General features: G+C 39.3%; 5 protein-coding genes across 10 annotated transcripts; 4 read left to right on the top strand and 1 right to left on the bottom strand.

The window, feature by feature from the left end:
- Window positions 1-18,016: 18,016 nt before the first annotated feature.
- On the top strand, window positions 18,017-19,150 carry LOC113126981 (G-protein coupled receptor 151). The gene has a single exon (XM_026301203.1). It carries the CDS (start codon window positions 18,017-18,019, stop codon window positions 19,148-19,150), a length of 1,134 nt encoding a protein of 377 aa, XP_026156988.1.
- A 5,023-nt stretch (window positions 19,151-24,173) lies between these two features.
- Window positions 24,174-31,100, top strand: mavs (mitochondrial antiviral signaling protein). Of its 3 annotated transcripts, none has more exons than XM_026307508.1 (5): window positions 24,174-24,264; window positions 25,807-25,929; window positions 26,595-26,775; window positions 27,780-28,516; window positions 28,770-31,100. In XM_026307508.1, the coding sequence occupies exons 1-5, from the start codon at window positions 24,205-24,207 to the stop codon at window positions 29,505-29,507; spliced, it is 1,839 nt and encodes a 612-aa protein (XP_026163293.1). In that variant the 5' UTR covers window positions 24,174-24,204; the 3' UTR covers window positions 29,508-31,100. The 3 variants fall into 3 exon arrangements, with proteins under 3 accessions (XP_026163293.1, XP_026163301.1, XP_026163309.1); XM_026307516.1 differs by lacking the exon at window positions 24,174-24,264 and adding an exon at window positions 24,271-24,959; XM_026307524.1 differs by lacking the exon at window positions 24,174-24,264 and having other exon boundaries at window positions 25,809-25,943.
- A 640-nt stretch (window positions 31,101-31,740) lies between these two features.
- Window positions 31,741-37,876, top strand: pank2 (pantothenate kinase 2). Its single transcript, XM_026310727.2, has 7 exons — window positions 31,741-32,088; window positions 32,570-32,922; window positions 33,567-33,820; window positions 34,389-34,565; window positions 34,940-35,063; window positions 35,821-35,946; window positions 36,053-37,876. Exons 1-7 carry the CDS (start codon window positions 31,890-31,892, stop codon window positions 36,101-36,103), a joined length of 1,284 nt encoding a protein of 427 aa, XP_026166512.1. The 5' UTR covers window positions 31,741-31,889; the 3' UTR covers window positions 36,104-37,876.
- A 1,354-nt stretch (window positions 37,877-39,230) lies between these two features.
- Window positions 39,231-57,520, top strand: loxl3b (lysyl oxidase-like 3b). Of its 4 annotated transcripts, XM_026310716.2 has the most exons (17): window positions 39,231-39,581; window positions 41,491-41,835; window positions 42,134-42,297; window positions 43,525-43,742; window positions 45,145-45,210; window positions 46,910-46,966; window positions 47,995-48,202; window positions 48,624-48,804; window positions 51,192-51,346; window positions 52,202-52,372; window positions 53,585-53,740; window positions 54,740-54,899; window positions 55,060-55,303; window positions 55,759-55,874; window positions 56,061-56,197; window positions 56,299-56,410; window positions 56,537-57,520. In XM_026310716.2, the coding sequence occupies exons 2-17, from the start codon at window positions 41,499-41,501 to the stop codon at window positions 56,608-56,610; spliced, it is 2,556 nt and encodes an 851-aa protein (XP_026166501.1). In that variant the 5' UTR covers window positions 39,231-39,581; window positions 41,491-41,498; the 3' UTR covers window positions 56,611-57,520. The 4 variants fall into 4 exon arrangements, with proteins under 4 accessions (XP_026166501.1, XP_026166481.1, XP_026166473.1 ...); XM_026310696.2 differs by lacking the exons at window positions 46,910-46,966; window positions 52,202-52,372; XM_026310688.2 differs by lacking the exons at window positions 46,910-46,966; window positions 53,585-53,740 and having other exon boundaries at window positions 39,232-39,581.
- Window positions 57,521-58,108: 588 nt separating this feature from the next.
- mrps26 (mitochondrial ribosomal protein S26) lies at window positions 58,109-60,415 on the bottom strand. The gene is made up of 4 exons (XM_026310742.1): window positions 60,070-60,415; window positions 59,482-59,628; window positions 58,948-59,071; window positions 58,109-58,857 (listed from the first exon to the last, which is right to left on the bottom strand). The coding sequence occupies exons 1-4, from the start codon at window positions 60,288-60,290 to the stop codon at window positions 58,726-58,728; spliced, it is 624 nt and encodes a 207-aa protein (XP_026166527.1). The 5' UTR covers window positions 60,291-60,415; the 3' UTR covers window positions 58,109-58,725.
- Window positions 60,416-60,948: the final 533 nt, after the last annotated feature.

The raw sequence follows: 60,948 nt of genomic DNA on the forward strand, positions 1-60,948 counted from the left end.
TGTGTTGACAGGAAGAAGGATGGCTTTGTTAGAGGGGATTTCTTTGTTAGTGGGTATTTTGACAGAAGCACTTGAGATTTTCCACTCAGGTAAAGACCAAGTAAACAGACTGGCTCTGCAGTAAAGGCAGCGTGAGCCACTTAACAAATCTTTGGATCCATGAAACCTCAGGGAGTTTTAGACGACTTCAGTCTGAAAAGATGAAGATGAACACGTGAGTATTTCTTCCTCTGAAACATTTCTTTCCATTGACAAATGTTAATATTTCAGATTGTAATAACATTTTGACATAGCCACTTTATCACTTCCTTTTCAAAAACAATTTGTTCACTGTGGTCACAGTATTTTAGATACCGGGAATCTGTCCATAATGATTTATAGAAAGTTAATTATAGCAGAGGCAGTAATGAGGTTTGAGAGCAAATTTGAACTTGATAGGAATTCAGGTTTCAAAGAACTTTAAAGAACTCGAATGTGAAGAGTAGAAATGTTTGGATAAATTGTGCAGTTATGGAGTTTTATGGATTTTCTGTGAGTTGAAAGAAGCTACAGGGAGATTTCACCCATGCCAAGTCGAAGTTTTGGCTGTGGAAAGATGTGATTTTTGGCAGAGCGATGAGGCAGGTTTGGCTGGTCGAAGTCCAGATATCTGTTACTGATCCTCCAGGCAGTGATGGCAGCAGGGAGGCGTCATGACTGTTACATCCAGACTTGAGCAAACTGCATTTGCACACAACTCTTAATGTTACGTTTTAACCTGCGTGGACTGGTTTCCTGCTATGGGTGATACAGTTTAAGGAGTCTACAGAGGAACTGGTCTGTGTCTGAACTGCAATAAAACTAATATGCAAAAGTGTTTGACCTCACTGTGACCTCACGTGAATGATAAAAACCCTTGTGCGGATTTCATGCAAATCAAAACGTGGTGACTCTGCAGAGACGTCTGACACGCTTTGCATGAGTTAAAACAATCCAGTTATGACTTTGATTTGACATGTAAAAATCTGATAACAACCAGATTTGCTAAAAGCGTTTTCCTATTTTACCACTTTTATTTTTCTGCCTCACGTTCCAGTGAACACAAATGATTGTGTCTATATTTATTAGAGAGCTTTTGTTATTAGGTACCTTTCAAAATAAGGTGTAAGATATAAAACCTATGTAATAGATTAAAATGTCATCAGTTATAATATTACCAGAAATATCATTTATTATATTATAGGGGACGTTTCTGCATAATGATTACTTGTATATTTACATTTGCTTAGACTTATGCAATTTCACATAAGTGACATTTTCAAAGCAAGACTTGTAATGTACTTTTGAGTATTTTGCATTTACAGTGTTGCTACTTTACTTAAGAAGTCAATCATTCTTCTCTCGACTGAAGCATTCAGCGCCCTCTGTTGGAAATCACCAGCAACAACGTTTGGAGTTTTTTTGTCTCCAGTTTGGACATGATTTATGAAGTTATCTCTCCAGGGCTGCAAAATATGAATAAACAATACGAATTATTGCTCCATTGTAATTATAATTAATGAATTATAAATTCTGTCCATGCATGGATGGAGTCTTCTAAAAACACTGCTATAACTTTTAATTTGTTTTTTTAATATGTAATATGTTTTTTTTTCTCCCTAAAAATTCTTACAATTATCACCAATCCTTCAACCAAATAAAAAAACTACATAATTTATGAAATTTTAAATATTTTTTATGTAAAAGTTTAATTACCGGACACACAAGATCTCCAATAGTTAATTCATTTTCAATGTATGAGCGCTGCAAATTTCCAAATCGCACTAAAGTGTAAAATGTGTTCCTGACCATTACTGGGTTCAGCTGAGATTTAAGGTGAGCACAGGGAAACTTTCCTCTTTCAGTGTATCATATATTTGAATGGAAACTGGCTTTAAATATTTTGTCTGTTAACCATTTAATTTATAAAATGTCAGAGAATTGTGAAAAATGACCATCTCTGTTTCCGAAAACACACATTTAAGTAGCTACAACCAGAAAAGTATTTGTCCTTTTACCTTAATTAATGACCTAAAAATGATCCTCCAATTATCTAAGATGTCAGATTTATATTGTTTCATCCTTTCAGCCTTAAATCTCTTTATATGTGAGGGACTAATGATTCAATTGACTTTTTTGCATTGAAATTATTTTTGCTAAATACTATTTCAAAGGTCAAGAATGAGCGTTCAGTCTTAACATTTAAGCCAATATGGGAGAGAAGTCTGTAACGTGCCTTGTGGTGAGTCTGTTTTGTCAGTTACTTAATAGTCTGCCAGATTGCCTGTAATTTCCTATTGCAACACAGAGGCAACACAAGGCTGCGTAACATCTCTAAATGGCCCCTAATCGCATAAGAGACAACACCTATTTGAGAGCCATAAAGGCATCTAACAGGCTCTAAATGAGAGGCTGATATGTTTAGCAATATTTCTGACAAACTTATCACTCTAATGAAGATATTATCCCCGCCAATCATGAAGACGGCGGAGAGATTTCCATAGAAAGCACAGACAAGAGATCAACTCAGAGCTTAGGGCCTCATCAGCGAGTGATCCTTCAAATATTCCTCATCTATTCTGGGAGCTGAGCTGTCAATCACTCCCTGATCAGGCTCACAGAGTCATATCAGATCCTGACACCGACAGCTGTTACATAACCAGAGCTGATCCGTGTGTAAGATGGAGCGCTGAGATTGAACACACACACAGAAACACACACCCTGAGTAGACGTCGAAGGCCAGCAGCTGCCACACACACATTTTCTGTGGAGCCAAGAGAAACAGATAGACAAGGCCTAAAATGGAACCAGTTCAAGCACTGGAGTGCAAATGGCCTACTTAGACTTTAAACTGGGTAATTAGAAACCTAATCAGGGCTCAGTTTCTCACCCCCAATCAACGTAATGAAATGCTCCTGTCCTCGTTTGTGACACTGACACTGAGACGGCTCAGAATATACTTCCCATCATAATGTATCAACAGATGTGCAGCCAAAATGATCAGGGAGTCCAAAAGATGCTTTGACATTTTGACATTTTTATTTTGACACTTTAAATAAATGCCTTTTTTTTTTTGCATCTATTTCTAATCACTGTCACTGATACTCCACACCTAAACATAATGCCACTTTAATAAAGACAGGAACATGAGAGGGACACGAGTAAAAATGCCTCTAACATACGTACAGTTATCAGTTTATTTAATGAAGACAATACAGAATGAAGCAATGGAGCAGATACTGAAGCTAATTTGCATCTATTAAACTTTTATATTCAGATTAAACAACTAAATAAAGCATGAAATAAACAACACTTCAATTCCCCCCTAATTAATATCTTTAGACTATATAAAGACAATTAATAAACGGTGGTCACCCATTACCCATCATGCCGATGTATAAACATATAATGAATGACAACATAATAATTGCATAATAATAATTAAACTATAATAATATAAAATTATAACTGAATCTGTTCATTAATAAACACATTAAACTGTCTTTATATATATGCATACACACACACACACACACACATGTATATATATATATATATATATATATATATATATATATATATTTAGTGTAAAACAATAAAAACTAGAATTACATTATAGTTTGTTAAACAACAACCAAAATATTTATATTATTTAAGCTGTTTGTCATCAATAGAAGGTGCTGAGGTGTTATTGATTAAACAAACTCACTGGGCAGTTTATTAGGCACACCTTGCTATAACTAGTGCAGAGTAATACCAGCAGTGAAACCTCCTCCATGATGGTGGTAATGTTCAGTTTTTTGCTGAAACTGTTTATTAGAGCTGTTGATTTAGATCATTTAGGAGGCTGAAGTTTGTGCTGCTGTTCAGTTGCACTGCATTATATGGACAAGTGTTTATTTAGCCTCCACCCATTGATAAAAATGGGGTGGACTAACTTATAGAAACACCTGTTAGTAAAATATATAATGTATACCCTCCTGTCTGTCATAGTACACTCATGGTGAGCAGCAGCTGTTACTGGGATTTACAGAAATCCAAATATTTAGGAGATCAGGTGTCTGCTGGACCTGAGGCATCATCTTGAGTTTTATCTCAGTGAACATCTTTCTGATAGCCATGGTCAACATTTCAGCTCAAAAGAGACCATTTCTTTTTATATGGCTTTATTTGGCACAATTCAATATCTGCAGAGTGATATATGTGTCTGTACACAAGATCTGTCTCCAAACTGGATCCTTGCAGAGCTCCTCAATGAGCTACCAACATGTTTTCAAAGTCATTTTTTCACCCAGACTCAATCACATAGAGTATTTCACCTGCCAACATCACAAAGGTACGTCCTCAGAAAACAGAGCAGGAGTGGAGTTTAACTTAATCTGTGTGTCCTGTTTGTTATTGTTGGGTTTATGATGATAAAATACAACTCCTTTATTGTGAAGCTACATCATTTAGCAACATCTCCGGCTACATCAGTGGTACTTAGGCATGAGTATTACATAAATGTATTTCAACCATGAGACTAAGATAAGGTCAGTTCAGGATGGAAGGCTTGTGGAGTTTATTTAAATTGTGAACAGATCTGTGAAATTCAGATCTGCTCCGTGTGCGTCTTTGTCTGATAGCGCAGTGGATGAGTGTTATTCTTCCTACACAGCAAGAGAGATTATCAGCGTTAAAAGCCATGAAGCCCAAAGACAAGCAAAGTCCCAACCTGCCCAAAAATCTGCAGCTGCATTCAGGTGTGGTCAGTCAATTTATAAACAGCCCCCTTTCCTACTCTTTTTTTTTTTCTGCCATGGCCCATGTTTCCAGCAGCACCTGAACACAGCGTGCCTCCTGTGGCCTGTGGACGTTTCAGCCGTGAACACAACACAGCACTTGTGGTGAACAGCTGGCAGAGAGCTGTGTGTTTTTCTTTGTGGGCTCAATAATACGGTGTTGGTTTACCAGCTCTGGGGATGTGGGCTCTCCCTTTGTAACGTTTAACCAGAGGCTTAGTGGTCTTTGTCCGCTTTATATTTTAATTATCTGCTAAACTGCGGCTCAGGGCCATGTGGGAAAGAGCCGAGGACTGACCTCAGTAGCTGTCAATCACCCAGCAACGAGGAGGACTTTACTTCGATATCCAGACAAATAACATTCGTTCATTCATTGTTTATCCACTTTGGGAAATAAAGATGTACATTAAAATACATTCAATTCTTATTCATTCAACTGCTGGTAAGGAAGGTCCAGTCAGATTTCTTCAGCTGGAGTTTTTATTTCTGTGAAAATCTTGAGTTTAAAAGACTCTGTTGCAAATCATGATCAAGTATTGATCTGCTGTAATGGTTAGAAAATATCAGTACAATCTGAATAACTTTGTATCTGACGCCATCTGTTGGTCATGAAATCATGTCTGCAGAGAAAAGACAGCGTATGTTAAAGATCCACATTGCCCCTTCCCAGAAAATGCTGTTTTAAGGAATTAAAAGACCAAAAGACATTTTTACAAATGATTTAATTTTGATGAGATTTGTCACATCATAAAAGTAGCTACAATAAAGATGGTGAATTTGTGGGTCCATTACTAACAAATTCACTTTCTTAAGTGTTTGTAGGCTGATATGTCATGTGCTTTCATGATAATCCATTCATGATGAAGCCATTTTTTATGTAGGCTATATTATACAGATTGTCACACTCAGCAAGTGATGAATTATGACATGATAAATATCCATCCGTCCATTCCCTATACCTGCTTATTCCTAACCAGGGTCACTGGGATCTGCTGGGATCTATCATCTCCAATATCATCAAAATTACTGTCAGCTTCCTTAATGAAATACGTTTTGGGTGTAAGACTAAAAACGATTTTGCTTCTCATTCCCTGTCCCCCTGTTTCTGTTACTGCAGACAACCAACAATCATCTCAGTAGCAGCTAATAGAGATCAAAATGGCCGAAAACAAAGACGAGAAGAAATGTCTCCAGCTGAGTCTCCAGCTCAGAGGAAGCCCTCTCCTGCTGTCTGCTTGTCTGTGGTGAATATTAAGTGACGGCCAGTTGATTTGTCCTTGTGTTCGTCCTCCTCTGATACTTCCTCCCTGGGCGTCACGTCCCCCATGAAGAGGCTAATCTGCTCCCAGCGGGGCCCCTCCCAATGAAGACCTGAGAAAAAACACTCAAACATACGAGCCATTGTCCTCCAGTCAATACAGACCAGTCAGCCTTTTACGTCGGCAGTGAGAAACCACAGTTCTCACAACCCTATATATTCATGAGCTCAACTGGGACTAGAGAGATTTTTTGGACTAATAGCTGATTAAGCTGTTTAAGAGTCCGTATCTTTTGCTCATTCTCATGGAGACAGTGCAGTTTTCATAACAACAGTGCTGTGATCTGATTTGTGCCAAATAACTTTCCTAACTTTCCTTTTGTTTCATGGTGTGAAATCACATTTTTTCAGGACATCATCATCAATAAATACAAATATTTTTCCTGATTTGAGCATTTCAGCTTGTGTTTATATATTATAGACTAGAGAAACCAAAGTGTGTAGACATTCTTAGTTTGATCAGCAACTCCTTGATTAAAACAAACGAGGAGACATGTCAGGTCTCAGTCCATTGTTGTGTTTGATGGTGGATTTTTTTATTAACGTGAACTGGACTGAATTAGATCATGAACACAAAGCACAGATGCAGATGTGTTTTCAATGCATCAACTTGGAGGAGGGGATGTATCTTGGAAAATATATTGATACCAGCCTCAATAGACCAGAATGCAAAGCAGCGACAAGGTAGGGGTTTAGCTAAGTGTAACTTTCTAACATGGACCACAATGGAAATAAGCATTCAGCTGCAGTAAACTGGTTTTATTCTAGCTTGTCTTTTACCTTAATGTTGGCCCATACAAACAACCAACCAAGGACTTGTTTCCCAGTGAAAATATGCAGATAGCATGAGGACATCTACATGTGATGGGAACCCAGAGAAGATGCCTTTATCAAAACAGCTTTATAAACAGAACGAGATAGAAAGCGTGTAGAGACTAAGCAGCCTTCCTTCAGCCTTTAAGAGACTGAACTAATACAGTGGAACAAAAGAGAGAAGCAGATCTGAAGTGGAGCGAGCAGGGCGAGTTTAATGGAGCCCGTCTGACTGTTTGATGTCCCCGGGGAACGCAGAAATCATGTAAGCTCCCTGTAATTTACTGTTTGGGGTTGCCTGGGCAGGGTTAATTCCCATGAGGACCTTCTCCCAGTGTTTTTATAAAGTCGGGATTTGTAAAGCTGCTCTCGTTGACCCCCTGCAGGTCATGAGGGCAGAAGAGCAGCATGACCCTTCTCAGGACGTAGTCTGAGTGTATTATGAGATGAACAACTGGGGAGAAAGGGATGATTTTTGGAGAAACCTTGACATACAAGGAATAATAATCTTGTTTTGTGTCAACGACACATTAAGGATAAATCTGTGGCATTTTTGTCTTTTTGTGGCTCTTGGATTATTCTAACACAAGAAAAAGTCACTTTGGAGCCTTTAAAGATGCGTAAAAGCTTGGATGTTTGAAACACATTTTACCTCAGCCATCTTTCTCATAGAATAAGATGTTGTCCCAGCAAAATAAAGGGATGTAATTTAGTTGTCAGCACCGGTGGTTTGCTTGGAATATATGAATCGTTAGTGGGTGGTGACAGTCACTTTGGCTAAATAGGCAAAACACACTTAGAGGAAAGAAGTTAATCAAGCAAGAATTAAAGGGACAAGTATCACTGCAACAAGGCAGCAAATTCTTAGATAATAAAACAAATAATAAAACTGTTGCCACATTAATCCAATCCAATTTAATTCAATTTGTTTGTGTTGCACCAAATCACAATAAAATCGTCTCAAGGCGCATTGGCAATTTAGCAACTTTGAAGAGGAAATAGCTGCAGACTGCGTTTGCATTTAAAGCATTCAATGGGTTTCTGGTGTGAGGGAATCTATCTCCTTTTTTAAAAAAAATAGATTTATTCATAAGTATGAGATACATCGAATATGAAAGAATTAAAGCTAATCTGGCATCTGGAAGAGGAAGAAGGATTCAAGAAGGACCCAGACTACATGTCCTTGACAGTCCGTCCTTCCCCTGTCCCATTCCCTCGACCGTGAGGCCCTCCAGACGTGCCTGAGGAGTCTCGGCGGTTCTTAACCATCACGGTCAACTGCTGGCTGCTGCAGGGGAAAGAGAAGGTCAGGATTACTGGGCCTGTTTGCTCTCAGAGGCCCCCTGTAACCTTCAACCTGCCCTCCAAACTGACACACTGACCACTGCTATTGATGCAGTCATGATGCACAACAGGACCCAGAACAATGTCAAATCCTCCTTTACATTTGATGTGAGCTCATCATGAACTTGTTCTTTCTTTTCTGCTATTGAGATAAGTTTATTTGTATCAGCAAACATCAGCAATTATCTAGATCCATCCTCATTTTCCAGCCAAGTAAATATCTACAGGTATGTGTCAGGATGTGTGAATGTGACTACAGTCGCAAATTATAAATTATTCCAGTGGTCCAGAATTAATTCCAGCAGTAACAACAGCTTTACCATTTACGTAAAGCTTGTTGATTATTTTAATTAATTCCAGGTGAATTATAGCTCCCTGGCGTAGAGTGCAAGTTCATTTTATTTTAATAGCTGCACCTGTTGCTCATTTTATGTCTAGTTGATGAAAACACATAATCTGACATGCTGGAACACAGTCATTTTTGCATATGTATTATTTATTGTTCCTTGTCCTAGTGCAATTATGGCGATATCAAAAAAATGGTTTTAAAAAGCGATTTTATGTTATTTCTAAAAATGTGATTTGTCTACGTAACCTAAGAGCTTACAAGGGTATAATTGGCTCAGCCAGTCAGAAGCTTAATGCTGCTGAAATGACACCAGAAAGGATGTGTGAAGATGGAGGAGACATAAACAGCACTGTTCTGCTGATGGGATGAACTCTAATCTGAATTTCAGCAGTGGACAGTGTCAAAGCCAAAGGCGTTTGTCCATGTGCATTCATTGACAGGATCTCAGAGGCTATTTGTCAGCACAACTTGTATAGCTTTGGTAATCTCCCCTGCTCGCCTATCGACTGATTGATAATTGATCCCTGTTCAAACAGGCCCCTTTAGGCCACAGTTGCATTGAATGCCAAACAAGTCATTCTGCCTCATCCTCTCACAACAGCCTAATCCCATAAACGAATGGGAATGAGTGTCGTCCTCTGCTGATGTCAACCTTTCACTCTGTCATTTGTCTCAGATTGTTTACTGATGAGGCCCTTCACTCACCAGGACCTGCTGCATTTGTCAAAATAAGAAGACTGAAGTTCTACTTAAAGAAAAACACAATAACTCGCACAGTAACAGCTGCATTAAGTTGTTTTATTACTATGCACATCACAAACCTCTGGGTTAGGATTACTTTATGTTGTACTAGTAAACCCTGAAAACCTTTAGATTCTTGATAACAAATACACTGAAATATCAACAACTATTGAATGAATGTGCAGACGTTCACTCTGCCCATAGTGACTCTAATGATCCTGTGACTTTTCTACTTTCACCACCATGAAGTTGACATTTGCAGCTTTGAATGAATGAATGAGTGTAATCAATGATTGCATTGGATAGAGTCATTAAATAAGCTCCAGAAATTACTTTATTGGCCCTGTGATGGACTGGTGACCTGTCCAGGGTGGACCCCTGCCTTTCACCCAAAGAGAGCTGGGATAGGCTCCAGCTGATCCCTGGGACCCTGGTTAGGAATAAGGGGGTATAGATGATGGATGGATGGATGAATGTTACTTAATTGTTGGACTTTACATGCTTTAAGTGCTCCAACAACCCAGAATGTGGTAATATGTCCGTGTTGTGTTCGTAGTTAAATGACAAAAAAAAAAAATCTATTAATGTAGGTTTATAATTGAAAAATGTTAACTGCTACCCAGCAGGAGGAGAAATCAAACTACGAATACAGAGGAAATGTTTTTATAACTCATATTACATGTATATTTATGCAGTATTTTCTGGCCTATCCTGCCTTCACCTGTGTTAAACCTCTCCTCTACCTTCACGGTGAAGAGGATAGGTCAGTCAGTGATCAGCCTAGGCCCAGAGCAACACAATTTTATTTGTAAGGTGCGACACGGGAAATGACATTTAACTTGTTATTATTTCCCAGAGAAGATTCATGATAAATTGCCCATTATTTTTCCTTAAAAATGAAAGATAAGACCAGAGTCATTTGCCCTAAAGCCAGAGTGCCACCACTATGCAAAATGACAGCCAATTATTGGGGCCTAGTTTGGGATAATGACTTTACAATGAATCTTTTGATTGAAATGTAACTGGGTTGCCATGGGCAAAGTACAAAAAAAAAAAAAAGAGTAGAAAAGTTACAGAAACAATGAGCATATAACTGTGTTAATATCTGTCTCTGGGTCTCTCTGCCTCTCTCTGTGTACTCCTCTTTAGAAATTGCTATAGGAGAAAGCCAGAGACATGCATATATTGATGAAAAAATTATTAAGTCGCAGAGCGCTTGCAGCAAACATAAATTAGCATATTCAGGGTAAATATGCAGACTATTTACGATAATAAGACCGGATTATTCAATTCAATGAATGTTAAATAGATGAGGAAATGGTATGTGTCTTATCTAGTCAAAGCTTCTATTCATTTTAATCGCTTCCCAATTGAACTCTTCATTTTATTCTCTCTGAGTTATTGTTCCCATTTGAGCCAGCGATGGCACCTATGGGTCCTGGGAGATTTCCACCAGTCACGTGGTTTAAGTGGCATTCACCTTATTCTCGGTGGAAATGGAGAAAGTCGACGTCACCCCGAGGCCAGCATCATGATAAGCCCCTTTTCATTATGCACAGGGCCTGATGGAGAACAAGATTAGCGGGGCCTTGTGTGCATAAAGGCGAGAACATACAAGTCATCTAGATTAAATAAAATCGTTTTTTCCCGTCAGCACAGATCCATAAACAAAACACATTTGGTTTCTTATTGTGTGCATTAAAACTTTAACTTTAATCAGTTTGACCGTGTGCGTGCCTGTGTGTTAATATAATACAGTCTTTCTGACATGTATGCACACAGACACACAGACTGCTACAGGCTTTTCTTCTCTTTCAACAATTTAATGAAACATCATAACATAGAAGTAATTACTAATCAGCCTGCATGTGGAACTAAATTAATACACACCCTTCCAAGGTCTCTGAGGGTCAGACGGGGTCATTTTGTGCCAAAATTAGTATAATAAAGTTATTTTACATCCGCTGTACAAATAAGTAATTGAAGTAATAGACAGACTAGATTAATTAATGGGTATAGGCTCCAACTTCCATGAAAAGACAGAAACCAACAATGTGTTTGTCTATTTCTCAACACCTTCTGCCCCATGTCCATGTGTTCCAAGTCAATACATCTTTTTTAAACAATGATGGATTTGTTGGGAACTACTTTCATCTGCGGAGTGATACATATTTGGTGCCGTAATGAGTATATTTAGCAGCAGGAGGCTGTACCGTCAAAAGAAACTACAGTGCCCATGCTCATTTAATGTAGGAACATGTCATCTAGTGGCACTTTAATGTGTTTTAAAAGTTTCCTTAAGTTAAAGATGCTAGATGGAGCACAGAGGAATACAGAACCTATAAGATAAACCCAAGCAAAGATTTATATTGTTCCACTTTTATTTTACCCATCTGTTTTCTCCAGTGTCTGAGACTGAAAAGTTTGGGAGTTAATTATACAAACTGTCATCTACTGCCACCTGCTGTTGAAATTGAGGTACTACTGTATTAATGAGGACAAGGGGCACTGTTTTTATTTTTCACTTACACATACAGAGATGGAGGTACAACAAAAATACAGGGGTAAGTTAAACCAAGTGGGAAAGTGACCTCTTGTCTTATCCAATATATTATATGATGTAAATATTTAGAAGAAAATCTGTTGCTGGGGAAAGTAACCAACATTTATTCCTCCATCCATCATCTATACCCTCTTAGTCCTAACCAGGGTCCCAGGGATCTGCTGGAGCCTATCCCAGCTCTCTTTGGGTGAAAGGCAGGGGTCCACCCTGGACAGGTCCCCAGTCCATCACAGGGCCACATAGAGACAAACAACCTCACACACTCACACTCACTCCTATGGGCAATTTAGAGTCACCAATCAACCTGACATACATGTTTTTGGACTGTGGGAGGAAACCAGAGTACCTGAAGAAAACCCACACAAGCACAGGGAGAACATGCAAACTCCACACAGAAAGGCCCCTGATGGATTTCAAACCAGGAACCTTCTTGATATGAGGCAACAGTGCTAACCACTAAACCACCGTGCTGCCCATAATAACCAACATAAATGGGATTTTCGCATTTCTGTTGCACTGCATATTAGTAGGTAATTAATTTATCCCAAAACACAAGAGGCTAAAATATGTCCTATGAAAAATGTTTATTGTGGAGTGTAGGTCTGTTTCTCCTTCCTGTCACATGGTGGCGCCGTCCATCAATATTTCTTCAGTTCACACATCTGTCATTTCTGTTAGCATGAAACCTCAGTAGACCTCAGAGCATAATGACAACAGGCAATGTGTTTGTCTATTTCTCAACACCTTCTGCCCCATGTCCATGTGTTCCAAGTCAATACATCTTTTTTAAACAATGATGGATTTGTTGGGAACTACTTTCATCTGCGGAGTGATACATATTTGGTGCCGTAATGAGTATATTTAGCAGCAGGAGGCTGTACCGTCAAAAGAAACTACAGTGCCCATGCTCATTTAATGTAGGAACATGTCATCTAGTGGCACTTTAATGTGTTTTAAAAGTTTCCTTAAGTTAAAGATGCTAGATGGAGCACAGAGGAATACAGAACCTATAAGATAAACCCAAGCAAAGATTTATATTGTTCCACTTTTATTTTACCCATCTGTTTTCTCCAGTGTCTGAGACTGAAAAGTTTGGGAGTTAATTATACAAACTGTCATCTACTGCCACCTGCTGTTGAAATTGAGGTACTACTGTATTAATGAGGACAAGGGGCACTGTTTTTATTTTTCACTTACACATACAGAGATGGAGGTACAACAAAAATACAGGGGTAAGTTAAACCAAGTGGGAAAGTGACCTCTTGTCTTATCCAATATATTATATGATGTAAATATTTAGAAGAAAATCTGTTGCTGGGGAAAGTAACCAACATTTATTCCTCCATCCATCATCTATACCCTCTTAGTCCTAACCAGGGTCCCAGGGATCTGCTGGAGCCTATCCCAGCTCTCTTTGGGTGAAAGGCAGGGGTCCACCCTGGACAGGTCCCCAGTCCATCACAGGGCCACATAGAGACAAACAACCTCACACACTCACACTCACTCCTATGGGCAATTTAGAGTCACCAATCAACCTGACATACATGTTTTTGGACTGTGGGAGGAAACCAGAGTACCTGAAGAAAACCCACACAAGCACAGGGAGAACATGCAAACTCCACACAGAAAGGCCCCTGATGGATTTCAAACCAGGAACCTTCTTGATATGAGGCAACAGTGCTAACCACTAAACCACCGTGCTGCCCATAATAACCAACATAAATGGGATTTTCGCATTTCTGTTGCACTGCATATTAGTAGGTAATTAATTTATCCCAAAACACAAGAGGCTAAAATATGTCCTATGAAAAATGTTTATTGTGGAGTGTAGGTCTGTTTCTCCTTCCTGTCACATGGTGGCGCCGTCCATCAATATTTCTTCAGTTCACACATCTGTCATTTCTGTTAGCATGAAACCTCAGTAGACCTCAGAGCATAATGACAACAGGCTGTTAATGCACAGCCCAAAACCCCTTGATACTGATATGCATGAATCATTTATTCATCACTGGAAATCCAATTCCAATTTGAAGGGAACTGTCACACAGTTAGCGTTACAATCAACTCAAAATCTCCAAACAGTTCTGGTATTGTGTCATATATAATGTTACTGTAATACAACATTTTATTGTGCAATTTGTTTTACAGTTGTGACACATCAACTATTTATGTTCTACAAGTGTTTAACACTTTTAACTACACAATTTTTCATTTATGTTTATCTTTCAAATTCCTATTTTTTTCTCTAGCTGTTATTCACTAGCCTTTTTATGGCACATTATATTTCATATATATTCATATATACATAATGGACATATTGGACATATTGACTACACTATATATTTTGGGTTGTTTAAAAAACATAAAATCTTAATGTGAGATGTATAAAACTGTAGGATAAATATTATAACGCCCACTGAAATGTAATGAAGTACAGCACAAGTCACACTAAAATGAAGCACTTAGCTAAAGTACCTCATAATTGTACTTAGTGTTCGTCACCACAGATTTTTGTTGTTGTTGCGCATCACGTTGCGTTTCAAGAACAATTAAATGGCCTAAGCTGTCAGTGTCCGTGGCATGATCAGCCCTGACAGCAGACGGCAGGAAAGCACAGCAGGCAGCTGCATGGAGTTAACATTCATCTGCATAAAAAGAATTAAACAATGAATCATTAAAAAGCATCTGAGAGGACTAATATCCAGTAAACCCATAATATATACAGTGCTGATACCACATTTTACTTGCGTATGTCTTGACTTTTATTATATTTATGATTAAAAAAGGAGAAAAGAAAAAGCCTTCATCTCCATACTCTCCCCCTCCCACATTCACTAAAAAGGCCTGACATTAATTATTTGCTATTTTGCAGGTGGGAGCCTGCCCTTTTGCTAAAGGGAGTCATTTATCTCTTTGCATGAAGCCTGAATCAAATGAACAAAACAATGATGGCGATGATGTTTCCTGTAGTTCATCACACATCTAATAAGGATTTATTCACACAAGCTAAGAAGTTAAAACTGTCACAGAGGTGAAACGCAAAAGCCGCTTTGCAAATCAAGAGGTTTCCCTCCACAGGTTGTCGCGGTAACTGTCAATCTTGTCACCTATAGGAGCAACACAATGTCAGCAGCCGTAACTCTCAGTTTTGAGCTCTGGTTGATGAGGGGGAAGCTTGAAAGGAGTCAGTTTTTTATGTAAAGCAGGGTCGCAACATCAACAACAAATTGCTAATCGCTTCTCCCATTCTGAGGCGTAACATCAATCCAAAGAGGCTCTGATAGCAACACAATTTATGCCTGCGGTTACCTGGGGAGCCCTTTTTACCTTTGATCTCTCTGAATGACGCTAATGATACTGTAAAAGCTTTTCTGCATCAAGGGATTTGAGACGGATATTTGTCATGGCAAGGTCTTCTTTGTAAGATGGACATCCCTGTGGTTGAAAATGTACTTCATCTTTGCTTCCTCTCTGGAATATTTCCAGAGGGGACATTACTAGAGTTCATTTAGAGTCTTGCTGAGCTCTGGGCTTTTGTTCATGCACTCCGGTTCCTCTATATCATTTTCTTTTACTGTTATTCTCTCCCTTTCTGGCTCTGTAAAAGCCCTGGAGGGGGGTTGTGAGGGATCCACTTCTCACACAATACTGATTCAGTCTAGGCTGGAGTGGCTGGTGGATGCAGAGACAAAAAAAGAAGAAGAAGAATTAAAAAAGAACTCATGGGCATTTGCAGTTATATCTGAGTTGGTCTGGGTTGTTTCTCAAGAAAAGACCCACAGTTGTAATCTAAGTACAAGACCTGAGACGTAGGCGCTCAGACAATTTAAAAATAAGTCTTTCATCCTTGTGCAACCCCATTTAAAAACTAACTTATATTCTTCAAGTTAAATTCTAGCTTTTGAAGAGATGATTTGTGATGATGTGATGATGAGTGTTGGTAGAGTATGTGTGAACGCTGAGGTCTGTAGTCTGATCCTGACCAATACAAAAAATAAATCACATTATGACGCTGATTCCAACTGCACTGGCTAATTTTGCATGTTTGAGAATGAAGCCTACTGACTGATCTGATGATCCTCTCTCTCTTCATCTGGCACCAACATCAGGCAAAGTTTCAATTTGTCCAATACAAACTCATCGGCCTCAGATATTTGCTGTTTTGTGCCAATTAGCAAAGCTACCACTAGCTCCTAGTACCATGGCAAACATGGTTAACATTATGTCATGTTAGGATTTTTATTCTGACCATATTAGCAATCTAGCATTAGCATTTAGCGCAAAACACGATTTTGCCTAAACACAGTCTCACAGAGATTCTATGTGGTTGTAGACTCCATCATCCGGTTTATGATTTTCTATTGGTTTTATATTTACTGTTTTTGATGTGTAACAGTTATTGTTCATTTTTTTCGGCTTAACTTTGTTTTTGTTCTTGTTTAATGATGACACATGCTACACAGTGAACCCACTGGAAATTGTCAATGCATCGAGGTAGAAAGAAATGCAGATTTGCGTGTTACATTTGTGTTACACTGACAGTTTTCCAGAAGTGAAATCAGTGAAAGCTGAAACCTACTTGTATTCTTAGCCTTGCACAGTATCCCTGATTACTGCACGCTGTGAGGCAGCACCCCTGCTTGTGCTATTATATCATCCCTCTAAATACCACTGAAGTCTCTTTCCCTTCTGCAATCACACCTTTGCAACGATTCATTCATTAGATCCGAGGCTCCGGAGTTTCTTTAAAGCCTCTCGATCCGTCCATATCTCTCACTACTTTATGACATCTCACATCTTCCTAACCCCATACTGTGATGGTGGCTCCGGTCTCCTAGCAACCAGTTCTCTTAGAGGAGGTGACAGCATTTGAGTGGGCACCCTCATCACCTACTCCCCCCACCCACCCTCACCCGCTCTCCGCGCCACCATCCGGATGCTCTTCAAGTCAAGTAAACACACCTCGCTCTGTGGTGCTGTCTGCTCCAAGCACTCCAGCATCAGGGTCACCGTATCATCCTGATTATCACACTGATCAATCATTTTGTTTCCCTGTATTCATTCATTAGAATCGCTGACTCACTAGCATGCAGGACATAATGGGGTTTATTCTTGTTTATTTGTGGCACATTCCATTATTTCATGAGAAACAAATGTTAAAGAAACATGTTTGCTATGAAATGGTAGACATTTTGGAAGTTTTGCATCTTTTTAATAGGGACTAGTGCTGCTGGATTAGGTTTATGTCATTAACAAGAGCACAGCTAGTCTGATAAGTGGATCCATATCAGGCCTGATCTTGGCTTTATTAAGCGAATCAGGTCATGGCCACAACTGACCCTCATTAAACAAACTTTCTTAGTCAATATGATTAGAAAAATAAGTTTTTCTGGCATCAATCACTTTCATTCAGTCACAAGGTTTGTATCTGGCTTCATTTTACTTCACAATGGGTAAATAAAGGGATTCATGTTTGGATTTGACATTTTTAAGTCAATGTGTGTCAGTACTTTAGGAGAGATTCTTAACATTTGTGGCTGAGAGCAAAGTCTGTGTTAAAATACAATGAGGGGATATTGAGTATTTGATGATTTCTGCAGCATGACATGATTATCGAAACGTTCATATGACATTATCCTATCTATGAGTTATTCCAGGGCAATTTTCTTGTTCTTACATGTTAGATCTGCACTTTTATTCTAAAGAGATCATTACATTACATTCAGATCAGTGGTAATGTGACATATTTCCCGACAGGCCACCACAGCCATGATCCCTCAATGTAAATCACATCACGCTGCGCTCACATTTGGGCTGGCTGCAGCCTGGGGAAACACAGACAACATGACGTGAGTGGTTGACGATGCTAAATGGCAGCACTTGAAATAGCCTACCTGCCAGCCTGTTCCTCACTTGCTGATGCGATCACGACCCCATTAGCAGCGTTTCAGCACCGCGGAGCCCCGGGCAGCTTCTCCAGCTCCAACGTCCAATCTGCGAAGGAGGACACAAGAAACACGTCTAATTTCGTTCACTACGTTTTCTTTTTCACCTTAAGGACCTCAAACTTTAAAGTCACAGGGAAGAGATGGATATTGATAGTCCAGCAAATGTCTCCTTTTTTGATTTTGTTGGAGGAGTTCAACTTCTCCAGGGCGAGGACACCAGAGCAGCCATGCCTGTTATCCTGATCGGGATCTGCGTGTCTGGAGCTGTTGGGAATTTGCTCATTTTGCTGATTTTCATCCGTGACTTCAGGAACGGGAAGGGCTCAGAGGTGAAGGCGCTCCTCGCCTCTTTGGCCTCCACGGACTTGGTGATACTCTTGCTGTGCGCTCCTGTGCGCGCCGTCACCTACTACAAGCAGACCTGGACCCTGGGGAGTTTTGTTTGCAGCACCACGGACTGGTTCCAGCACTCGTGTGTGGTTGCAAAAACTTTAATCCTTGCGGTGTCCACCAGAGCCAAACACTCTTTGGTTCCCAGCACCGCCATGGGGCCTCTCTACAGCCCAACGTGGATTCACGGAGCCCTGGCGTTTATCTGGATTGTGTCCATGATGCTGCCGATCCCGCAGATGCTTTTTGCTTCTGTGCTGTCGCATGGCCGCGACACCATCTGTGTCTCTGTAATGCCAGTGTGTGCGTCTGACTTCATGAGTTTGTTCTACAAGATTTATCCAACTGCAGCTTTTGTAGCGCCAGTCATCTTCACTCTTGCCTACTACACCAAAATGCTTCACACTGCGGTGAATCACGCACCCAGCCCGCAGCACCAGAGCAAGGTTACCCTGGTATTACTGTGTTTAAGCGGAGCACTTGGGCTCATGTTGCTGCCAGAGTGGGGGACATTCACCTGGATCAGACTTGGGTACAACAAACCGCCTGTTGGTTTGATCATCTTTGCGCAAGTCCTTCTTTACGCATGCAGCGCCCTCTCTCCAGTGATCTTGATGACCATGTACGATGACGTGCGCCACGGACTGATCACCATCTGGCTAATCGCCACCTGCAGAGGCTCAAAACACCTCCCCAGCAAACAATGTCCAAAAACGGAGGGAAACGGAGCGGAGGTTGCTGCAAACGCCGTGTCCAACGCGCTCTCTCAGGAGAAGGAGAAGACCTTTCCAGATGTGGAGCACTTTTGGACAGGGCGCAGGAATACGCAGGTCGAGGAGGACCAGGATCCGGTTCCATGGGAGAGAGAGGAGAAAATGTTGTAGTAAATCAATGAACGTGTTGCCAGCTGTTTTTAGGTTGTTGCCCCACAGTGCAGACCCTTGCTGAACGGCTGCATAGTGGCCTGTTTGCTGTCGTGGATTGATTAGATGTAAAATAAACTTGTACACTATGATGTTTTAATGTTATACATCTTTCTAATGTATATTTTGAATATTTGTTCTGCGGTACTACGACACTGTCAAGTAGAACACCTTTATTAGAAGACATTTGTACAGGTATGATGTTGTAAATATCAGCGCATGGTGGTTGTGTACTTGTGTACATGTGATGCAAAACATGGATATTAAAACATTCTCAAATACACACTGCTCTGTTTTTTCCCCCAAAGGCCCTAAAACACTTTGCCTACCTCCATCAGGGATTAAATACAATGCCACCATCAAATTTCTCCATCTAATTAAGAAGGTTAGGAGATGACATGGACTGTACGAACATGGATCATTTCTCCATATTAAATTCACAACTAATCCAGCTGCAATTTTTAGGTCAAGCCAATAATGATATTTCAGCCCAAAGCAGTATACAGGCAGTTTTAGCAAGTAGTGGTATAGTAGTAAGCTGATCAGTATTTGAGACTACTTTTATTTTCAATACATCTATTAACATGATAATTTTATAAATATTACTTTTAACCTTGAAATGTCAGCTGATCCTCTGAAAGATCACAACAATGATATTTAAACATACGTGAATATTTTTAAAGCATCTTTTCATGTAAGGATTTAACACCCACCCAACATTATAAGCAGTGGTGGGAAATGTGCTCAGATCTTTTAGTTACGTCAAATTAGTAATACCACAGTGTAGAAATACTCTGTTACCTTAAGTAAAAAAAGAACACTGTCAAAATATATTGATGTAAAGTTAAATAAAAATATTATTTTAGATTATTTAGAGCTAATATTAACAATATCATACATTATATAGCTCGTTAACATGTGACCTTTCACCCAGTGATCAACAAAGTCTTGTCTTACCCTAAAATAATATATCACAGGTTATTTGTTGATTGTTTTTGTGGTATTCAGTTGGATCTGCAAAGTAAATGGAGTAAAAAGTAAAATAGCCTCTAAATTATAATGGAGCAGTATATAGTAAAAACTGGATAAGTATAAATACATCTAATGAGAATAGTCTTTAAACATTTCTAGGTTGTCAAGTTTAACAATATAAATTAGATAATGAATGACAGTATCTCCATATTTAGCATCTAAAAACTGTATGTTTCTTTATATGGTTGATATGATGATTATAATACTTTATTTTTAAGTGTTTTGTTTACAGCGTGAAAAAAAGTGAATTAAATAAAAGTGAAGAGAATTAAAGTGCAAATAAACTAAACAGTAACAGTAAACAGTATGAGTTAGTGTGAGTTCATTTTGAATTATTGTAAAAATCTTTTAAAGATATTTTTTAAAAACATATGGCTTGATTTTTTTCAGGGCAGTGTTAACAGGGTCTGATGGTCACTGTCCCTGCTGACCTGCATTAACAGTCTAACCTTTCAGTGGCCCTGAGAAGAAACCAGGTCTTATCGTCTGTGTGTTTACCAGTGAAGCAGCGGCCGCCCGTGGCTCCGACACCCTGGCAGATTTGACATTTTAGTCCACCTGAGTGAAAAGAAAGGTTACGAGTTGAAGAGAGAGAAAAGACGAGTCTCTAAAGCTCTTCATATGATTGTGCTCCTGCACATAATTTATTCATTACCAATAAATCACGTCTCTTAATGTCTGCCTTCAGGTCACCAGGTTTTTATTCAATATACTTTTGCAGTTCCCCATCATAAGAGGATATTATACTGAAAAAACAGACATCATTGTTTTCAGCCAATCATAAAGGCCATTTAGCAGATGAATCCTCGAAATGAAATCTCCCAGATCTTGCCCCCTATTTTATCTCCTACATTAATTAAAGCTAGTCAGACAAAATGATCTGCTCATAACCTTCAGGGAATAGTCATTTAGTGTTGTGTTGGGAGGTAACATGCACATAAAGTATAGCTTAACATTTGGCTAGCATAGAAATATAACACATGAAGTTTGAATATATGGACACTTAGCACTAGAATGTAACCCCGATCACACCCCTGCAGACAAACTCACACTAACATTCATATAAACAGAATTAAACCAAATCACAGGCTTTAGAGTCAGGTTTTTAGCCTGCTTTTAAAAGGAGGTTAGTGTTGAGACACATCTGGTGTCGTCTGGCTGGCAGGTCCAACAACTCGGAGGGTAAAAGCAGCTTCACCAGCTTTTGACTTAATCCTTGAAAAAACATTTTAAAGAACAGTGGCAAAAGAACATGACAGGCCATGGTGTATGTTATCAAGGTCTTTAGAGCTTTGTGGCAGAGCAGTGGAAACGTAAAGTCTACTCTAACTCTCACTGGGAGCTCAGAAATATGGAAAATGTTTAAGCTTGTCAGTCGAGACTAAAGCTCCTCAATGGTCTTATTGTTTTGTTAAGCTGTCTAATGTACTTAAAGCTTGACAACAAAAGAATAAGTTGTAGTTCAACAGTGTTAATAAAGAACAGAACAAGCCTGGGGCCAGAAAGGAGCAAAGATCCCAAAGAAGGACACAGAAAACAGATCTGAGTCCTTGTTTCACTGCAGCCATTATTGCACCTGTTTCTGTAAACAGTTACCTCTAATGTTGAGATCAATGTATAAAGTAAAGATCAATCCACTAGAGTACCAAAAGAAAAACACTTGCTAAGCAGAACAGTCCCTTTCACAGGGTTACAACAGGGAGTTTATGTCTTTGGACTGTTATTATTGAATTAATGTATATGCTTCATTTTATGGGACTGCCCTCCCATTACAAAAAAGGTTAGTAGTGCAAGCAGCTTAGACCCCAAATTCACATTTTATAGTAAACAACATGCAGTGGTTGTTTGTTAGCCTTTTTAGCAAATAGCAGCAGAGCTTTACGTATACGCAACGTGCACAGTCTCAGCAATAAGTTTGTTATGCAATGCTGAGCAGTTATAATGTTTATTCTGTTTCACTTGTATATAATCATAACTCTGTCCTTTTGAGGCATAAATAATAAGATGGGGAAAAATCTGTTACTGAAAGCCATGTCAGTCTTTATTAATGCAGTCACTGAGGAGTCTGTTACTCTGCTGAACTGATGAACTTCAACCAAGCTCTGAACTGTGAACGCTAACACTAAGCTTGCAAGAGAAGAAGCAGCCAGTTTCTATTAGCAGAAGGTAAAATGTGTGATTTGATGGCTCAAGTAGCTTCACACACTGTAAGAGGTCATTTGACTCCATCTGTCCTTTATGCCCAGTTTCAGATGTGGATTACTGTGTCAAAATAAGGCTGCCATACAATTCAGACACATTCTTAGAGTTTTTGAATCATTAAAAGACAAAATGAGTAATACAATCTCAACACAAATGCATTTAAAACAGATATCCATTTTATATTTGTTGTTTTTAACTCACAGTCTTCTGACTGTCCCGAGGAGAATCCCCTGTCAGTTTTATATTTACACTTCAGTTAAACGTAAACAAAAACGGAGCATCTTCTACTTTCAGACACAACAAAATGAAATGCTCAGAGGGAAATGTCACAGAAAAGTACCACCCACGTGGTATGAGTGACACATGATCTGTGGAACATGCACTGCAGGGGAACCATAATAATAAGCTCTGAGATGCTAAGATGCCAACAAAAGAAAAAAAAATCACTGGGGTATCACTTGAAATCAGTTTTGAGCTTAAAGTTCTACTCCAACAATTAAGCAATACACCTTAAAATTAACGAACAGTCAAAGTGTCTTTAGCCCCTGTGGCTGGTGAACACAAATGTCTTGAAACTGCACATCCCCTGTGTGTAATGCAGTGTCTCTTAAAATCATGTAGATTTTTGACAGCAAAAAAAGTAACCCAGATGATGCTAAATGCATCCAACAGAAGACATTAGACTGCTGTTTGTACATACCACACAGCTCAGCATTTTCCTGTTTGCCTCATTAATCTATGAGAGATGTGCTTTTAAATCAAGCAATACATTTAATATATATAATGTAATAAAATATAGATTCCTTCACAGGATAAAGAGTAAATAATCTAGAAAGACCTTTACATTTAACCAGTGCAGCTGAAGATAATGAACCAAGTGATGCCATTATCCTTCCCATAATCCTCCAGTAATTCAGACCACTGGGGTTTGCACTCATGTTGTTACCAGCAGCTCCGATGAGCATTAAATGAGAAGAAGCATAAAAGATTTTTTTCTTTTAAATGTATGCTGTATTTCTGCACATACAGTAGAGCCATGCTGCCTCAGTGGATGAGTAAGTGGCGCCACCTTCTGGTTTAAAATGAGTATGGGTCCAGATCTCACTTTCCCCAGTCATGCTTCTGCTCTGGTACTGTAAAATGGTTTGACTCATATTTTAAAGTGATATAATGATTATGTTTTATTACTCACTTGATGCTGCAGCCTTATTGTTTATACTTTTACATGGCTTAATTTCCTGCATCTGGAAACATACTGCAGGCCAGTGCACAGTGTTGAGCTTTTGCTATGTGAAAGTTGATGATTCAATTCCACAGACATTTAGAAAACCGTTATTTGTGGTCTTTTATTTTGAAAGTATGCATGAAATCTCTATTTAACTCTCGGTTTCTACAAAAGTGCACTGCAGTATAATCAATAATAGACACTTAAGTGCTTTAATAAAATCCCAATTGTAACTGTCACATATTGGTGATGTGGTTTTATATATTTCATGCATAGACAGACAACACAGTTAATCCCGTCCTTTCTGTCTCTCTCTCACTGTCTCCCTGTCCATGTGAATGGATTAGGATCAGGGATTAGGGACAGATGTAAACCAGAATCCGGGATCCATCCTAATTCTGCTGCCATCCCATCCCAGCAAAGGAAAGGTCACCGTCAGGGGCAAGGTTAAGCAAACCCCGCCTTCTCTACGGCTTTACCTCTATCCGATTGGTTCGCGTTTTGACTGACAGCGCTGTCATCCAATGGAGATGGAGAACGCGGAGGTTCAGCTCAGATGTGTGAAGAAGACGTTTCAACGGGAGTCAGGAGCAGCGGAGACACCCAAACAGGGAAGGTAAGCTCTTTTCATGTCATATGACGATAAATACAACAAATTAAATGTGTAACTACATAGAATTTCTGTGTCATGAACTCGGGAAACAGCTGGGTTGTGTCTCTATCTGGTAAATAACGCTAATGTAGCTAAACTAGCTTATACACAACTTTAGCTAACTTGTAGCTAGCCAACGTTAGCACCCCCTGCTTATGTTTTACACCAGCAGACCCTGTTGTCCTTGTGATTTATTTACAGCCTTTTAATATTCATCCCACCCTGTTTTGCCACATTGTTTAAATTTCTATGTCTTCTCACTCTGTCTGTTGTACTCAGAAATACATTTATGTCCTCATGCCACATGTTCGTCTAAATCTCTTTGAGTTCTCCTGAATTGTGCCCTTGACTTGTAAAACGTGAATAAAGGCCCTACCGTTTTGATTTTACACAGACAGGTGTGTGAAGCGTGACATTTGTTTGAGCCGAGGAGTTTAGAGGTCATTCCTTTGGCTCGGCTTTGCAGAATTTGTCCTTGCGTCAAGGTGTTTTTCTCCTTCTCCCAGTTTGTTTCCTTGTCTTGCTTATCTGCACTCTCGTCACTTCACACTGGCAGTGCATGCATGATCCAAAATAAGTCATACTCAGAGTAGCTTTTGACATTCCTGTAAGGGCCTGAACCCACGGGGGGGATCTACCTGTCAGCCTGTGTGTGTCAGGTAAGGCAATGGTCTCTGTGTTGGCTTTTATTTCCGTGAGGAAGACTTTGATCTTTGGTTGCTACCTCTGACTTTTATTTCCTTTTGACACACAGACAGACTGCTGACCCACGGTTACACTACTCTTTAACTTGCTGCTTTCATTTGACGTGACCTGTTGTAACTGTATTTTGTGAAAACATTCCCCCTGACTGATTGTGGTAGCAGATTACTTTACTGTTTGTTTGGGTACAAACAAACTGAAGAGCCTAAGGTGCGTTCAGTACAAAAAAGGGGCTTTTCTGTTTGACCCTTGAAAGCCACAAGAACACCTTTGAGACTTTCATGCTAGACATTTAAAGTTCAGATATTAAACTGGAATCTGTAGGTGATTAATCAGTGACTAGTCCGGGCCTGTTCACCTTCATTTGACTCCAAATATCTGCAACCTTGAAAGTAGGAGTGATTTCCACCCCCTGAATATGAAAACGGGATTGCAGCTGTGCAGTTACATACTTTTTTTGAAGAAACATTGTCTCTAAACTGAAACAAAAGCATTTACATGTTTTTACTTTTACTTTCACTCTCATTGTTAGCAGAAAAGTTACCTCTGTGATCACTTCAATGTAGACAAAGATCAAATTTCAGTACTGTGTTTTTTGGGTACTTTCACATCTCATATGTAGTAAAAGGGAAGTACAGACACAGGGAATGTGTCCATTGTGCCCTGCCAACTGATACATTTAAATGTAGGAGTCTCCAGTGTACTGTACAAAGTCGGCATGCACATCAGGAGTAAGAGTGATTATATTATTCTAATTAAAGTCTTTACCATCACGTTGTTTTTCTCCACATTCCCATTTCACAGATGTCGTTTGCCAGGGACAGACTCTACAATGGATACCTGCGGAATAACATGTCGGCCATTGTATCTACTGTGAAAGTGAGAGAAATTATTGTCCATCTGCCCTGCCTGACTGATCACGACAGGGTAGGTTTCATTAGGTATGGACCAGGGCTGGGAGTTGTTTAAATAAAAATTTAATTAATATAATGCGTTGGCACTAGTATGACATTTTTTAATACTAGTGCCATCAATACCTCACTTTCAGAACAGTCACCAAAAAATACTTTCTTTTGTGTTTTTAAAAGTTTTCTAACCAAAGGTTATACACATGAACTTCACTTAAAAGAACTATGATTAAAGAATAAGTGAACAAAGATTTTTATTCAGTAGCAGAAAGTATTGAGTGTGAGTACTTCTTCTATTCTTTATGATGACTATGTAATTTAATTACTGTGGTAATTGCAAATATATCTCAAAAGGGCATTTAGAAACATGATTACAGTGACATTGTAGTTGAAGCTATACACAGGCATGGCAGAGTCATATTAACAGTAATGCCTCAGAATTGCTGGGTATGGACACCAAGTGAACCATTGCTAGTCAAAAATTACTTAACTTAATAACAGGCTAAATATTTTTGGACAGGGATGCTCAGTGTTCATTATTGTTTACAGGACACTGACAGTTGGACAATACAGGTTATTACCTCTACTGACAGTACCAGTACACTGAAAACTATCAGTACACCAATTACTTCTCTGATCAAATGATTTCAAATTGCATGTGCTTTCAAACACATCTAATTTTAGGAAACTATAGAGGCAAAAAGAGAGACTTGTGGGAATTACGATGCCATGAGGCTTCTTCTGGATTGTTTGAAGAGGAGAGAAAACTGGCCAGAGCAGTTCATTCAAGCACTTGAAGAGTGTGAGCATCCAACTATTGCAGCTGATATTCGAGCTGAGTACAACGCTCTAAGAGGCATTAACAGTAAGTCCTTAAGTTAATTTACCACACACGGTGTAGTATAAGGTAGGCCTAATGATTTAATGATGTTAAAATATGCAAAGATATTTACTGTTACTATATCAAATTTTATCTGTCATTTTCCTTATGTTCTAAGAAGCATGTAAGTTAGGATTTTTTCATTCTTAAATACATTTAAATCTAATCGACTACTTCACTGAAGTTAACTGGATTACTTACACTTTAAGTGTGCCCATCTCTGCCAAACTGTTTAATAGCATCACTGTAACAAAGCCACAAAATCCTTGTTAATGTAGAATAACCCAAATGTCTGTGCCCAAACATACAGTATTTAGGATGGCTCAAAAGCTCCAATTATCTATTATACTTTCTGACTGTGTGTGTGGACACTAGAGCACAGTATGTTTCACAAAATGTTTGGATAGTGCTCCTTAGAGAAATGTTACGTTGCAATTAGACCAATTTTACTCAGGCCGAATAGCGTCCAGTTATCAGTTGAGGAAATACACTATTTTCATTAGTTTTTAAAGATGATTTATATATTTGAAGCAAAACAGTGTCTCCTTGTTTTCTGGCCTTGAAAGATAATACACAGTGCTGTGCAGAGATAATGTGTGGGAAAATGGGAACCTTCCTGGCCTACAACAACTGAGCTTGAAGTGCCAGAAATTCCCAAATCGTAGACCTAAAAATTGTTAGGGTAAGACATAGTGTATGTGCTTTGGATTTCTGTAAATAATAGACTGCACACTTAACATTTAGTGAGAGTAACTGTAAATAGCAAGTAGTTTCAAATACATGCATCACAGCAAATGTTTGAATTATTCTGCCCCCCTGTGGTTGCATTAAATGACTGAAATGTTAAGGTAAAAAATGGGCACATTATAACTGAATTAGGGTATAGTTTTAGGGTTAGCTAATTATTAAGGATGTCCGGGAGTTGCTGATGGTCATATGTGGTTATAACAGATTTAAATTTAAATGACCATATTGTTGCTCTGCCCTAGATTCCGCTTCCAACTCCCCTTCAACAACTGTTGTCAGCGCACATGTCCACCCGTCACCATCTGCCGGTCATGTGCCCTTTCCAGAGAACGGTGGAAATAGTCAGGCTGCTGCTGCTCTGCCAGCTCAAGTATCAGCTCCTCCAGAGCCAGCTGCCTGGACCGCAGCCCCTCTGGAAGCCGCTCCACAGCCATACGCCACCCAGAGCACAACAGATCAAGTTCCTAAGGCTGTTTCTCCATCTAAGCATGTCCCTGAATCTCCACGGTCAACTCAGACTGAAGTGGCACCCCCTCCAACACCTCCTCCTTCCCCAGAAACACCACACACTCCAGCCAGCACACCACCGCAACCACAGAGAGAGGTTCCTCCTCATGAGCCAGAGGAAAATTCTGAATTAGAAATCCAGGGTGCCACTGCTGCTACAGGTGTCAGTCCTGATCAAGTGAGCGCAGGAAACAGTGAGATGGTGTCAGTCAGCTCTGTGCTGACTCCTCCACCAGCCCGTTCTGTTGAACAGGAAACAGACCCTCAGCCCTCCCCTGAATCTCTCCAAACAACCACCACCACAGAGGATCCCTATCAAACACAGACAAACTCAGAAGTGAGCAGCGGATCTTCTTTCCTCACACTGACCCCAGAGAAGCCCCCAGTCCAGGACACCACCCCTCCTGTGGACAGAGTACATCGTGGTACCACCCTGGAGCCTGAAGAGACTTCTGAACCTCCAGCTACACAGGTGAATATCAAACTATACTATACTGTTAGTATTGAAATGTGTTGTTGAGGTAAAAGTTAATAGCCCTAAATGCATAAATAAATAGTTTTACAAGTTATATTCATTTTTTTGATGGTGTGAGAGAGAGAGAAGGTATATTTAAAGTTCCTAATGTCTTGTCAGCCCACATTCACATACTCAAAAGAATATTTTAAAAAATGTTTTCTATATCAACCTCTTTATAAAAATGACATGAGATGAATTTCTCCTGCAGGTTGTTAAAGGCCCCCAACATGCAGAAACAGCAGCTGCAGCTTCTCCCATGCCTGGTGCTGCTGTGGTGGAGGCCTCTCTCTCTGTGTGTCTGAGCAAGCCTGGCGAACTCATCAGTGTCCAGCAAAATCTCGGTAATCCTACTATCTCTGCACACAGCTTTCCAGAGGAGCCCTACTCTGGAAATAGTGGACGCCTGGAATTCAGCGAGGCTGCACCAGACACCGTGACCTCTGCCCATGTTCCTGCACCCTGTGCCGTCAGCTCCACCCCTGGGAATATAGTTCCTGTCCCGCCATACCAGAAGAATGGCATTGCTGTTAACCGTAATGAACCAGAGGAGAACCACTATGAGTCTCCCGGTCAAAGTCTGGAAATGCAGGAGGTGAGAGAGAATGTGGTACAGGTATCCGAGGAGCCATCTATCCTAAACCTAGATGCTCAACGATCGGCACCACAAAATCCAGTCGTCAACAGTGAAGCAGCCAAGGATATCACCTCTGTACCGCCATCCTCCACCACCACTGCTAATACTATATCGAGTTTGAAGACCCAGTCCAGTGAGAACTGGACTCACCCCCCTGAGGCAGCACCAGCTGATGTTTCACCAGGGCTGAAAACGCTGCCAGATTCAGAGAAGGTGGCCTCTCACACTCTGACAACTTATACAAAGTACATTCTACCTGCTGCAGGAGTGATCACCTTTGCACTGCTGATGGCATGGAGGTTTAGGAAGTAAGGGGATTCCATACTGTAATTATAAAGGAAGAGAAGAAAGCTTTAAGATTTCTAAAAGAGGATCTTAATGGTATGGTTATAGCTGATATGCCAGACCTTTATTATTCACATCAGTAATTACAAATCTGTTGTTAGGTTTTAGCATTTTTAACATTGAATATTACTGAACCCTAATGAGCCAAAACCAAATCTACCCTCTCATTTTATTAGGAAGCCTCATGGAGCTAGGTTGAGATCTCAGGTATTTATGCTGCACAGAGCTGGTTTGTGTAGGTACCCTGAGGCAGTGTCTTAATGATAGAAATGTGGCATGTTCACTTCTCTGGTGAGCCATTTTGAAATAAGGCTCTTTGCTGTTATCCAGTGAGGTTTGTTGTATGATTGAACTGAATTTCCCTTGGATGATAGCTTGTGCACTGCCTGTATTTATTTTGTATATATGCTACAGTGGCTTCAGAAAGTATCCACATCCCTTCACTTTTTACAAACTTTGTGTTATGGATTAAATTCCACTTTTTAGATCTTAATGATACATTTAAAGATTTCAGTGTGAGGGAAAAGATTCTCTGGTTTAAGACAGAAATTGACCCCTTTTGGTTGAATCACTCTGGAAGACACCAGGCACTATTGATCATCACCTGCTCATTTTTACAGTGAAGTATGGTGGTGGCAACGTTATGGCACTGGGGGTTTTTTAGCAAACAAAAATGCTGTACATTATAAATATATAAATTACAGTGCTTTGCAAAGCAGCATCATGTTTTACGTTACTCACATCCATTATAGATATACTGCACTCCTTTTTTTTTCACTTTATCTGTATTAGTCAGCACTGTGCTATCCCTAATTGTGCCTTTGCCTTGTAAAGTCTTGTATATTGTCTAATGCACGGTGTGCACTCGTTCACTTTCTGTAGCTAAGGGCTCTTAATTGTTAGATATGTGTGGTCTTGTGTATTGTTTTATTGCACGATGGTTCCTGGAGGAACATTGTTGCACTTCACTATGTACTGTATTTACTGTACATCGTTGAAATTATGAATAAAAGCTGCTTGACTTGACTTGAAGCTGTAATTGCTGCAAAAGAGACGTCTACAAAATACTGAATTAAGGGAATACTTTGATATTTGAGGTATTTCAGGTTTTAATTAAGAAAATTTCAGACATGTCTACTAACAGCTTTTCAGTTTGTCATTATGAGTTAAGTATAGGTTCATGGCAAAACTGTTTCAACTTTTTAAAATCTCCAACACAATGAAGAAATACTTCCTGAAGCCACTGTATAAACTAGATAATTCATTATCTGATGTGTCAGAAACATACCAAAGCACTTAAGATCTCTCTGATATTTAGCATTTAAATCATTGCATCATTTCATTACATATTTTGTAAGTTTATTTGGGTTGTAGTCAAGACCAAACATCACAAATGCCATAGTAACAACAACACAAAACTTTTTAAAATAGTGGTTATAGTGGTTATAACTACTTATGTACATTGTGATGTTTCAATATGTAATATAAAGTTATTATAAAAATGAACTGTTTTTATTAGAATTATAAAAGGCATTAAAAATGTTAAATGAAAATTGGAAATGAGCCCATCTTGCTTCACCCAGAGATAACCCACTGTGCTTTCTGCTGACAAGAATTGATTTGATATTGTATTTTTCCATTGGATTTCTCCAACTTTAAGTTTGTGTTATGCTCGCCAACAAGAAATCAATCAGAACAAGAAACTTAATTTTAAATGTTTTGCACATTTTAAATTATGTGAAATATATGTGTACAAATTTAAACTAATTTGTCCCTGGCTGTGCACGGTAGAAATCACATCCGTGAACCTGACATTTTGCGTGTGTGTGTGTATGTGCACATTGAGTAGTAGGGTCTGCAGATGTTTGCACAAGCTATTGTTACTGAAGTTTTTTTTTTTTTCTATTTACTATTTTTCTATTTTCTAAGTTCATGACATTATAAAGAACAGTTCATTGACATACAGAAGGCAAATTTTATTTGGTGGTGTATTTACTTTTCGCTTCAACAAGGAACAAAACATGTTTTCTCATGAGGCCAAATTATGTTTTGTGACAAAGTAAAAAAAAACAAAAAAAAACTAACAAACTGTGACGTCAGCGTCTTATGCTTTCTTCTTCGCATCCTGATTGGTTCTGTCTCCTCTCAATCACAGTAGCCCCGCCCCTATGGCTTGACAGCTAATATAAAAAGGATCGCAGCCGTTTGCAACCACACGGCTAGTTAGCTGGCTAATTAGCTAGCTTATATCTCAGCAGATTCTATCAACCACATAAATCATTAACGTTTAGGTTTTTTAAAATTATTTATCATAAACTACAGCATATATGTAGTTAATCGCTCATTTCAATGGAGTTTAATGGCCATGAGCGCGACGATGATACTAATACCGACGAAGACGAAACGCCCACGAAGCAGCCGCGGTCCAACAAGGAGATGCCCGGTTGTGTCAGAAACGAACCGAACAATGAGGCAGCCGCACCCGCCCGGCGGACCTCCAACTCGACGGCGAGGCATCGAAAGGACTCGGTGAAGAAAACAAGGCCGCGTAGGTGTTAACATTAGTAGCCTGGAGATAGTGTATTTACTGGGGAAACGCGCTGTTATATGTATACAGAAATCAAAGGCGTTCCCCACAAAAGACTCAGTGAAATTATGGATTTGGAAAGAAAATACTTATAACGCCCGCATAAATTTCTCACAGTAAACAAAAATTTGTCTTATAATGTGCTTGGATGATGCTAAAAATGACAAAACCAATATGACAGTGATATTACAGTGTCATATCAGTGAGCTGTGGAGGCAGTAAATAGCCAGGACCTGTTTTACAACAAGATGGCGTTCGCGGTACACTGTGTTCTGTTTGCTTCTGTGGATGGAGCTGCTTGCCATTATCTGGGCCAGCACTGAGACTCCAGCTGTGATTGTCCCCAGTGTCACTAAGCATTTACATATCAATAATATGTCTTTACTGAAATTCATGTTTTGACGACAGTAATTTTTTGCATATATTATCTCACATAATGCAGCGTTTCCCTGGTTTGGGATGGACATTGGGGGGACCCTGGTGAAGCTGGTGTACTTCGAGCCCAAAGACATTACAGCTGAAGAGGAGCAGGAAGAGGTGGAGAACCTGAAGAGCATCCGGCGTTACCTAACCTCTAACACAGCTTATGGAAAAACGGGCATCAGGGATGTGCACCTGGAGCTGCAGGACCTGACGCTGTGTGGCAGGACTGGCAACCTGCACTTCATACGCTTCCCCACGCATGATCTGCCGGCCTTTCTGCAGATGGGCCGCGACAAACACTTCTCCAGCCTCCACACCACCCTCTGCGCCACTGGAGGGGGGGCATACAAGTTTGAGTCTGATTTCCGCATGGTGGGTCTGCAGTTTTTGTTTGCTTTTACAGGCTGGACAATGGGGGTGGACTGGAAGGAAAGGAGAGAGCAAGAATACTGAGGTTATATTATACACACAGCATATGAGGAAATATATGTAATAGCAGCTTTGCAGCAAGGGTCATGGAGCATGCAACCATAAGAACACCTGAAATTAAGTATGCATTACTATGACTACTGATTCAGTAGTAATACTAATAGGACAAAAAGACATTGCTTTAGATTTTTTTTTGGTTTCAAGATTGCTCCTGTATTGATTATTCTCATTTTTTTTATAGTTTAATGCATCAGTTGATTAACTTGGAGAAATGTAACAGTAATGACAATAAGATAAACTTCAGTTATTGCACTGTTTAACTTTGCAAAAAGATATATAATGTGTGGTATTTTTGATCATACAGAGGGATACTGCAGAAAAGAGCTGCTTTGATTGTTGTAAGTTTTAATCACAGACATTTAATGATTGAGATTTTCTTAAGACCAACTCCTATTGATTTGTAATGAAGGTTCCTGTTTTTTTTCTCCTGCTTTGCCTTCGCCGCCAGTTTCCTGCCTCTGTGTTCTTCTGACCACATCCCCACAGTGATGTTATCCATGTTCTCTTTTCTCTCAACAAAAACAAAGATGGCTGATCTGCAGCTTCACAAACTGGATGAGCTGGACTGTTTGATTCGGGGGGTGTTGTATATCGATTCGGTGGTATCCCGTGGCCCCTCAGAGTGCTACTACTTTGAAAACCCCACAGACCCAGATCACTGCATTCAGAAGCCCTACACACTGGAGAACCCCTATCCTCTGCTGCTGGTCAACATAGGGTCTGGGGTCAGCATTCTGGCTGTCTACTCTGAAAACAACTACAAACGAGTCACTGGGACCAGGTAAACATTAATGATGGACACTAGTGAACCATACACAGATTGTCATGATGGTTTTTTTAACCTGTATTTAGTAGTAGATTTTGAAGATGCAGACAGAGGGTGTATGCCGTGCAAAGTAGGTATTCAAGTCTGGTTGAGCTGGTGGCGTGTTTGGTGACGTCTGCCCTCTGTGTCTCCCTGGAGCCATAGTGTGAAAAGTAGCAGCATTTATTAGCAGTCAGTTACCAAACCACGTCCCATAACAAACGTTTGCTTGTGACTGGAAGCAGAATTGTTTATTGAATTGAATCTGTGGTCAGTTTAAAGTTTGAAATTTGTTGGTTAAACTGACAGTTTGGTTGTTGTTTAATGGTAAATGTTTTTACTGTCTACACTTTTAATGGGAGCCATGATGACTTAGCTTTCCCATAATGGCCCTCTGTCCTTTGTTCTATCAGGAAGAAAGACCAAATGAGTCTGAGTTTTTTAATGTGGAGCTGGCGAAATAAAGGTGAAATTGCACTACAGTTTGATGTATTTTACATTTTTACAGTTGTAATGGCTTGTGTATCTGTATCTGGGTTGACAGCCTCGGCGGTGGGACTTTCCTGGGCCTATGTTGCCTGCTGACTGGCTGCTCTACTTTTGAGGAGGCTCTAGAAATGGCTTCTCAAGGGGAGAGCACCCGTGTGGACAAGCTAGTTCGAGACATTTATGGAGGAGACTATGAGAGGTTCGGACTGCCTGGCTGGGCTGTGGCCTCAAGGTGTGGTTTACAGCATCTTTTTATGTTCATACTATAGGTCATAACCCTGTTTATTGTGGATTTCAGCATAAAAAGAATCACAGCCTCAATGAAGCTAGGATCCAGAGGGTTGCTAAATTTACTCATTTTCTGTTTATAGACGAAAACAAGAAGCCTTAATTTCAATTTGGAGCACCAGTCTTCTGGAGATATAGTACAATGCCCCATAATATCAGTGTCTTAACTGCCACTTTCTATGTGTTTGTCCTCCAAATATGTAAAATACACATAATATTGGTTTGAATCCCTGTTATAGGACTGGCTGTTTGATGGCCAAAACTGCAGAATTTTGCCAGGCCTCTGAAGTATCTTTGTCTCATGTTTTGATGCAATAGTTTTGGCAACATGATGTCCAAAGAGAAGAGGGAGTCTGTGTCCAAAGAGGATCTGGCCAGGGCAACGCTGGTCACCATCACCAATAACATTGGCTCTATCACCAGGATGTGTGCTCTCAATGAGGTTAGTAAGGAGGAGGATGGTAAGAGCCATGGTATGTGTGTTCAGTCTTTTTCTTGTCGAGTGTACAAGTGTCCAGGGACAGGAAGTGCAGTGACATCAGTTCAGATTTAAATCTGCGTATTGGGGCAAGGCTGCTAAAAGCATTTGGATAGACTTTCTTTAGGTCAGCCGATTCTCTGAAATAATACCGTCCTCTTCAGTGTCTCTGCTGTCTGTTTCCTCTTTGCGTTCAGCCTCTTTACGGTGCTGCCTTGTGGCGTCTTGATCAAGCAGCATTGTACAGGGCTATGAAGGCGTAGAGGAGGTAAGCTGCATTGTAGGTGAGCTTTTAACAGCACAAAGCATATTAAAGAAAAATCAATTAAAGACGTAACAAAAAAATCTAAAAATAATGGACAAGATGCATCTTTAGTCACAGTTCAATGGTCCATCCAAAATTTGTATTGTAGTTGATTTAGTTGTTGTTGATGGTAAAACTAAACTAATAACTATTATACATAGCAGGTGGGAAACTTGAATTAAAATAAATAATAAAACACATTGCTAAACAAACGATATGGTTTTATAATCATGATGAATGAAACATTTTTTGAAAATGTTTAGTTTATAGAAACTTACTACACTTGCTATGGGTGGTATCAGATGTCAGCTAAAAAGTGTGAGATTGTTTTTGAATAATCTAGTTCCATTAACAGAAGGATAATATTCTTATTTGTGTTTAAAGATAAACTTACTGTTATCTTTTTTCTTTACTAAGAACATTGAAAGAGTGGTTTTTGTGGGCAACTTCCTAAGAGTGAACACCCTCTCTATGAAGCTCTTGGCCTACGCTATGGACTACTGGTCCAAAGGCCAGCTCAAAGCACTCTTCCTGCAGCATGAGGTCAGTAACTCTACCACTCATTCCCCTCCAAGACCTTAAGTGTAGTCTTGTGTTTTTATGGACTCAATGATTTCCAACTCAGAATTTTTTTTTTTGGTCTTTTTAGGGTTACTTTGGTGCAGTTGGAGCCCTGTTAGAGCTTCTGCATTTATCCTAATCCATCCAACCATCATCCAAAGAAGTACTTGTCAACTGCTGCAAGGACCATTAGCACTTTAGACTGTTCACAATCAGTTCCACAATGGGATGTTCCAGCTGCCTCTAGCCAGGTAGTAGTAAATTTTGATGGTGGTAGGCAAACTGTCAAACATTTGGAAAGCTTGTTATACTCTCCGAAAGGAAGCTGGAATGTGACTTGACACATCTGCTATTGTCACTGGATGGATGACAGTTTCATTGCCCTGACCAAACTTTTACACAATAAAATAACAGTAATGTTAATGTAGGCAGGATTTTGCATTAACAGGTCAGATTTGGTCTGAAGCATCTCATGGAATTTTACCACAGTTGCCTGAAATAACACTTAGTCTTGTCTTGTGGACCCATCAGTGGGATCAGGTCCTGGGACAAAAATTTGCAAGTACTTTTTTTTTTTTTACTCTACTTGGGTACCAGATGGATGGGATTTTTACTACTGTAATTTGATTAAGCATTTTTGAACATTGTATGTGCTTGGAGATAATATCTCGGTTGAAATTCTTAGGTCTTTAAATAATATAAACCAAAAGGTATTGTTTTGCAAGACAAAGATTAGGCAGAAATAGTCATATTGAATATGTAAGAACCAGTACCCAATAGTACTCCCATCCTCCTGGTACTCTTGGAAAGCTAAAACACTGCAAATCAATAATGACCACTAATGTTAGTGCTTTGTCAACTGTGATGCTTTAATTGGATTTGGCCAGAGTTAATGGTAAATGATTATTTTAACACTTTTCCTCACTGGATTTATTTTACATTTAAACTTACATTTCAGTCCTTCTTAGTTGATAACATAATTATTAAAAGTGCACAAAAGATTTTATGCTTTAACATTAACTGTTATCATTATGAAATATGTATTTGGACTGTGAAAGTACTTTTGCCAATTGAAATCTCAGTGTATTGTTTATGAACCCAGTTGTTCACTCCAATCTGTTTTCATGTTTTTGCGACAGTGCTTCAAGAAATTTGTCAGTATTGGGGTTAGTGACACTGTAGTGAGTACTGTAAAGTATAAGTGGTAATCTGAGGCCATTTTTTACCCAAAACCTGCTGAAGTGCTCTCGAGCCAGTGTATTTCTCTACCTGTAGAGGAAAATCAGAGCAAATGAGTGAATAGCATACAGAGTATTTTATGCCAATTTTCCCCGACATTCAAAAATAATGTTCTTTTAATGCAGAAAATGTGATGCATTGTTCCAATGGAGGTTTTAAACCTACTAACCCCAGTTACTTCTATATTCAGCATGTTTAGTTTGTACTTGGGGCCAGTCAATCTTCATGTGGCTTTTGCTTTTTAAGAGGCATATAACAATGTAGAACTTGAACATTTTCAACACTGTCTCTGATTTGTGTGTTATCGGTTATCTGTCCTATTATTTCACTTACTACTTACCTGTCTCATTTTAGTGTCATCTGTTTGTTGCGTCAATGGATTTCAGGGACCACAATGAATCAAACTACCTGAGAAAGCAAGTTGACTCACAAAACAGGTGAAAATTCAGTGGACAGCTGTCAGTTACACTAGATTAAAATATCAGTATGCTGTATACACTGAAAGTTGATTTTCAATAAAGTGCCTCTTATGTTTTTGTATAAAATACAAATAATGTGTTCAGCAGTGTAATTTAAGATGAGACCAAGTTTTTTTTGTTTGTACATTGCAAAAACTGTACTTTTTCTGATTTTCTTATTGATGTTTCCTTAGTAAATAGAAATCTTTCCTATCTCTCTGATTACTGTGTTTTTAATCAGAGGATTTCCAAAGTGAAACATTTTGAAAGTACTCATCCTGTAGGAAGGGCTAATACCACACTAAAATACTAATTTAGTAGAAGTCCTGTATTGAAAGTGTTAGCTTTAGTGAAAGTATACAACAAAAAGTAAATAACAGTGGCATATTTTAATGACTGAATGCTAACACACACCACATACACAGGCACATACATACACACACACAAACCCCCAAAAATAAATAATTACTTTATTACTTTTCTACAGACAAGTTAATTACTTTACTTTATTAATTACTATTAGTTATATAATTTAAATAACATTAAATTTAATAACTTTAAATAAGAATAACTGCTGTAACAATTGAATTTCCCCTTGGAGATTAATAAAGTACTTTGTCTTAAATAACTAGCAACAGCCGGCTAACGTTAGCTTAGCATAAAAACAAAGGACTAGCTACCTGCTGGCTAAGACAAGTTGATGGGCAACCAACTGGCCGAAACTGTCTTCAACCTAAAATTGCATTTTTACATCGATTTTGTACAAATTAACGGCATATAAAGGTATTGATGATCTACATTGGTACCTGTAGGTTGTTCAGAACCAGTCTAAATTTAGCTGGTTTATTTAAAATCTAGCTAATCGAACTGTCGTTGTAAGCTAACACACCTTTGCATTTTCATTAGCGTTAGCTTCACTGTGGTAAGCCGTTAGCTGAGCTAGGTTAACGCTAACGTTTAGTTTCCATTGTTCTTATTTTTGCCAGCTAGTGAGACCTGGAAAAAGGTTGGTAATATTGAACTATATTAATTAAGAAATTATATTATCATTAAACCTAACTTTGAGCTAACGGGTTAGCTAACTAACGTTATAACGATCATACCAGCTAAAGTAAGTTAGCATTAGCTAAACAGGTTGTGATGGCACAAATTGCGTCCGTTAGATATTTAGCTAGCTAGTCTACTGTAAACGCAGCACATCTTTATTTTTAGTCGAATAATCTTAAAAAATATATCGCTAATCAAAACTTCTGAAAAGACTAACTAACTATGTCACCAAACGCACGAAATATATTTGCTGATAATTTTTCCTGAATCATGATTAATTGACTAATATTTTCAGGTCTAATCTAAATAGGGTGGTGGCGCCATGTTGGTAACGTTAACAGATGTCAAAATAGAGCATAATTAAAAAAAAAAAAAACTTTAGCAGGAGCAAGACAGCAGAAATTCTTAATCAGGTCATGCAGTCTTCTGTAGCACTGGTTGTAAATTTGCTGTCAAGTTGTGTGCTTCGCCAGGCACGTAGGCTGCGTGCGCAATAAATGCAGCTCACGGTTTTTGGTCCCATGCAAGAGAGGACAGCCTGTTGCGGAGTCATCCATGAAAGAGTTAGTGTCTTTCCAAGGAATAAATCCAGCCCACTTGAGTCCAGCAGCCGCCTCCTCCTCCTCCTCCGCAGTGAAGGCTGTACAGCTGGCAATTTACAGACAATAACGCCGAAGGAGTAATTGGCTGTTAGGTGGACCACTGTCCCGCAAATTGGAACCGTGTATTTTAGGGGACATGGATTAGCTGCGATATTTATTAATGTTTGGGCTTATGGGGTTCACTTTATGAGCTTTTGGATCGCCAAGATTTAAGACCCAACTCCCCCTCTCCACTGAAATCGTTGTAACTTCTTCATACTGGAGACATAAGGTAACACAGATGATCTCTTGCTAATCTGACTTTTTCCCTACAGAAATGAAGAGAAAGGCAGGATGGAGTCATTGTTGAGCTGCAAAACGTTTTCAGTGTAATTCAACACTAAAATTTCATAATCTGCATGGCCAAACATGTTAGATATAATAATTGGATAATGGTTAAAACACTCATACTTTATTTTATTTCAGTAGATACTCGAGGCAAGATTGTGCTATAAATTTATACAAAGGCAAACAATATGTACTTATATATACACTCATATATACTAACATAATATTCAGACAGGTAAAACTTTAAGCAATTTTAGGATGTACAACTTTAAAAAATGTGAGGAATGTGGCAGTGAGGGAAGGCAAATAGTCTGAAGTGTATCTATGGAAATCCCTTAGGGTACATGGCTTGGTTTGGTGTGCTGGTCTGGATTATAAGAACCACCTACTAAGATTTGTTAAATTGCTGCCACACTAATAAAGCCTCTTTTATAAAGGGTAAGTAAATTGTAAATTGCACATCTGGGCCCTTTTTACAATAACAGTTAGGTAACCAGAAAGCCAACAAATCCCAAATTAAACTTTCTCAGTATTTCCATCACCCATTAGACTAATGTGTTTAATTTGAAGTGGCTTTAGTTGATCTTTTCATTGTTTCAGCTCATTGTTCCTCTGAGCTCAGCAACATGCTGTTGTCTGTTTTATTGTCTACAAAACAATACTTCTTGTAGTGATGAGCAAACAAATTAAGAGATGTGTGTGTGTGTGTGTGTGTGTGTGTGTATGCGCGCGTGTGTGTGCGTGCACGCACGTGCGTGCACTGGTGTGATGGTGCTGCAGTATAGGACAAAGTGATTGAATAGTTCTATTTGTGGAGGCGCAGAGCTGTGTTGATCTGGGCAACCTCTGGTTGATGTATAGTAACACACATGAGTACATTGGTACAATGACTGGCTGCTATTAGTGCAGGGAGAGAAAGAGAAACACTTAAATGTGTTTGTGAGACAGAGGGTTAATGTGAATTAGGGATTCACAGATAATGTATTACAAACACAGTTAATAGGGGAGCTTCTCATCCTGTAAATAAACATCCAAGTGTATTTCCCAAAATGATGGAATGTTCCTTTAAGATGAGTTTGAGTTGAGAGTTTTTGTCCCTGTCCCTGGAGAGACCCCCTGCTGACTAAAGCTTAGTGAGAACATATGTATCCTTCCATACACTGTAAAATTGGACTCAAACGAAGCAGTCAGTCATAGACATGTTTTGGAACGGTTACTTTAAGTTTGTGGTTTCTGTGCAAACACATCACACCCCTGTATTTATGTCTCTAGAGAATAAACCTTCCACCCATCCACTCACTAAAAGCTGTCATCAATAGCAGGTCTATGTTAGCATTCATTACTTACCACAGCTATACAGGACGTTTAAGAAGGGCAGTTAACATGGGGGAAAGGTGGCTTGTCATGTTGAGAAATATGAAATTAATATTTAGCCAAAGGTAAAAGTTAGAAATAAAACTCAACATGAGCTTAGAAACCGCAAAATGTGATAAAAATATTGTAAAATGCAACTGTTTCCTAAATATAAACATTCATGTACATGTGGCCTGATCCTTTGGCCACTGGGCACACTTTAAATGTTCCCTTGTTTTCGTTTCTCACAGCAGAGACTATACTAGCCAGGTGGTTTGAATCAAACTGCTGGAGCAACTCTACGCTCTTGCATAAATTCTACTTCCATATGCTGAGCATAGTTTCATTTCTACTGTGTAAGCCCTCTTAGCTTTAGTTACAGCTATTTATACATTACATATAGCAGAATATTTTGTATATGTGACTGGAGAGAACCCACTTTAACAGGTGTCTTGTGCCCTTATGCGTTTGCCTTCTCTTTTCCTTTTCTTCATATGCAGCTGAAGTAATGGAACAGTCCAGACGCAGGCGACAGTTAGCATACAGCCTTTTGTTTGGGTTGTGGTTACCTTCCTGTTTGACCCAGACCACACCATCAAACACAGGCATGACGACACCCAAACCATCGGCATCCCCCCAGCCACAAATAGAACGGCTAAGGGTCAGACTGGCTGGATTCCCCCGAAAACACAACGAGGGCCGGATAGAGCTTTTCCACAAGGGAGAGTGGGGAACCATCTGTGATGATGACTTCTCAATAAGTAACGCTAACGTGCTCTGCCGCCAACTGGGTTTTGTCTCAGCCACAGGATGGACCCACAGTGCTAAATATGGCAAGGGCCAAGGTAAGAATATACACAACTAGTTTCAGTTTCTACTTTAATACTGTCTGTGATTTGCCATGTGATTATTTAAGGTTTTCAAATTTATGTTATAATAAATAAGTTAATTCGTAAAAACTTGAGACTGTTTATGAAGAATATACAGGTACATTAAGACTAAATACAACTGTGGATGAGCTTTTGGTTCCCAGAGTACCAGCTTAACAAGGAACCAAGTGTGACCAGTCCAGACCTAGACTAGTTCCTTTCCACAGGTCAGGGAGTTGGCTGAAGCCACACTGACAGTTTGCTGCCTGCACAGGGAAAATCTGGCTGGACAACGTGCTGTGTAATGGAGGTGAGAAAAGCATTGAATTTTGCAAGTCTCGTGGTTGGGGCAACAGTGACTGCACTCATGATGAGGATGCTGGAGTTGTGTGCAAAGACGAGAGGATTCCAGGCTTTGTGGACTCGAATGTTATTGACGTAAGTAATCACAAAAGATTTCAAGAGATAGCAACTTTGTTGTGATATTACTGAACAGTGAACTCCCTGTCCCTGGCCCCTCATTTCCAATTACACCTGTATACTACACAAAAATGCTCCTGTAGTCAGCTAATGTGAAACAATGAACCCCCCAAATGGCAAAAACATGTTGTAGTCTGATGCCAGTGCGTTTTAGTGGCATGGTTTTGCACTTTGCATTGTATCCAGCAATCCATCTTGAGTTCTGTGTTAATCTAATTCTAAACACTATTGTTTCTTGTCATAAAAACTCCTGACAAGTATGCTAAATATAAAGGATGCACATATACTCATATTGAATCAGTAGACAAGCAGTAGACATATGTTTATTCTGTAACATTTCTGGTACTTGGAAGAGTTTGACTCAAGTGGTGTGTTTGTGTTCATGTACTCCCACAAAGGAATGGTTGCTGAATGCCAAGCAGAGTGCTCTTAAAAAAGATCACGTGTGTTCAGGAAACCTTCTGATTTAAACCCGAGGGAAATTTTCAGTCTTGCTCTAACTAAGCAGTTTCCAGCTGATTGTTATTTTCCTCTGTCCTCTCTGATGTCTATTTGTATAACCAGCTGGTCTAAGGTGAACAAGGTTAGGCTGGGGATTCGTCTCAGTCCACTGGAAACACCCTGAATAAATAAATGATTGGATAATGAAAGTGAGAGAGTGAACATTCAGATGCAAAACTATTCTTCTTCTTGCAGCATTTGAATGCAAGTGAGGCTCTATCAAACGTGCAGTCCAGACTTCAATCTGTGACCACAGCTGTTTTTTTTCCCCCAAGTAAACCGCAGTGGAAGTGACTCATTGCAAAACTGGCAATCAGAGATAGTCACATTTACCACTTAAGAGCTATTTGTGAGAGGATTAGACCTAAAATTGCATTCTGTAATGGCTATGACATACTGTAGCCTGTTTCTCTCATTCTGAGTCTTAAAGAGAAGTGCATGTGACCATACAGTATGTCAGCATGCACGTGTCAGTGTGAATGTAAGGAAAATAACCCTTATTATTTTCTGAAAATAAAGTCTGTTTTTTTTTTTTTGTTGAAACAGTTTTTGATTTCACATCATCAGACGTCAGAGTGTACGATGAACATACTTTATATAAAGGCCATTTCCTTATTATAGATAAATCCAATTCATTACTTCTTTCACAAAGACATTTAATGTTACATTTTACTCTCTAACCAGGCCCATGTAGATGAAAACAAAATTGAGGAGGTACGACTCCGGCCTGTGATCGCCATGGCCAAAAAGAGGCTGCCCATCACGGAGGGTGTGGTGGAGGTGAGATATAAAGATGGATGGGCGCAGATATGTGACCTGGGATGGACGACAAAAAACACCCATGTAGTCTGTGGTATGCTGGGATTCCCACATGAGAGGAAAGTCAACAGGAACTTCTACAAGTAAGTGAATTACCTGACCATTAAAGCCTCATTCTGCTGTGAGTTTGTTAAACCTTCATCTTACAGCTTTTTACACAGATGGCAAAGACAGATGTGAACTTCAGGACACCTAAGATGAATGGCATGCTCATGTTGAGATGTTTGTTTCAGCTTGTTTGACATTCCCATGGTTTTAGTCTGTAAAGAGATAACACTTTAGCCAAACCACAAACAGGATGAGAAGACTGTGTAGATTTTCTCTACCATCAGCTAGCATTAAAACAAAGCACCCATGACAAATCAAAAGTGTTTGGATGACCCTCTAATTCCTGTGTCCTGTTCCTTATTATTGCTGTTGTTTTTTCTTTGATAGATGGAACAGCAGCATTTTTTGTGTCCCTGCTAGTCACGTATTTCATGTCCTAACCTTCTGTTAAGTACTATGCAGCGGAAGTGGAAAAACAGTTAAGCACTGACTGCAGTAATGGAACAGTACAAGTCATTGTGTGTTTTTATCCCATGTGTTTTCACATCTGCACCATGTGTTGGTTCAGAAAAAAATGTGAGATATCTGCATTTCAATATCAGTATTTAAATATGAAAAAAAACAAACAGTAGAGCTGAAACAATCAGCTGACAAATCTTATTTTTGTTTATCCGTAACAAATAAGATTTATAATGTACAATATTGCTTATGTCGTTTAGGAAAAACCTGCAAATATTAGCTAGTTCCATCTTCTCATATTTTCTTTATTGTCGGGGGTTCATCATTTTAAATTAAGAATCTTTGACCTCATCATGAATCGATGATCAAAAAATCAGAAACTGTACTGGGTAATTGGAGGCAAAAGTTTTCTAGTTTTCTTTGCAAATTACAAGAAGATGGAATCTAACTTAAACAGACCATCCTGTGGTATGAGATGATTGTAATTTCCTTGGGCCCTCAGACCTCCCCTTTCTTTTCACAGTTTGTCCTTACAGTGCGACAGAACACAGTCCTGACTGTGTTCCAGTTGAAGGCATTTTATTCATTCCCTGCAGATGGTTCCCAGTAGTGTATATGTTTTCTTTCAAGTGTTTGTGAAGGCTGATGCTCAGGGGAATGGCCCAGGGTTGTGGTTGGTCACATAATGCACAGACTGGTGTAAAGCCAACTGGTTCACTACAAAGCACCAGTACTGCAGCTGCTGAATGAGACTCAAATGAAAGACACAGAGCTGAATTCTGACTGGCTGGAATAGTTCTGTAATTGTGATCCATTTATAACCTAATATACTGGAGACCTGTGGAATGTCAAAAGATGTTACTCACCACTGACCCTCAAGCACCTTAAAGAAATTTGTATATGCAGCCTGTTTAAGTATGTGTGTTCATGCAGTCTTTCCCTGGTATGTGATGGAATCTGGCTGTCTCACTGTTGCAGACGTCTGAAAAAGAGAGCAGCTGAGAAGGTCTCCAAGCCAAAGGTTAAGGTTTCAGCTGGTGGAAGGTACACAGTTACTGAAAAACCCACCGTCTGCACTCTGTTTACTGTAGTTTTGACAGTGGGTTTCCTGTAGGAAACTATCTAGCTCCTGAGCCTAGCTAGTTGATCCTTACCTTCTCTCTAATATCACACTATTAGAATTTGCAGCATGTGAATGTGTAGATTTGAATTTTATCTAGCAACCTCACGATTGACTTGTGTGGTCGGTTGATTTTCTGTTAATTCTATTTCTACTGACATGGCACAGATTGTACAGACTGACACCTGATCAAGGCCGTTATTTCTGAAAAACTTTGAACTTATTTATCTACTTCACAAGCCATTACAGATTTGTTAATTAACTACATAAACAGGCATTTTTCTTGGGAAATTTCTTTTCCCCTCAAAATAAATGATCGTAATTGGGTGTTTACTGTCATTTAGGTGGTTTTTGAGGCCCTTTTTGATGGGATGATGTTGTCAGTATGTGCTTTGTCAGTGTCCCCGTAGTCTTGTTAATCTAATGCAACAGCTGTAACATCACACTCCTCATTATGGCATGCTTTTTGCAGAAAGTCAGTATCTATTCATCTTTTGTTCTTCAACTGAAAACAGGTCTTAGTCTCAAAGAGAACAAACCTGTGTCTGGTCGAATCTGCTAATAATTCACAGCCTTTGTTTTGCCAGTTCAGAGTGCCAGATGGGTGGAGTTTGCCACGTTGGATAGTGAGTGTCAGGAAGTCAGTTCTTTCCACACTTTAGTTTTGTATTACACTACAGTATATGTGGTTGGTAAATTCAATCCAAAAGGATGTGAAGCTAATTATTATAGTGAACATTCTCACATTTCTTAGATTGTTTTTCTAAGATTTATCTTGAAATTTTGTCTTATTTTCTACTAGAATTATTTGTCCTAGTACTGAGAAAGTTGCAGAACCCAGCAGCATAGACTGTATATTGTCCTAGTACTATCATGCCTTAATTATCACGCTAAACAATATTGTATCATAAATTAAACACCTTCCTCTATAGTTTATTTACATCCCATGCAAACAAAAGCAATGCCATAAATCAGATAAAATCAAAGTGGTAATGTAAAGGTTCACATTGTCACAACAGAAAAAACTACAATAAAAACAATAGATTGTACTAACAAACATGTTAATGATCATGCTTTGTCATACATAATACATTATATGCCCAAACGTATATGGACACCCAAACACAACAGTTTATCCTAAAGGGGTTAGTTGGGGTTAAGTTCAGGAATCCATGTAGACCAGTCAGGTTCTTCCACATCAGTTTTTATGGACCTGGTTTCGCACACAGGAAACATCCTCTTGTTATTTAGAAATAATGCTATAGCATTATGATTTCCCTAAACTGGAATTAAGATACTTCCACTATATACAACTCCAGACCAAATGTTTGCAAAGTGTAGTAAAGTGGGTGTCCACATACTTTTGAGCTTGTGCTGATGAAATGTGGCAAAATAACTGATATCAGTGTTGTACATGATGTAAGTCTTTGTCACATTTGTGCTTAACCTCTATTTAAGATGGATGTGTTGCATTTAACAGGTGTGTTCCATGTCACACATCCTTTTAGAAAAAAAGTCTTTTAACATTAATGTGCATCAAGTAACCATTGTTATCATGGTTTTTCACTTTGTCACCCATTATGTTCTCCTAACTGTCCAGTCTAACCCATGTTTACCTTGCAGGCAGACATCCAAAGCTAAAGCTAGCTCTAAGTCTAAACAGAGCAGCCCTGGCAAAAGGTAATCTGAGGATAAACAGTGGGTAAATTCAAGCTGTCTGCAAAGACCTACATACAAGCTGCTTCCACAAACCCCACAAACAACTAACATTGAAATATGATATTTAAAAAATGATAAGTCACAGGAATTAGCAAAAAAATGTTGGCTGTTCCCAAGAATAAAAAAGGCTATTTCTCTAATCCTCATCCTTCCCCTCCGCCTACTCTGCACATGTGGCTGGTTCGGATGAACCTCCATGATTTTCAGAACAAGTTAAATCCTGAAAAAGTTGTTTAAAGTACTAAAGTACTAATATAATGGATGTGTAGAGTCGTCTTTGAAATACTGTAGGTATATGGGTTTAGTGTGCAATCACATAGAGCACTTTGCTATAAAAATGTTCTTCAGGTTTTCGGTGATGAGCTTATTTGCAGCCTGGTGGAGATTCTTATGTCTGTACATTGTTTGAGACTGAACAGGGAGAAACAACCTGCTAGACTCTGTCCAAGGGTAAAACTCTACTTACCCATTAAAGTCAATACTAGCTTAGAGTAATTAATGAGACATAAATTGATTGATTAGTCAGCTTTAGAGATGCTGGTAAGCATTTTTACATTTTTGAAAGGAGTCAGTCTAGCAGGTTCCCAATTTATCCAGTGTTTGTGTTAAGTTACGTTATGGAAATCAGGCTCTTAACTGTGAATTTTCCTTTGTCCAGCATGCTTTTATAATTTACAACATAAGTTTGCCTCTGAATTACATTTTTTTTAATTAGCGATGATCAGTGGGTGTTGAAGATTGTGTAACCTTGTTTTTATTTATTAATTCATTCTTTCTTTAGATTATTGGTTCCCTCAGCACAGTCAATGTATTCTGTAAATGCAACTAATGTACTTTTTTGGTCATTAATAAATATTTAGTCACTTGAAGTACATTGTCAGGCCTTGCACCTTTTCACCATGTGACAAAATATATAATTATAATGAATGCATTAATTTATTCAGTATTGAATTTATCACAGACCTTACCTCTGTCTCTGCTTTGTCCAGGTTGTATTTGGAGCGACAGAAGAGCAACTTCCACATCCACTCTGTGGCATGCACAGGTACAGAGGTCCATCTGGCAGCCTGCCCCCTGGAGTTCAGCAAGCCGAACGCCACATCGTCCTGCGGGGGTGGAATGGCGGCTGTCGTCAGCTGCATGCCAGGACCACTGTTCATCCACAACAGTGGCTTGAAAAAGAAATTTCAAATTTCGGTAAAGCAGTCTTTATCTTAAAGGGCAGCTCAGTTTTTGTTTTTTTACAGCAGATATTTTCACTTGCCGTAGTAAGGAAAGCATAGATGTATCTAAGAACATTAAAAACAGCCCTATTATATTCATGTGTGCCACTAACACAGTGTGACAGCCTTTATATTTTCTGCTGACATACCGAAAAAGCCAAATGCATGGTCTTTTCTGATGTTGACAACAAACAGCAACTAGATGTCTACACTTTTTTTTTAACACCTTTCCTATTTGTTGTTGATATGAGTCACCCTGAGCCAATAATTTTCGCTGGCGTCATATTTGACAGTATGATTTATGGGATTTCGGTTCCATCCTGCCCACTGCTACTGTGCACAGTCTGGATTTTTTTTCCCTGTAAATTTAGCTTATATGTCTGTTTGTCATCTAGAGCAACGTGAGGCTGAAGGGTGGTGCCAGGGTCGGCGAGGGTCGGGTGGAGGTGCTGAAAAACAATGAGTGGGGAACAGTGTGTGATGACCGCTGGAACCTGCAGTCAGCCAGCGTCGTCTGCAGAGAGCTCGGCTTCGGCAGCGCCAAAGAGGCTCTCACCGGAGCCCGTATGGGACAAGGTTAGAAATAATGACTGTCAGAAAATCATACAATGATAAAAATATATTAGTTTGTGTCAGCCAAAACAGAAGTTAAGAAGAAAATAAAGGTAAGTACATGATGCAAGTAAGTCTGTACAAACTAAGGACCAAATTGAAATGCTGATCAGGATTTACCCAGCACAACTTGCCCAGGCTTTGCATTAATTAAATCTCTAAAAAATTCATAGGTTTTTTACTTTCTGTGGTTCAGGGCAGGGAACCTTATTGGTCAGCTTCAGACAGAATGCCAATGAAAAAATATAAGCAGAGCAGTCAGTCCCCTGTCTGAAAGGAGGCCAACACTTTGGAATATTCTGCCCAAGTATGATTTGGCATGCCTTGTGAAATGGTCTCATTATATCCACCTCCAGAAGGAGCATTCCACTTTTGTACAAGTATTTCAAGGTTCACCCTGCAATTATAGATACCCTTCCAATTTAACTCTCAGAAACTGGAAATATGGTGCCCAAAGGTTTAACTCAGCCAGTGATGTTATTTCTGCATCCTGAGAAATATTTGTAAGTAAATTTTGTCTTAATCAGATTTTATACACTTTAATACAAATAAAAAGACATGAATGAACATGCCAAAGTAAACTGGATGTTTAGATTTTCAATATTTGTAGCCTAGTTGACTAATACTAATTGTGTTAATACTGCAGATCCCCTAGCTTCAAAATCTGTTACACATAGTTACTGTTAATGAGGATAGCCCAACCACCTGTCCCCGGAGCCAGGATTTGTTTCTAAGAGTACTTCAGTCTTCAGCTGTCATCCTGCACCCCAGAAAACTGAGAATCTGCTTTCAAGTGTTCATTCACAGATTCCTCATTTGAAGCTTAAATTGTATGTATCCTACTGAAGTTACTAGACTAGTAGGCAAATCTTAGTGTGTCATTACTATATATAAATGTCATTTGAGAAAACGTTTTTCACTGCATTCCTGACAACAATTCTCCCATAGTTGGTCCCATAGTCTTCAGTTCTTCTGATTCATTAAGTAGCTCTTGATTCCAGTATGTGTATTTCCAAGTGTATCAGGCATTTTTAGAACAGAAAACCATCTATGTGATTCCAACTAGGCTATGGACCATTTCATGTGAAAATAAAGCAAGCAACTCCAGAACCACATGGCCTACAGCTGAGTGATGGCCACTGACAAAAGTTACATTTACTGATCATTTTATAGTGATGAATGGAATAGATGATTTGACTCTATACCAATCTTTTTAATATATTTAGGTATAACTTTCAGAATTTCAAACAGAACCCCTCTTTCATGGTGTCGCTAGTCTTTTCTTCATACACACACTTTAAGCATATTAATTTCCTTAGCGGGTTGGAAACTCCTGCTGAAAAGATAATCTGACTTGAAATTCCTCACTGAAGGCTGAAAGTAGCCACAGCAAGAAAGCTGAATGAAGCAGTTTGTGTGTGGTGTTTGAGAAAGGGAGTATGTCCCCTTGTATCTAATTATGTCTGTATTGATTCTTAAATTTCTGACAGTTTTTTCTTTTTGTTACTTGAATTTGAGGTAACAATTGTTTCACCTGTGAATCCTCTAATTAGAAACCACTTCTGCACCTGATGATTTAGTGTATAGCACTTTATGAAGCCTGAGGAATGTCACTGAAAATGAAACATTGCTGTGAATAATTGTTCTCTGTGTTGTGCTGTGTCGCTGTGTCACTTAGAATAACAGTGCCAGCTAATAAGAATATATTTTTGTATATGTGTTACTCATTATCCTCAAGATCCTGGAGGTGTACGTTGTATGTGTGTGTAAACTATCCTGAAATTCCATCAAAGGAGAAACAACTAGTCTTTTTGAAGGGACATCCTCAGAAATGCTGGGAGGGGATGTCTGCTCTTGTGTGTGCATTATGGTTTCAACCACAGAGGAAGTTGGCCGAGGAGATTCATCACAAAATCTCTTTGAGGGAGCAGCATAGATGCTCTGTGCTCCGAGAGGCATTTACATGAATCAGGAAAAAAGACATTCCTGAACATCAGTGAAGTCTGAAATGAGCACTACTGAAGGAATGCCTTGCACAGAAATTGCATAATACAGTCACCTCATAGTGCTATGACTTTGAGTGATGTAGTAAAAATTTTAGAGCAGAAATGTAACGGAGGGTATCACTGACAGAACATGCATGTTCAGCTAACATGCCTCACTTTAAACTGTGAACTGGGCATTAGCTTCACAAGGTATTGAATATGTAGTTTGAGGGACATGTAGGATTAAATTCAACAACAAAAAAAAAAGAAAATCTTCTTAATTTGCTTGATGAGGGTCTGACTGACAAACAGAATTTAATAGAAGTACCTCTTTAACTACTAGCTACTGTCTGTGTGCCTCTCTAGGGATGGGTCCAATTTACATGAATGAAGTGAAGTGCCTCGGTCAAGAGAAGTCCATCTGGAACTGCCCCTTTAGAAATATCACATCAGAGGACTGTAAGCACATGGAGGATGCTGCTGTTCGCTGCAACGTGCCCTACATGGGACTCGAGAACTCGGTCAGACCTGAACTTCCTTACTAAAATGTTTTATTTTAAAACTACTGTGCTGTGAAGTTGGCAGAATTGATTCTGCTCTTCTTATTCTATTTATTGCATCAACCAGTACATGAAACTACGTAGACTACTTGGTTGACTAATTGGGCTGAAATACATTAAGTACATCAGATTTCTTTTTGCTTTTATCTGTTTTGTATAGATATAGGATATGAACAATGATTTGTTTTATACCATGTTTATTGTCTTCTCTATTAATTTATCTATTTGGTCATTTAACTGTCTTTTCCCTAACATTTGAGATTTGGAGCTAATACCCTAACACAATCTCTCATTTATACTCAACCAACACTTCTTCACTGCTGTCTCTAAAACATTTCATGTTGGCTTTTCCATACCTTAAAGTTTGTATTAATTTAGTTTAATTGCTTGAAATAAGCTCAGACCAAATTTTATTGTTTGACAAATACGAAAGATTTCTTTTATTTTTCTGCTAAACAGTACTTTGGTCTGTAATTTTTTGTGACAACAGTGAGTTCCCCTTAACTTATTTCTGGTTGTGCACTTTTCTATTTACCAAAATGTAGTCTTCCATTTGTCCTGTAGATACACACAGAGGGTAAATGGGATCAAAACTTCAGATAATGTTCACTTTCATCTAATCAGTTTATAGATGTTTAAACCAACAGTAACTTAAATGATCTATTCAATAGTTGATTTGTGAAAGCTTTTTCATGATCTAAACCACATGAACTGAGAAATCTGACACCAAAAGAAAACAGCTGAAGTTTTTATCCAGCCCAGCTGTTGTGTATCTATGTTCTGCTGTGTGGTTGCTAATCCCTCGGCCTCACATAGATCCGAATCACAGGAGGACGGACCCGATATGAGGGTCGTATGGAGGTGCTGAGGTCAGACTCTAATGGGACGCAGAGCTGGGGTCTAATCTGTGGAGAGAACTGGGGCACCAACGAGGCCATGGTGGCCTGTAGGCAGCTGGGCTTGGGCTACGCTAACCAGGGTCTGCAAGTAGGTTATTAACACCACAGAGGACAACCTGCTATGGCAGAGCAGAGCTGCTTTGACCACCAGCTTGTCTCTTGGGATATTTCATATATGCAAATGTAATATACTGTTATAAACACTCAGTGGCCATTTAGTGCTGCATAATGAAAGATTTATTTTAGTATTTTTGAGTTTGTTTGTTTTTTTTTTTTTTAGTATTTTTGAGTCAAATCAAAAATGTTTAAAGTATTTTCAAAAATTAAGTTTATTTTGCTTTGTTCTAATGAGGCAGCATGCTTTACACTTCCTTGATTTACTACAAGTATTTTTACCCTTTTTGATTATTCCGTCTGGAAAATAAGCCATGTCTAAACTGCTGACCCCTAATAATACTGTAGGTTACTGCCTTAGTTTGGACATCAGTTATGAGCAGTTCAACCACTTGTTGTTGAAGTGGTGTTCATGTGGGCTGATCTCTAAAGAATAAGATAAAGTCACGCTCATGTCATTGATCAGTCTTGTCATCCTCAGGACAGCAGCTTGGTACATTGAATGCACTTAAAAGCTCCAGGTGGATTTCTCTTTCTAAAATGCTGGATGCAGACTCTCTGGCAGCAGCAACAGAAGTGTGTTTGCTGTGTTGCAATCATGAGTCTGGCTCACGTCTGAACAGCTCAGACATCCAGAGGAATGAGCAGTATGTGCAAATGGAAGAGTCTATGTTCTAAAGTGGCCACTGACTGTACAGTTGTTTTTTTTTTCATATTCTACTCATATATGTTCAAATATATTCCATTTTCAGCAATTAGTCACATGGAGGCTAATATGGTGAAGTTTTACTAATTTACACTAATACTTGTTGCCAGTATCCATACAACATTTAAATATATTTGGTGCACGTATTTTTGGAATATAGTTGAACATGCATTAACAACAGTATATTATAATTTCCATATGGAGTAGATGTTTCTTTTCTTCATGGAAACACCAGACGCTGCTTTGGTTTGTTCCATGTGGGACCAAAGATTTACAGAACTTCAGTGTAGAAACTGAAGGTTTTTAATCAAACTCAGAAGCTACTCACCACAAAACCCAAGTAGTGACCTCATCTGGAAACCACACTAATGTTCTCCCAGTCTAAGGACTGCATATGGACATCAGTAGTTTGTCCAGACAGTTCAGTGACAGGACAGGAAGTGTGTCCCCTCACTGACTCCCAGCAGGACGTTTCTGCAGATCCGGATAGTGGGTGGCCGGAGCAGTTATGAGGGCCGGGTGGAGGTTCAGGTTGGGTCCAAGTGGGGCACAGTATGCAGCACAGGCTGGACCACAAAGGAAGCCATGGTGGTTTGCAGGCAGCTAGGGCTCGGCTACTCCATGCATGCCATCACTGTAAGTAGGACCAAAAGTACAAACGAAGAAATTTGTTCCACAGTGACATGTTTACTAAAGTTATTGTTTACAAAAGTCTCCTTACAAATAAATACAGCCAAAAAAGTAAACCTTAGAGGTAGAATAAACCTGACTGTAAATATAAAGTATTTCAGCAATCTTAAAGATAAACTTTCTGATCTTGGTAAAATGTCTAAGTTTGTATCCCAAGTTTTTTCTGATGTTTTGCCACTCAGCTGGGAACTGTGGTGAGTTTTGAAGCATTAAACTGGGAGGAAAAATGGTGATTTTGGTGTACCATTACGCACAAAGCCAAAGATGAGGAAGTGTGTTTTTAGACATCTGCAATAAATGTCAAGTTTTTCTGTCCGTCCACCAGAATCAAAGAAAAATCCATCGTAAAAGAGGCACAGAGACTAATTTCTGAACCCACACAAGAGTGTTATGTGGGTGGTTTCTGCAGTAAATCACTGATTTGAAGTACAAGAAAAAGGCAGAGGGAAAACTTAAAAAGTGCATTTTAGCAATGATGATGATGTTACAGGACTGATGATGATGACACACTATTTTCCAAAAAACACACTCTTAAAATCTTTAGTTTGAAGAGTAGCTGTCACCTTTTAAAAAAGACGACAGAAACTGCAAGCTGCAGGTCAAAGCATAATGCAGAGTAGTTGTATGTAAAATAAACTGGCTTGTGGTTTAGCTGATGTATTTGTAGTAAGTTTGTGTTTATAGTGGCTTGAAATTGAGAAGCTTTTCAGATTTTGTATGATTATTGAATCAGTCGGTATCTTAAAAAGGTCATTGTCCTCCAGTGACCATAAACTCAGCATTACACTGTGTCCTGAGAGAGCAGCCAAAAATTAGTCAGAAACATCTGTTTTTCAGAGGAGCAACATGACACTGAACTCTCTGAGCTCCATTTGGAAATGATTATTTTCTGATCAGTGCACTGTTTGTGTTTTTTTGTTTCCCTACTGCCTATCCCGACCTAAGGAAACCTGGTACTGGGACAACAGTAATGTGACTGAGATGGTGATGAGCGGTGTGAAGTGCGTGGGAAACGAGATGGCGCTGACTCAGTGCCAGCACCACAAAACAGTCAGCTGCCAGAGAGCAGCACCAAAGTTTGCAGCAGGAGTCATCTGTTCGGAGAGTGAGTTAACAGAAACTACAACTTGGACAGCCACAGCTTGGTTGCTCATAAGTCATCATTTATAGTTCAGTAGCAAGAATAATGAGGTAAACCTGCAGTTTTTCCCAATGAATCTTAATAAAACCATCAGTCCATGTCGTACTTCTGCCTCCCTGTCTAGCGGCCTCTGACCTCGTCCTGAATGCCCCTCTGGTCCAGCAGTCGGTTTACATCGAAGATCGTCCTCTGCACATGCTCTACTGTGCTGCAGAGGAGAACTGCCTGTCAAAATCTGCAGCCAAGGCCAACTGGCCCTACGGGCACCGACGCCTGCTCCGTTTCTCCTCCGAGATCCACAATATTGGCCGGGCTGACTTCAAGCCAAAGGCTGGGCGTCACTCATGGGTCTGGCACGCCTGTCATGGGTAATATTGTCTTCATTAGGAAGTTTTTCATTTTCTCTGGAAGATAGATCTGTTGAAATTAACTGCTTGACTCTGAAATTAGAAGACCAGATTTTAATGATGCAAATGTCATATGAGTTAAAGTCCATGGGACAAGAGAAGGACCCTGTTTTCCACTGCAAGGCACTTAACCTGAGTGGATAGTTTAAAAAAACAAAAAACCCAAATGTTGTTTAAATCAACAGCTTGACATTCATTCAGCATTTCTTTAAATGTATGCAAAATGAACTTTGTAAATGTGCAGATCTGTTTTATTTACATATAATTTAACAGAGTTAAAACAATTTGGGTCAATGAAGCAGAAAATAAAATTTGAATTTTATCTATAAAATTATATTTTTCTGTCTTATTGGAGCGGATGTTGCTTTACAAAAACCGACACGTCCCTTAACAACAGTATTTTCTCTATTATACAGCCACTACCACAGCATGGACATTTTCACCAACTATGATCTGCTGAATGCCAACGGTAGCAAGGTGGCAGAGGGACACAAAGCCAGTTTTTGCCTTGAGGACACAGATTGTCAAGAGGGTGAGTCTAATGCTTCAGATCAGTCAACCCACAGTGAGTGTTTTTTGTTTGTTTGGACAAGGCTAGAACCTGCCATTGTGTGAATACATACCAAAATCAAAGCCTCCGTAATTTATTGCGAAAAACGACATTTCAAGCACAACTGGCTCTTTTGATCTTACCCATCTTCTCATTGGTGCCACTCAGGTGTTTCTAAGAGATACGAGTGTGCCAACTTTGGTGATCAGGGAATCACTGTGGGCTGCTGGGATACGTACCGTCATGACATCGACTGCCAGTGGATTGACATCACGGATGTTAAACCTGGAAACTACATTTTGCAGGTGAGTATGGGCGTCTTGAAATATAGAGCCCGGAGCAAGTATTGTTTAAGTACCAAGTAACTTGACTCTAAAATGTTTGTTTCCGGTTTTCACCTCTTCAGGTTGTGCTCAATCCAAATCACGAAGTGGCTGAGAGTGACTTCACCAACAATGCTATGAAATGCAACTGCAAATATGATGGACATCGAATCTGGCTCCATAACTGCCACACTGGTAAGTAATCAAAGCAACGTAAACCACCAGTAAATGTAAAATTTGGCTTTTGTTTTATTATGAGATGAACTTTATTAATCCCCAAAGAGAAATTCAGGAGATTTTAACCGTTTTATTGTTTTTCAGGGGATGCGTTTAGTGAGGAGGCAGAGAGGAGGTTTGAGAAATACCCTGGACAGATGGATAACCAGATTTCTTAACCATCATCAGAACCAAAGTGGGTGTGGATGAATAAAAACACACCTTTTATCTTCAGGTACCAAAACAGATTCCCCCACGTATCTCTGATTATTTGTAGTCACGGAAGAAGCCGACAGTATTTTCCTCTGGTGAATGTGTTGTATGCCTTGAGTTATTATACTTGAATATTCAAGGGCTTTTTGGTGTTTTGTTTCTCAGTCTAATGTGAGCTAGTGCTATATTTTTTATCACCAAATAGGATTTTATAGTCAGTGGTGCAGTCTGTGTGCAGCATTTCTGTTTCAGGTTATGAATGAGGTGTTAATTTTCTTTTATTTTTTATAACCAGAACTATTTTAGAGCAGGTTCAGAACTACCTGAAGTTTTATTGTTTGGTGAAACATTTAAAAACTAAAACGGAAAAAGGCATGAACAGATCTGGCCCTGTGAAAGTTTTAAATGCAACCTCATGCTGGGTATTATGGGTAAAAGTTTTCTTTTCATGAGAACAAACCAAGTTCTTCCGGCAAAACACTGAACCCTTTACCTGCAGGAATCACTCTGGATTAGAGTGTTAGTTGTAAGTGAAGGTGCTTTTCACACTGATCACTTGTTTTCTGTCATCATGTTCACAGAGATGGTTTTAAATAACAAGCCTGCCTCCACAGTTACAACATGTGAATGTATTTATTGCCAGTATCAAGGTGCTCAAGAACTACACTTGTTCATTGGGATTGTTGTCAGTTTGCTTGGGAATCAGGATGAAGCTTCTGTAGGTTAGTCTGTGTGTATTTTAATAGTCTTTTAGAGTCAGGTGTTGATGTCATTGGACAAAAACAATGTACGATAAAGATCCTGAAGGTTTGCTGTATTTATGCTGATGTAATCAGACCCATGACACCAAATAAAATGGGGGGATTAATACTTGTATTTAAGAGACTTATTTGATTAGAAATTCTTGGGTCACATTGTTGAAGGTCTTAAACTTTTTGGCTCCTCAACACAAAGCAAAGTCTACTTGTGAGTTCCTGCCATCAGCTGCATGTGTCTGCAGGTCGAAGAAAAAATTTGTTTTTCCCTTATTTCTTTTAATGGCCTAAAGCTTTACAAGAAAAAAAAAAGTCTTGAAAATCATCATTTTATACAAAAACATCAGTTTTCAGAAAACTACTAATCATCCTTTTGTTGTTCAAAATATCTACACTGACCAAGTTACCTTTATTCAAATAAAAATGGAGATTCATTATTTTCTAAAGTGAATATGAGAACCTGCCGGATTTGGCCCTGACCTCTTCTCACTCTGCTGCAGGAGGCCAGTCGTCAGCCACAGGGAAGCAGCTTCAAGTGCAGGAACAAAAACAGGTTTTCTGCAGTGAAAAACTCTTTGAAATACATATAGAAATTAGAACAAACTATTAGACACATGGTGAAGCCTTCACCAGAGCTTCAGGAGGATATACATCCCAGTTTGCTCAGGGGGTAATTCAGCTTTACAACAAGAAATTCTGTAGGTAGGGATGTTGTGTTATTCTGTTTTTAATGTAAAACATTTGACTACTCATCTAAGAAATGGTGGAACATCTTTTGAATGGACAGTGAAGACGGTCTAATTCTTTATAAACTAAACAAATCTCATTTTCATCCTGTATTGTCATCATGAAGAGATTTAGATGAGTAGAAACTCCAACAAACATTTTGTACATTACATATGAGCAGACAGTAATGATCTAAAGAACGTGGAGACAGTAAATGACTCAAAAAAAAGGCAGAATTTAAAAAAGGAACATGAGAAATAAAACTGTGTGTCCTCGGGGACAAGTTGCCCCTGAGATAACAGGTCATGGTGGAAATAAGGTCTCATTCTGTCAAAAGCCAAACTGACTCCACAAACTCCGGCTTTTCTAAAGACACAGTCCCTGTCCATCAACAATAAGTACTTTAATAAATGTATGCAGAATATCTGAGGTATCTGCTGATGAATGGTTTTCATGTGTTTGTAGTTTTCAGGTTCCTCTCACACTCACAATGTAGTAATCCTTTTCCAGGGTGGATTACGCTGAAAGTCCCATTTAGACAAAATGGGCATCAGTCTTTGTTTTTGTTGAAGACAGTCATGCACAGGTTAGTCTGCTGTTTCACTGGAGCACCGTCTGTTTAACAACTCTCCCTTCTTTGTCGATGGCAAAGTTGTAATTCTTTGGATTATCCAGAGCTTCTTCAATACGTTGATCCAAGTTCTCCAGGGTGATGAAGTTCTTTGCCTCTTCCTGTAAGATGGTTAAAGTAAACAGTCAAAGCTAGACTGAGATCAGCATTTAGGATTATAACCACTGCTGCAGAAAAACAGAAAATCATACCTGCAACTCCAAAATTTCCCTCTCTTTTTCTTTGATGAACTCTTGCTCTTCTTTTTCTCGCTGAAGGGCAGCCTCGACCTTCTTGCGCTCAACCTCTTCATTTTCCTTCTGGATCCTCATCATTCTGAAAGACAGCGAAGGAAAGCACGATGAAACACTTTTTAAAAATTATACAGCTTCATAAAAAAAAACAACACAAAACCAGGAGTAATGCAGACCAATAGTCCATTCATGCTTTGCTTCATATGTTTAAATGGGACTGGGTGAACTGGGCTTTGGGTAAGTGTTGCAGAGGTTAAACTGTAAGGGAGGTGCTGCAGTAGGTGGAAGAGACAACACAATCAGCAGCTGCTCAGTGGCAGCGATGCTCAGCTCATGTGGACAATTTATGTCGGCTGCTGTAAAACCCTCAGCACGTGACTGTTACCATGTGTGTCAGTTCAGTCTGATTTGGACACACGTGCATGAAAAAAATTATTTCAGATTTAGTGCAATCAATATTTTCCAAGGATATCTTTGCCAACATGTTCTCACCTGACTGTGAGCAGGCGAAGGTTCTCCTGGTTGTTCCAGGCCATGAGGGCACGATGCTCCTCTGCCTCCTGCCTCGTCCTCTCCTCAGCCAGGGAGCCGGTCTCCTCCTCATACTTCTTCCTAAGCACCTCCTCCTTAAACTCCATACTGACAAACACAGAGCAAAGAGCCTGGTGGATTCACTCAATTAAGAATTAAGCAGAAACCATACAGCACACACCATGAAACAACCTATATGTACATCTGTTACATAAGGAAACCTAATTAATTTAAAGTGATATCCAATGGCACCGTTCTAAACAATATTTCTGAATCATTTTTAATTCTCACTGTCACCTCCTGGATCCAGGTAAGAGGCAGAAAAACCCTGGATGGCTGAGTGAATAAATTAAATATGCCACAACTTTTAAAACAGGGGTCTCAAACTCCTCCACGACCACTGTCCCTGGTCATTGCTGATTACCTGTGTCAGGTGTGCTCAGCCAATCGGAAGCTACGAGGGCAGGACAGTCCCTGGAGGAGCTTGAGACCCCTGTTTTAAGGCTTTTCAAGACCTGCAGATCCTCAGGGCCAGTGATTGAGACGTACCGAAGCGCCTTCATGATCATCTGGTACTCCGTGTATCTCTCCTTCAGGACCACCATCTCCACCGGGTCCACGGGCGGCGGCACTTTGACGCGCCCCTCTTTGGACTTGGCTACCGGGTCGGTGCGGGACTTTCTGCCCCGGACAGCCTCCACGAGCACGGCGCTCCTGGGCGCCAGGAGCCGGGCCGCCTGGACGCTCCTCCCGGTGAAAACCTGCAACATGTGTGCGTCGGAACAGGTGAGGAGTCTGCAAATGAGACGGTCAATGAAAACGCACGTTGCTGAAAACACGCTGTAACATTGACACACAAATGTTGTCGACCCTTGGTGCCCTCTGACCCACGGAAGTAATCAGCAAAGGAAGGTGCTGTATAGCAGCTGGCGCCACCTGCAGGTTAGAAATAGCGTCTGCTCCTCATGGGCGTTTTACATGAAGAGTTTTTATTGTTAATAACTTTCTAACAACTGTTCTGCAGTGTAATAACTTTATATAAAAATGTTAGCACAATCACACAAATGTGGGCAGAAATAAATTAAATTATTAGTACCTTTACTCAAGTACATATTTTAATGTTTGGTGCATCTGCTATTTGTGTGTATTTATATTCTACTGATTACTGCAGTACAATTATTGGTACTCCCTGATAAAACACCAGTTTAGCTGGTCCATACTGATGATATGTGTCACATATATTCATTATTGTATGAAAACAGTAAGGATCTGCTAGTGATTAATGTGTAACAGGTAAAATGTAGGACACATGGGGTATTTCTTCATGCAGTGGCAATCAAGTGGCTCCATTTGATTGTAAGAGAACAACAATTGCATTTTCTGCCTCATTGCTGTGATTGTTTTGTCAGCTACAGTTCCCAAAGTCAG

The sequence above is a fragment of the Mastacembelus armatus genome, chromosome 22 (assembly GCF_900324485.2).
Source record: "Mastacembelus armatus chromosome 22, fMasArm1.2, whole genome shotgun sequence".
Classification (NCBI taxonomy): Eukaryota; Metazoa; Chordata; class Actinopteri; order Synbranchiformes; family Mastacembelidae; genus Mastacembelus; species Mastacembelus armatus.

Excerpts from the sequence above, each read along its gene's own strand:
- LOC113126981 (XM_026301203.1), top strand. The coding sequence starts at position 18,017 with ATGGATATTGATAGTCCAGCAAATGTCTCCTTTTTTGATTTTGTTGGA.
- mavs (XM_026307508.1), top strand. The coding sequence starts at position 24,205 with ATGTGTGAAGAAGACGTTTCAACGGGAGTCAGGAGCAGCGGAGACACC. Across the intron at positions 25,930-26,594 it reads GCCTGACTGATCACGACAGG|GAAACTATAGAGGCAAAAAG; the intron begins GTAGGTTTCATT and ends ATCTAATTTTAG. Across the intron at positions 28,517-28,769 it reads CTGAACCTCCAGCTACACAG|GTTGTTAAAGGCCCCCAACA; the intron begins GTGAATATCAAA and ends TTTCTCCTGCAG.
- pank2 (XM_026310727.2), top strand. The coding sequence starts at position 31,890 with ATGGAGTTTAATGGCCATGAGCGCGACGATGATACTAATACCGACGAA. Across the intron at positions 35,064-35,820 it reads GGATGTGTGCTCTCAATGAG|AACATTGAAAGAGTGGTTTT; the intron begins GTTAGTAAGGAG and ends TTCTTTACTAAG. Across the intron at positions 35,947-36,052 it reads CACTCTTCCTGCAGCATGAG|GGTTACTTTGGTGCAGTTGG; the intron begins GTCAGTAACTCT and ends TGGTCTTTTTAG.
- loxl3b (XM_026310716.2), top strand. The coding sequence starts at position 41,499 with ATGGAACAGTCCAGACGCAGGCGACAGTTAGCATACAGCCTTTTGTTT. Across the intron at positions 53,741-54,739 it reads ACTCCATGCATGCCATCACT|GAAACCTGGTACTGGGACAA; the intron begins GTAAGTAGGACC and ends TCCCGACCTAAG. Across the intron at positions 55,304-55,758 it reads GTCTGGCACGCCTGTCATGG|CCACTACCACAGCATGGACA; the intron begins GTAATATTGTCT and ends TCTATTATACAG.
- mrps26 (XM_026310742.1), bottom strand. The coding sequence starts at position 60,290 with ATGTTGCAGGTTTTCACCGGGAGGAGCGTCCAGGCGGCCCGGCTCCTG. Across the intron at positions 59,629-60,069 it reads ATGATCATGAAGGCGCTTCG|TATGGAGTTTAAGGAGGAGG; the intron begins GTACGTCTCAAT and ends TGTGTTTGTCAG. Across the intron at positions 59,072-59,481 it reads CTTCGCCTGCTCACAGTCAG|AATGATGAGGATCCAGAAGG; the intron begins GTGAGAACATGT and ends GCTGTCTTTCAG.